General features: G+C 48.6%; 4 protein-coding genes across 9 annotated transcripts in view; 2 read left to right on the forward strand and 2 right to left on the reverse strand.

Moving 5' to 3' along the window:
- Positions 1–22685: 22685 nt before the first annotated feature.
- LOC143646407 (uncharacterized) lies at positions 22686–26261 on the reverse strand. Of its 2 annotated transcripts, XM_077115218.1 has the most exons (3): positions 25084–26261; positions 24426–24610; positions 22686–23748 (listed from the first exon to the last, which is right to left on the reverse strand). In XM_077115218.1, exons 1-3 carry the CDS (start codon positions 25772–25774, stop codon positions 23656–23658), a joined length of 969 nt encoding a protein of 322 aa, XP_076971333.1. In that variant the 5' UTR covers positions 25775–26261; the 3' UTR covers positions 22686–23655. The 2 variants fall into 2 exon arrangements, with proteins under 2 accessions (XP_076971333.1, XP_076971332.1); XM_077115217.1 differs by having other exon boundaries at positions 22686–24610.
- A 124-nt stretch (positions 26262–26385) lies between these two features.
- LOC143646406 (interferon-induced transmembrane protein 3-like) lies at positions 26386–47310 on the reverse strand. Of its 2 annotated transcripts, XM_077115215.1 has the most exons (4): positions 47040–47310; positions 46384–46598; positions 27093–27461; positions 26386–26728 (listed from the first exon to the last, which is right to left on the reverse strand). In XM_077115215.1, exons 1-4 carry the CDS (start codon positions 47293–47295, stop codon positions 26537–26539), a joined length of 1032 nt encoding a protein of 343 aa, XP_076971330.1. In that variant the 5' UTR covers positions 47296–47310; the 3' UTR covers positions 26386–26536. The 2 variants fall into 2 exon arrangements, with proteins under 2 accessions (XP_076971330.1, XP_076971331.1); XM_077115216.1 differs by lacking the exons at positions 46384–46598; positions 47040–47310 and adding an exon at positions 28030–28221.
- A 395-nt stretch (positions 47311–47705) lies between these two features.
- LOC143646408 (interferon-induced transmembrane protein 3-like) lies at positions 47706–49687 on the forward strand. 4 transcript variants are annotated; one of them, XM_077115219.1, is made up of 4 exons: positions 47706–47821; positions 48158–48266; positions 48743–49110; positions 49345–49687. In XM_077115219.1, the coding sequence occupies exons 1-4, from the start codon at positions 47771–47773 to the stop codon at positions 49534–49536; spliced, it is 720 nt and encodes a 239-aa protein (XP_076971334.1). In that variant the 5' UTR covers positions 47706–47770; the 3' UTR covers positions 49537–49687. The 4 variants fall into 4 exon arrangements, with proteins under 4 accessions (XP_076971334.1, XP_076971337.1, XP_076971336.1 ...); XM_077115222.1 differs by lacking the exon at positions 47706–47821 and having other exon boundaries at positions 48158–48364; XM_077115221.1 differs by lacking the exon at positions 47706–47821 and having other exon boundaries at positions 48158–48277.
- A 19591-nt stretch (positions 49688–69278) lies between these two features.
- The window catches only part of B4GALNT4 (beta-1,4-N-acetyl-galactosaminyltransferase 4), an 11036-nt gene continuing 10764 nt past the window's right edge, over positions 69279–69550 (forward strand). The window contains exon 1 of the mRNA XM_077115223.1: positions 69279–69429. Within this exon, the coding sequence (XP_076971338.1) occupies positions 69279–69429 (151 nt within the window). The remainder of the gene's footprint in view (positions 69430–69550) is intronic.

The following is a 69550-nucleotide window of genomic DNA, read 5'->3' on the forward strand; positions in this document are numbered from 1 at the left end:
AAGTAGCTATCACCTTGTTATTCAAGATGTAATGGAGAGGCTGGAGGGAACTGCCTGAAAATGTAGAGCTGTGTTCCAGTAGCCATGTTTCTTGAGGATGATTGTATAATGATACAGCTTTCACAATGTGACTGTGTGATTGTGAAAACCTTGTGTCTGATGCTCCTTTTATCTACCTTGTCAAGAAGCGAGTAGAACATATGGAATAAAAATAAATAACAAGGGGAACAGATGTTAAAATAAATTTAGTTTGAAATGCTAGTGATAAATGAAAGTGAGGGGTAAGGGGTATGGTAGGTATAATCTTTTTTCTGTTTTCATTTTATTTCTTTTTCTGAATCGGTGCAAATGTTCTAAGAAATGATCACAATGATGAATATGCAACTATGTGATGATATTTTGGATTACTGATTATATATGTAGAACGGAATGATTACATATTAAGAATGTTTGTGTTTCTTTGTTGTCATATTTTTTTTTATTTAAAATTAATTTAAAACAATTAAAGCTCCAAGGTCGATAAAGGAGCACAAAGCAGAAAGCTTGAGGCCTACCCGGACGATCTGACCAAGGGGAAACTGCCCTGCTCCAAGCAGATGCACCCTGGCCGGACGGGGCGCCCACTCTGAGTTTGAGGTGGAGCAGTCACACCTCTGAGTCCTGGGCCATGGATTGCGGGTGGGCTGGCGAGGGAGGTGAAAGAAGCACTCGAGTGGGTCCTCTGGGGGAGCGCTCTTGCTCCCACAAGATTGGATCAGGATTAAAACATGGCTTTTCTAGGGCACATGATCCTTTCAAACCAGCACAGATTTCACAAAGAAAAACCAAAGCCAGAATCAACTCACCCAGTTCCATTCGGAGTCTCACTGACCTTCCTCTTTCTCTGGCGCACTGTCTGGAAGCAGGGTGTCATGGTCAGGTTCACGTGTCACCTTGGCCAGCTGGAGGTGCCTGTTTGTCTGGTTGGGCAAGTGCTGGCCTGTCTGTTGCGATGAGGACATTTCATAGAATTAAATCATGATCATGTCAGCTGCATCCACAGCTGATTCCATTCGTAATCAGCCAAGGGGAGTGTCTTCTGCAATGAGTGATGCTTAATCTAATCACTGGAAGTCTTTTAAGGAGGATTCAGAAGAGACAGGCTCTTTTCCTGCTTCAGCCAGCGAGCCTTTCCCGTGGGGTTCGTCCAGACCCTCCATCAGAGTAGTCAGCTTTACAGCCTGCCATACGGATTGTGGACTCTCCATTCTCACAGTTACGTGAGACACTTTTATAACTTTTATATGTATGGATATTTTCTGTTGATTGTATTTCTCTAGAGAACCCTAACTAATACCTGTCGGGAGGCTCTTCTCTCCCTCCTGCATCAGTCCACGTCTCCAAGGAAAACCCCTGGTATCCATTCGAGTCAGGGACAGCTGGTATGAGCTTACCGTGGCCTCTGGGGTGCGTGCAGAGCAAGCTTCTCCCTGCGGGGACTGTCCCATCTGGGCCACCAAATTTTAGTGCAAACTATGTGAGCTTGGGGTTCATGCTGTCCAGAGTGGCAGAGACAAGGCAAGTCTCGAAGGGGAAAACTGTTTAGTGCATCTTCAGAGGCAAGATTCTGGGGGTGCAGTACTCAAATACAGCCTGCTCCCCTTCTAGTGGGGAGTCACTTATACTTAGGCAGCCCCCACCTGCAAGCCTGGTGAGATTTTTGCTGATGTTTGTACAAGGCCTGGCTAGATTCACTGCTGTTCGGGATGCTGCTGACCACAGATCCCACATTACCAGCCATGCTGCTTTGAAGCTGTGATGTACACCAGAAAGACCAAGTTCTTCTAATTCAGTCTTGTGGGCACAGACCTAACGTGGGCAGGACCTTTTGATTAGGTTGTTTCCATGGAGATATGATCCAGTCCCTCCAAACTCTTTTACCGGAGTCCTTTAAGGGGGCTCACACAGAGAGAAAGCTTAGACAGTAATGCCTCAGGAGGAACAAGCAAGGACACACAGAAGCCCAGAAACATTTTGGAGAGAAGAACCAGCTGATGTTGCTATATGCCTTCCCATATGACAGGGGAACCCTGGATGCCATCAGCCTTTTTTCAGAGTCAAAGTATCTTTCTCTCGATGCCTTAATTTGGACATTTTCACGGCCATAGAACTGTAAACTGGTAACCTAAGAAATCCCCTTGGTAAAAGCCAATCCATTTCTGGTTTTTGCATTCCAGCAGCTTTAGCAAACTGAAAGAGTTTTGGTCCCAGAAGTGGGGTGCTGTGATTTGCAAATACCAAAAATGCTGGAGTGCCTTTATAAATAGATAAGGGGAAGGGGGCAGATGCTGGAAGAATTAGGATATGCTTAAAAAAAAACACCTACACTGCTTTGAAAAGACTGTTGGTAGAAATATGGATGCCAATGAGGCTTTAGACATAAACAACGAATGTGTTGCTGCACACTGGAAGGAAGGTGACCCTTGTTTTAAAGTGGCAGAGAAGTTGGCAAAACTGAGTACTGGTATTGGATGGAGGGGCAAATTTGAAAGCAATGAGTTTGGATATCTAGCTGAGGAAATTTCCAAACTAAATGTGGAAAATGCAGCCTGGCTTCTCCTTGCAATTTATAGTAAAATGTGAGAGAAAAGGGATAAGCTAAGAATTGAACTCTTCAAGACGAAGAAACCAGAAATTGATAGTTTGGAAAATTCTGAGCTTTTGGAAAATGAGTCGCCAGAGGATAATGGCCCACCTGAGGATTTAACAAAACATGGCACCAGTCAGCCATGTCAGGACAAGTCAGGCTGGAGTATGGTGTTATCCAGAAAGGATTTGTGGAAAGCCCTGTTGTCTGATGGGTCGGGATCCCTGTTTGCTGCATGGAAAACCAACAAGTTTGTTGCAGGATCCATGTAAATGGAACCACTGACAGCCTGGACTAACAGAGACAGATTGAAGGAAAATGACTTCATAGGCAGAACCATGGAAGTTAAGGTTTAAACCCAAGAACCTCAAACCAGGACAGCAGAACCATCCATGCATGTGAAAAGTGTGATTTTGCTCTGGTGCTTACAGAGGGCGGGCCTCGTGCCCCAGGTCGAGAGGGTGGGGTACGTTCCCCAGGGATTGGGGAGAGCCTGGAGGCCACCCCATTGTTGTGAATGGGTTGAGCATGTGATGTGGAGATGGCAGAGATTGCAGGTGCCACCCTGGTGCTTGAGAGAGTGGAGCTGAGAATAAGGTGGTGTTCCCAGTGGTTGGCTATGTCAGAGCCCTCACCCAGTGTTAGGAGAGAGCAAGGCCACTGCGTCAGTGTGGGGGGCCAGGAACAATAAATCAGGCCTAAGCCGGAGCAATTAATCAGGCCCAAGCAGGGAACGTCCCCACAACATTGGGGCGGAATGTCCCCAAAAGTTAAACAATAACCATTGTTAGGAAACTGAGAGAACAGGATATGTTTTGGCAACAGCTCATGGCATTTTTCTGCCTCTATGATACACTTGCTTGCTAGCAACTGCGAAACCACAACATGATTTTAGCTTTTATAAGCACATCTTGAAAACCTCTGGGTGCTGCTCTCTGAATCTTCCTTCTTGGAAGTTTCTGAGGCAGTTGCCAGCTGGCTAATAAAGACTCCAAATTAGCATGCAGTTTTGAATTATGTGGTCTCTCTTTTGGTGTGCCCCACAACATTTGGAGGCCCCAGAGAGATCATCCCTAATGGGACATCTGGTGACCACAGGTCCTGGGGATCGCCCTCAGAACTGAGGTCCAGCCTAGGGGAAGGCCTCGGAGAGACGTTCCTCCGCCCCAGGCAAGGACCAGGAACCTGGCTGGTTCCACAGGACCCTCTGAAATTATACAAAATCTGGTGGAATTGTCTGTTTCTGGGAACCTCACTGGTGAGTACAGGTCTGTTACTGGATCCAGGTCGGGGACGTCTGGAAGGCTGGATACAGTGTTACTTCCAAGGTCCGGTACCGGAGCAAGACGTTGCCCAGGATTCTGGTTAGGAATCAATTAAGGATAAGGCTTTTGTGTGTCTTGGTTTAGTTTCTCCCTTCTCTCATCTGTTGGTCTCGTCGCATTCTGTGTCATTCTTTTCATAATTGCCATGGATCAGTCAAGCTTATGTCTGTACTTCCCTTCAATGTTTTTGAAAAATTTCCAGGAATTTCAGCAGAAGGCCAGAGACTACGGAGCTCCTGTCAACACCTTCAACTTAAAAAAAATTCTGCTCACAGGAGTGGCCAACTTTTGGTTCTGGGTGGCCTCCTGAGAGAACCACAGATCTATCTGTGGCTTAAAAAGTCCAAAGGACAATTTTTGGTAATCCAGGCCACCCTGACCAAATCCCCTATATAGTAATTTGGATTGAAATTTTAACAAAAAAACCCAAGTGGATACGGTCTTGCCTGGAGTCCCAAAAAAAAAAACAAAACAAAACAAAAAAAACCCCAGAGCCAAAACAGCCCTCTTAATAAAAACCTCTCACAAAAAAAGGACTAATGGGATCCAAGTATTGACAGGACCATCGGAGGATCTGCTCTTGATGGATCCTCCCGCATACCCAACAGCCCGTCTGCCCCTCTGAGACCAGAGGGGAGAAACGGCCAAGAGGCGGCAACCAGCCCCTCTGATAGCCGGGAGGTGACCTTCAGTCCCCCCCATACCAGAAGTGGCTCTGCTCACCACCCCTCTTCTGGTGCACAATCACTGGATCCTTCAGGAGCCCCAATTTTACCCTTGAGGCAGGTTGGCCCTGCCCTGGGGGACGACCACCCACCTTTCATGGTCTATGTCCCCTTTTCCTCTAGTGATCTGTATACTTGGAAAAACCAGAATCCCTCTTTCTCTGAAAAGCCCCAAGGGCTCCTCTCCCTCTTGGAGACTGTCTTTTTTACCCACCAGCCCACCTGGGAGGACTGCCAACAGCTCCTCCAGGCCTCTGCACCTCCGAGAAACGAGATCGAGTCAGGAGAGAGGCGAGAAACTTGGACCTGATGGACAGCCTACTACTGAATCAACCCGATTAGAGGCTGTGTTCCCCTCCACCTGTCCCGGATGGGACCCCAACACTGGTAGAGGTAAGGAGGCTCTCGATCTGTATCACCAGACTCTGCTCCGGGGAGTATGAGCGGTGGTCAAGAAACCGACCAACTTATCTTGGGTAAGCGAAACCGTACAAAAGCCGGATGAATCTCCAGCCGCTTTCCTTGAGCACATCCTGGAGGCATACCGCTTGTACACCCCTATAGATCCAGAGGCATCCGAAAATAGGCGAGAGGTAAATATAGCATTTGTCACCCAGTCGGCCCCAGATATAAGAAAAAAGTTACAGAAATTAGAAGAATTTGAAGGCAAACTGCTGTCTGAACTGATAGAGATTGCCCAAAGGACTTTTAATAACAGATGACCCCGCAACCATGCAATCCAAAAAAATAGCCAAAATTTTAATATCTGCAATGGCTGAACAGGAGAAACAAAATCGTAGATGGGAAACCATTGAAAAAGGAAAGGGAAACCAAGGAAAAATGTTGGGCCTAGGTGTAAACCAATGCACCTACTGCATAGAGAACAGGCATTGGAAAAATGAATGCCCTAAAAGGGGACTTAAAGGACTGAAACCAGCCCCTGTTCTAGTTGAAGAGGGGAATTGACAGGGCCGGGGCTCCATTCCGTTGAGCCCTCAGGAGCCCAAGGTCACATTAGAAATTGGGGGCAAGCCTATGAAATTTCTTGTGGCTACTGGGGCTGTAAGAATTCGAGAATTCGAGAGTTTTGCCACACAAAGGAAGACTCCAAGAGACGTTCTCTCATGCAACACGCAAGGGGTTTATTTACCACACATGCGTGGGGCTTACTGAACGCGCAGGAACAGAGAGCCCCGAGCCTGGGTTATGGGAAGCTTTTTGAGGGCCAGGATAAGGGGGTGGGGTTTGAGGGTTGAACATGAGTTACAGGTTCTGCTTTATGCAGGAAGTAGATAACAAACATTTTGCAAGAAGTAGATAACAAACATTTTGCAAGAAGCAGATAACAAACATTTTTCGCACATGAGTCATGGGAGCTGCTTCATGCAAGAAGCAGCTGTCTCATGCAAAACTCCCTTACTCAACCTTCTCAGTTGCATTCTTAGATAAACTTCCTCCGGCAGTTACAACCTTGCATAACCAAGGCAGCAGAAAACCTTGCATAACAAAGGCAGCAGATAACCACCCCTGGGAAGTTCCGGGTTGTTTTTCTTAGCCTGATGGGGCCCATAACTCTTTTCTTTACAATCCTTCTTTACATAAGAAAAGTTAGCTACTGTTAAGTTTTATAAAATCCTTCTTTACAGGGCGACCTTCTCCGTCCTCCAGCAGGCAGAAGGGCCCATATCTAAGGAGAAAATCCCCATACAGGGAGCAATGGGGAAGACAGAGTCTTACCCATGGACTAAGACTAGGATCACTAACGTTGGGGAAGGAACTGTCACCCCACTCGTTTCTTATAATGCCAGAGTATCCATACCCCCTTTTGGGGAGAGATCTTCTCCAGAAATTACAAGCCACCATCTCTTTCAAAAATGATTCCACTGAGCTCTCCTTCAACACAAACCCCTCGACAATCCTCCTCACTTGCCCCTTATCAGAAGAGTATTTACTTACTGCAGAGGTGGCGCTGCTGGCCCCAGGCCCATATTCGTGGGGATTTAAAGAAAAATATCAGGCGTATGGGCAGAAACTAACCTACCAGGATTAGCTGCCCATCGGCCCCCCATTGTTGTCCAGCTGAGTAGCACCACCACCCCAATCAAAGCCTGACAATACCCAATAAGCTTAAAGGCTAAAAAAGGTATTGCCTTTTTAAAAGACTCCTGGAGGCAGGTATTCTAGTCCCCTGCCATTTGGCCTGGAACACCTCCCTTCTCCCGATGCAAAAACCCAGGACCGACGATTTCCAGCCAGTGCAAGATCTCCAAGAAATAAACAAAATAATTGAAACCATTCACTCCACTGTGCCTAACCCATACATGCTCTTGAGCCTGTTACCTCCCAGCCAGCAGTATCTATACTGTTCTGGACTTAAAGGATGCCTTCTTTTCACTTCCCCTGGCTGAGGTAAGTCAACCCATCTTTGCTTTTAAATGGACTGACCCAGGGGGGGCAGTTCTCTGGACAACTAACTTGGACTCGGTTGCTGCAAGGTTTCAAAAATTCTCCCACCCTGTTTGATAAGGCCTTAAGCCAGGATCTGGCTCATTTTAGACAAGAGCATCCAGAGATAACCCTCCTACAATATGTGGATGACCTCTTACTGGAGCTAACAATCTGTCAAACTGCAAAAAGGCAACTGAAAACTTGTTACAGGAACTAGCCCAGTTGGGCTATCGGATCTCAGCCAGAAAGGTTCAACTCTGCACCAGCTCAGCAACATACTTAGTGTATGAATTAGAAGGGGGAAAAACAGCTCCGTCTTCTAATAGGATTGAAGCTATCCTAAAAATACCCCAACCAAAAAACAAAAAGGCAGGTATGGGAATTTTTAGGAGCAGTTGGATACTGCCAGCTCTGGATTCCCAGGTTTGCAGAAATAGCAAAACCTCTGTACACTAGCACAGGGGGAAAGGAGAAAGCTCTAACCTGGACCGAGGCTCAGCAAAAAGCTTTTAAAATGCTGAAACAGGCACTTGTGAGCACCCCTGCCTTGACTTTGCCTGATCTGTCCAAACCTTTTCAACTACACATCGCTGAAACCCAAGGAATAGCAAAAGGAGTCCTCACCCAAATGCTAGGACCATGGAAAAGGCCAGTTGCCTACCTGTCTAAAAGACTAGACTATGTGGTGGCCGGGTGGCCAATCTGCCTCCGAGCGATTGCCACCACTGCCGTTTTGGTAAAAAAAAAAAAAAAAAAAAAAAAGCATCTAAATTAACTCTGGGACAGGACTTACACTTTGTGGCCCCTCATTCAGTAGAAACATTACTAAGGAACCCGCCTGAGAGATGGCTCTCAAATGCCCAGATAACCCAGTATCAGGTATTGCTACTGGATCCCCCAAGAATCCGCTTCCTAAAAACGGTGGCTCTTAACCCTGCCACCTTGCTTCCGGATGATGGCCCGTCTGAGCCCATCCAGGACTGTCGTGAGATCTTGGAATCTTTCACAAACCTGAGGGCTGGCCTCATTGACAACGCCTGGTCAAATCCTGATGAAGAATTATATACAGAGAGGAGCAATTACGTCTCAGAGGGAATCAGGTATGCGGGGGCAGCAGTAGTAACTGTGGACTGGGTCATCTGGGCTCAGGCTCCAGGACATGGGACTTCGGCCCAGAAGGCCGAGCTAATAGCTCTGACCCAGGCTCTAAGGTGGGGAAAAGGAAAGGTTGTCAACATCTACACGGACAGCAGATACACCTTTGCAACTGCGCATGTCCATGAGGCACTATATCAGGAGCGGGGACTTTTGACATTGGGAGTAAAGGAAACAAAAAACATACCAGAAATACTTGCCTTGCTAGAGTCTATCTGGTTACCAAAAAGGGCAGCCGTTATACATTGCAAAGGACATTAGACTGCTGAAACTCAAATTGCCAGAGGAAATGCCCTGGCTTGTTGCTTTCTGTAGAAACAGAGCTCGAAGGATATTAAGGAATGATGAGAAAAAAAGAAAGGAAGAAAGAAAGAAAGACACAGACGGGCTCAGGGGGTCTGAAGCTTGAGTTTACTTCAGACAGACTTCAGACAATTTTATTCTCAACCAGATCCTAGTTATATACCACAGGATGTCAATAGATATGCAGGCATTTCCTGAGGGAGGAAGATTCTTATCTCAGTGTTCTTCATACTTAGCATAACTGTTTGGGGTAAACATTCTCTTCCTCCCAGACTGCTCTACATAACAATCGCCAGTTTACCGCTGCCATCCCGAGGCCAGCAGCTTGCAACAAATTCTGTAGGTCTTGCTTTAAACTCTTGGCTTCTACATTTCCCCCTTTTTATTTTATAAGCCGAGGAAAACAAGAATCACCTTTTTTAGGGTGACTATAAGCAGAGGTGACCGCACCTGTCTTAGGTTGCCCTTAGGCTCTGAAGGGTCTTACCCGTCATTGGCTGCCAGTCAAGCTCTCTGACTTTGATTCAGGAGGGAGCCAACGAGTTTCTGCAAGAATCACCTTTTTCTTTGTTGTTAAACACAGCTGAGGAGGAAGCGAAGTATAAACAGCCCCAAACCTAAGATTTTTTAGCTCTTGGGTAAGTGATTGTGTAACATTACTTCCATAGGCTTTATGTAGATTATTCTAATTTGCATTCTAATACCACTTTTTTGTAATGCTAAGATATCAGGACTTAAACTATCTGAAAGCCTTAAAAGATGCCTATTCCCTTTTCCCATTCTATTTCAAACAAGCCATATGTTAAAAGAGGGTAATACAAAAACTGCTCTTATTCCTTTTACACTTTAAACTTTGTAAAAAATTTAAATTATACATTTGATCTCCAATATGAACCAATGTCATTTCTATATTATTTAGTCCATTATTAGTTTGCTCATCAATGAGATTGTCTATGCCACAGTTCATTGGTGTTTTTCTAACAATGCTGCATCTGTATAGTTTGTTGCAATGCGGTTTCAGCGACTGCAGCCACTGTGATGCTTCCAGTGATTCCAATGACAGATGCAGTAATGAATCCAATTAGTCTATTAGTCCTTTTTAGATATTCTTTTGCCAAATGGATCAGTATATGTGTTTCTGGAGAGGATTGCAAAGATCTTGACATCTGCACCGGCAGCCAAATACCTCTTCTCCTTGCTGCTATAATCGTCTCATTTTCCTGCAACATAAATGCTTGGGGACAAGTGAATAGAGAATAATTTTCACAATTAGAAGTTTGATTTCTTATATGCATATGAACTTTAACAAGTATATATGGATCTCTAATACATATTTGTATATAGTGTTTATGGCTGCTAAAGAGAAGTTATAGTTACTAGAATTCACTATGAAAATTGGTCCCAGTCCTAGGAAAATTCCCCATAAATTTCTCTGAATAATGTATTTATCATCCCAAATCATGGCACAAATCATCCTCTATGTAATAACTCTGGTTTAGCTTGCTTATCCATATAGTCTCAGTTATCTTCAACCCCACAGGGGAATCTTACAATTCCATAGGAATCATTAATTATGATAACTGCTCGATCCATATGACATGACTGCCATCCATTCCAACTTTCTTTCCCACCTAACAGGCAAATATCCTTTGTATCCAGAGTGGGGACTTTTGACATTGGGAGTAAAGGAAACAAAAAACATACCAGAAATACTTGCCTTGCTAGAGTCTATCTGGTTACCAAAAAGGGCAGCCGTTATACATTGCAAAGGACATTAGACTGCTGAAACTCAAATTGCCAGAGGAAATGCCCTGGCTGATAAAACGGCAAAAGAGGTTGGCAAAAAACCAGCGGGGACACTGCAGATACTTCCTGTTTTACCAAGGCGAGTGCTGCCGAGCCCTCCAAAATATACCAGGAAAGAAATTAGACTGGGAGAAACTCTGGGCACTAGAACAAATCCGGATGGTTAAAAAATTCTCCCAGATGGGAGAACCCTAGTGCCAGAGCACCTGGGGCACAATTTGGCTGCCCAGGTTCACCAAGGTACACACCTGGGCAGTACGAAACTAACTGAACTCTTACAGAAAAACTACTACATTCCCCGATTGCAACAACAAGCCTGGCAGGTATCTTCCAGATGCCACATCTGCGCCCAGGTAAATTCCGGCCAAGGGAGAGAAATGCCCCAAGGAACCAGGCTGAGGGGACAAGCCCCAGAGGAACAGTGGGAAATAGACTTCACAGAAATATTACCTGGTCCATATGGATACAGATACCTGTTAGTCTTCATCGACACCTTCTCTGGATGGACTGAGGCATTTCCTACCAGAACTGAAATAGCACAAATAATAATAAAAAACTAATTTTTGAAATGTGTCCCCCGATTTGGCCTCCCAACTGCAATGGGGTCAAACAATGGGCCGGCATTCATCACCCAAGTTACACAATTATTAGCAAAAATATTAAATATCAAATGGAGGTTGCATTGTATTTATAGGCCACAGAGTTCAGGGCAAGTTGAAAGAATAGATAAAACAATAAAGGAAACTTTAAATAAACTAAAGCTCGAAACTGGCGAAAACTGGATGAGTCTCCTTCCATTTGCCCTCCTAAAAACTAGATATACTCCCTATGTTAAAGGAATTACCCCATATGAAATCATGTTCAGGCAACCACCCCCACTAATTCCTAAATTGGGAAAAGAAAAAAATAGCTGAAATAAATAACCATTCTCTTCTAAAATCATTACAGCCCCTGCAGTCTACCACCCAGCAAACTAGGAAACTGGTAAAGGCAGCCCTTCCGGGACCAACAGATCCTGCCCCTAAAAAAGATCTATTTCAGGTGCAGCCTGGAAACTTGGTCTGGATGAAAAAGACTTCAGCCAGCCACCTTGGAGGCCCGGTGGACGGGACCCCTGCCAGTGATATGAAAACTTGTTTTCCTGGTCCCCATGGCTGACCACACTCTTGTCCGCCGTAGAGGGTACCTGATTCTCATATTATTAAACTTAATGTTCGGACCCTGTATAGTCAACTGTCTAACCTCATACGTGCAAAGAAGAATACAAACTGTTAAAGTATTAGTCCTTGAAACCCAATATCAGCAAATTTATAATCAAAATAAAGAAACAATGATTTGATTTTCTCATGAAACCAGTGGGGAATGTGGAGGGCCAGGAGCAATCAATCAGGCCCAAGCAGGGAAAGTCCCCACAACATTGGGGCGGAATGTCCCCGAGGGTTAAACAATAACCACTGTTAGGAAACTGAGAGAAAGGGATGTGTTTCGGCAACAGCTAACAGCATTTTTCTGCTTCTACGACACACTTGCTTGCTAGCAACTGCAACCCCACAACATGATTTTAGCCTTTCTAAGCACACCTTGAGAACCTCTGGGGGCTGCTCTCTGAATCTTCCTTCTTGGAAGTTTCTGAGGCAGTCGCTGGCCGACTAATAAAGACCCCAAATTGGCTTGCAGTTTTGAATTATGTGGTCTCTCTTTCGGTGCGCCCCACAACGTTAGCCCCAGAGAGTGTGGGACAGCTGCTCTCTCAAGCCCCAAGGATAATACGTCATTCTATTAATGACTCTCAGACTTTGAAATCTAATGGATTTTGCCCTGAAGGTTTTCAGAACAGTTTGGGAACTTTAACCTGAGTTTTCCTTTCAATTTCTCCCTATAGAAATGAGAATGTTTAACCAATAACTGTTCCTCCTTTGTATATTGGCAGTCCATAAGAGAGCTTGTTCGGAATTTCACAGGGAAATAGCCAGAGGAGAATTTTGCCTTAAAACAGACCATGCCTGTAGCTGGTTTTGATGAGACTTTGTACTGTTTTTTACTTTGTATTGCTTCTGAAATTAAGACTTTTGTGATATTGTGATGGAATGAATGCATTTTGTGTATGGAAACAACATGTCTTTTGGGGGTCCAGAGGGTGAAAAGTGCTGGTCTGAAGCTGTGATGTACGCAGAAAGACGAAGTTCTTCTAACCCAATCTTGTGGGTGCCAACCTGCTGTGGGCAAGACCTTTTGATTAGGTTGTTTCCATGGAGATGTAATCCAACCCATTCAAAGTGGGTCTTAATCCTTTCCTGAAGCCCCTTAAGGGAGCGCACAGAGAGAGACAGCTTAGACAGAAATGCCCCTGACGAAACAGGCAAGGAAAAAAGAAGACCGGGGCCTGTGCATGGGCGGCTCAGTGGTAGAACGCGCGCCTTCCATACGGGAGACCCCAGTTCGATTCCCAGACCGTGTACCTATGAAGAAGTCCGGAGATGTTTTGGTGAGAAGGCGGATGTCAACATTTGCCTTTCCATGTGATAAAGAAACCCCAGATGCCATCGGCCTTCTTTCAGAGTCGAGGTATCCTCTGGATGCCTTAATTTGGACATTTACATGGCCAAAGAACTGTAAGTTTGTAATCTAATAAATCACCTTGTTAAAAGCCAATCCACTTCTGATATATTGTGTTCCAGCAACTTTAGGAAGATGAAAAACCGGTTCTTGCCCCCTTTTCTTGGAATGGGTGCAGTGGTTCCAACATCTACCCTTAGATCTGGCACATCTACCCACCTGGCACACTCGGCACTAAACAGAACAAGGCCAAAGGGCAGTTAATTGTTTTTAAATCTCAGAGGGGAGTCAGACCGGCATCTGCTAGGGGTCTTGCTACAGGAGGCCAGTGTTCATGGGCGCCACCCTCCTCATTTCGCAGTGGGGGGCCCTGGGACCTTCTTCTCCCCTCCCTGTTTCCCCCACGCTGGCCCCCAGCCCGCCTTCAGACCTCCCTGTCCTGCCAGGACCCCACACAGGCCCCACACTCACGGCCCCCAGCGGAGTTCCACCTCCCCTGCCGCGGGCGCCCCTTTGAGGGTCCCCCCCGTCTGGGCAGCCCGGATTGGGAGGTGCCCGCGGCAGAGAGCGAAGGCAGAATTGTGGGAACCCAGAGACAAAAAAGGATACAAAGTACTTCTTTGGTAGCAGTTTTTGTTGCTTATATGTTAAGATAATATCTCAACTAATCTGGATTTCATACAATAGACTGCTAACATTGACTTCACCCATTTGCGCTGCCTTTTAAAAATATGACTCCACTCGCTCTCTCTCAGCCAACACAACAAGCAAACTCACTGCCCTTCCCCTGTCTGTGTGGGACATGACTCCCAGGGGTGTGGACCTTCCCAGCAACGTGGGACAGAAATCCTGGAATGAGCTGAGACTCAGCATCAAGGGATTGAGAAAATCTTCTCGACTGAAAGGGGGAAGAGAGATATGAGACAAAATAAAGTGTCAATGGCTGAGAGATTCCAAACAGAGTCGAGAGGTTATCCTGGAGGTTATTTTTACACATTAAATAGAAATCACTTTATTAGTTAAGATGTAATGGAGAGGCTGGAGGAAACTGCCTGAAAATGTAGACCTGTGTTCCAGTAGCTATGTTTCCTGAAGATGATTGTATAATAATACAGCTTCCACAATGTGACTGTGTGATTGTGAAAACCTTCTGTCTGATGCTTCTTTTCTCTACTTTATGGACAGGTGAATAAAACATATGGATTAAATATAACAGGGGGAACAAATGTCAAAATAAATATAGTAGATTGAAATGCTAGTGATCAATGAATGGGAGGGGTAAGGGATAGCGTATGTATGAATCTTTTTTCTGTTTTCTTTTTATTTTTTTCCTGAATTGATGCAAATGTTCTAAGAAATGATCATGATGATGAATATACAACTATGTGGTAAAACAAAAAGAATGTTCATATTACATGTTCATTGGTTTTATTAATAAAAACTTTTTTTTTAAATGTGGCTCTGGAATATTAAAAATGACGCTGTGCAGCACAGCCCCCCACTCTATGCGCTCCACCCCCACTGATCTCCTGCGCTGCACACCCAGGCAAGCCAAGCGGATGCAGCGGGGCCTCCCAGGAGCCCCCTCAATGTCCCAACTTCACTGCTCAGAACTTCAGTCTCCTTGAGGGGGCCGTCCTCTGCCTTCCTCGAGCCACGTCCCTCCGTCCCTCGTCCCTCTGTGTGCCCTGCGAGCCCCTGGGGCTGAGCCGCTGGCGTGAGTCAGGTTTCCATTTCCATCAGGAAATGACTCCGGAGGCCATCTGCCCTCCTGCCTGCGGCCCCTGCTGTCCTCCCAGTCCTACCCAGCCTCTCTCCCGCCTGCTAAGGTTCTGGTCTTCGTTTCTCTCGCACAAGGGCGCAGGTGCACGTGTATTTTCTTAGAGCGCCTTCTTAGGCGAACGGCGGCTCGCTGTGGGCACCTGCGCGCGCAGGCCTGGTGCACCCAAAGGGGCCGGGGCCGCACCCGACTCCTTCTACAGCGGCCTCCCGCACCCGGGTGGACGCCTGCGGGCATCTGGGTTCTTCCCCATTGGGGCGATGACCGGCCGCAGGGGCTGGGGGGGTGGGGGGCGCTGGTGAAGATGGCAGCTTCCTAGAAAGAGAAGCTGGGGCCATAGAGAGCTGCGGGTGGTCTTGTTGGGTGCGGCCAGATGACCCGCAGGGCTGGGCCACGTGCCGTGGGAAATGGGACCCCAGGCTGTTTGATTTGCAGTCCTCTACTGATGGGTGAGGAGAACAGTTTTTTCATGTTTGGGAGCCATTTCCATTTGTTTTTTTTGAAAACTGCCTGTTTTTCTAAACCTTTTCCCATTTTTCCATTCAGTTTTTGGTCCTTTACCCCTCAATTTTTAAGATTTCTTCAACTTTTAGGGATATTAGCCATTTATAGTGTATGAGCTGAATATTTTCCTCACAATTTGTAGATGTCTCTTGATTTTGTGTACACTGAATTTTATCGTGAAAATGTTTTTTTTAATATTTTTTCATGTAATGTAATGTCATTTTTGCTGATTTGTTGCTTCTGGATTTTGAATCTTACCTAGAAATCCGTTCCTTATTCTGTGGTTGAGGAGGGTTTCACCAAGTGTCCCTCCAGTGTCCGTGCGGATATACTGTGTACATCTCCTGGGGCCTCTCCTGGTCCAGGGAGTGGGGTCCCCACTTGAACTCTGGGAGGTCTGGGGGTGTCTGTCCTGCCAGGCAGGCGCAAGGGGTCCGCCGGCTCGGCCCATGGCAGGGCCCTGCCGTCCGGCCCTAGGGCGATGGGGAAGCATGGGTGTGGGTGTGGGTGGTGGTGTGTCCACACCCCACAGTCTGGGGAAGCCTCTGGGCCCAGCGTGCTTCCCGCTCACCTTCCCCCCCCCGCAGAGCCCCAGCTGGAGCTGCATCCCTGTCCCATCCGCCCTACCAGGCCAGAGCTCCTGCCCCCCGAGAGCCAACTCTGTGCCACTTGGGTTTTGAGAAGAGAGCAGTAAGGAGCCCCAGGCAAGGCCCAAATCGGTCTCCCCAACTTGCAGCCTCGGGGGCTTTCTGGGGACCGGAGGGGGGCGCCAGGGCCTGGAGCAGACGGGCAGAGACCTGCGTGGGTGGCTCGGTGGGCTTCCCCCGGGCTCCCTGGGGAAGGGCCTCTGCCCTGGGTGCGCCTGTGGCCTGCACGTCCTCGACGGCCGCGAGCCCTCCGTCTGGCTCCTGTTGCTGCAAAGGGAGGTCAAGAGGCCGCACGCCAGCGGCTACGGGGCTTGGGGCAGCTCCCCCTCTGCTCCTTCAGGAGGTTCTGACCTCAGGAGAGCGCGGTGGCCCGGGCACCCCCACCCCCAGCCGGACCCCGCGACCCCATACCCCGCACTGCGCCCTCGCGGCCCGTGCTCCGGGCCTCTCGGACCCCCTCACGCAAGGCCCTGCGGAAGCGAGGGCACCCCTCCCCGCGGGGTCCGGGCAGACGCGTCACTTCGCGGAATCCAGGAAAGGCGGGCGAGGAGAGGCGTGGCAATGCAGACCCCTTCCCGCCTCGTCCCGCCCCCGCCGCGCTTCCTGCCCGGCTCCACCCCGCCCCGCGCAGATCTGCTTGCCAGAACCATGGCGCCCCGGGTTTCTCCCTCTCCCCCGCCGCCTTATGCGTGTCGTGGGTCCGCTGAGAACACCGGGGGTCCCGCAGAACACGCTCCCACGATGCCCCCCCCGCCGGCGACCCCAGGGTAACGGGGTAAGCGTGGTCGAGGCGCATCCCGCGGACAGGGTCGAGGGCGCCCCCTCTCACGCACTCTCCAGCACTCGGATGGCCCAGCCGCTCCTCGGCCGCCCGCAGGGTGGGACTCCGACCCCGGGCAGGACCGCCCACCCCTCAACCCGGTCCTGGCGAGAGGGGTCCAGGCGGCCGCGGGCGGCCTGCTCTGACCACGCGTGGGCATGCGGCGCCTCCTGGCGGCCCCTGACACAGGGCCACCCCGTCGGGGGCGGCGAGAGGAGGTAGCCCCCCAGGCGCTCTTACTGGGCCTCCACCTTAAGCACTCCTCAACCCGAGCAGGTCAGGGGCTGCACTCGCCGGACACGACTCCAGGGGCTGCGGCACTGCCCAGTCCGGCTAAGGACTCCAGCTCTGTCTGTGCCCAGCCCGCATCTCCTTCCTGAAGAGCCTTGAGCCGGCGTGAGGACGCACGAGGAGAGAGGGAGGCGTGGGCAGGTCGGGCCCTGAACCACGAGAGAGATTCTTGTTCCCCTTCTTTGCCCAGCAGCCTCTGCCCCGCCCGTGTGCATGGTGGAAGGAGCAAGGGGCTCGCAGCCAGGGTCCCGGGGGGCCGGGGATGGTCCTACTGGGCCCAGCCGGCCCTCCGGGTTCTCTGAACAGCCCCTCTCTAACCCAGGGCGCAGACGCGTCAGGACGCCAGCTTGCCCAGCTGTGCTAAGCTCAGCTCATACCAGGAAGCAGGGATTTGGTAAATGCCCCACCCCGCCCCGCCCCGACTCATTCGGTTAAGGATTAAGAGTTGGGACACTGACAGGGAACCGGGAGGACCCCAAGGGACAAGCCTAGTGGCACTTTCAGCCAGAGGAGACTGCAGCGCAAAGGGCCTGGGCAAGAAGGGACTTGAGTGCTGCCAGCGCAGGGAACCAGAGCAGAAGTGGGATGAGGCCAGACCTGGCTTGTTGTGGGCGGGGCTGGGGTGGGGGTTGGGTCTGATCTCCCACGCAGGGAGTGGGACTAACTGGGACAGCAAGAACCGAGAGCCACGGAGGTTGGTGAAGACATTACCTGCCACCACTGCAGGTTCCCAGGAGTGACCACAACCCCCCAGGAGGCCCTCAAATATTTGTGGTCTTGGTGCAACAGGCAGCATTGCTTCCCCAGGGAGAGGGAGAGGCACACAGTGGGCGGCACGGAGGAGGGGGTGAACGGTCTCAGTCCAAGCAGCCAACTGCCTGCCCCAGCCTCATGGTCACCAGTCTCCTTGGTCTGCTTCACTGCCAAAAGGATGCCCACAGGGGCACCTCAGCTGGAAGGAGCCTGGCAGGTCCTTAACCCCTGTGACCTACGCATGTGCCAGACGATCTGCTGCTCTAGGGCGGTGCATCTCCCTGACTCTGGCGGGAGAGTATCCTGAGATGGGGACTGGGCTGCCAGGGGACAGTCCTTGGGTTGCTGCCTGGAGCCGGGCAGCGGTTCCCATCCTGGGCAGCCTCCTTTGCCCAGGGCCCAACCAGGGGTTGTGGTCCAGGGATGGTGTCCATGCCAATGGCTACAGGTAATGATGGTCTAAAGGCAGCCCTGTCCCAATGGAGAGGTTTCTGCTCCCCCCTTCCCCCCCCCAACAAACACAGGGCCCAGGGGCCGGGGCTGCTCTGGGGCCATGGGGGTGGAATGACTTTGATCGCTGTTACTTTGGCTGAGTCAACATATGTGGCATAGCCTAAGGCTGCTCAGGCATCAAGAGAAGCATGTGACCTTGTCTCAGACTGAAGCCAGGTGTCAGCCTGTGCATTTGCGCATGTATAAGGCCACGCCTGGGGTGCTTGTTGATGGTAGATGGCATGGCAGAACACCTCAGGACCTGCCCTCACGTCTGTCCCCACAGCAGACAGCCACCTCATCAGGTCACAAACACGTGCTCACAGGCCATGTGTGATGGTCAGAAGCTGCCACTCTCAGAGGAATCAGACTCCACAGCCAGAGTGTTGGTGACCATTAAGCACCAGTAGTACCCTAAGGGGGCGGCCTAGGATGCATGGAGCCTACTTGCTGGGTAGATAGATTCAGGTGTCAACTTGGGCAGGTGAAGGTACCTAGTTCTATTGCTGTGGACATGAGCCAATGGCATGTGAACCTCATCTGTTGCTGAGTACATCTGCAGTCAGCTAGGAGGCGTGCCTGCTGCAATGAAGATGTTTGATTTAATTTATTGGTGCTTAAATGAAAAAGCTCAATGTAGCATAGCCAAAGTAGCTCAGCATACCTCATTTCTGCATTTGCAGCTCAGCCCAGGCCTTTGGAGATGCAGAAAGGAATCATCCCAGGGAAAGTTGTTGGAACCACAGGCCTGGGGAGAAGGCTAGCAGAGATGGCCTTGTGCCTTCCCCCATAAGAAAGAACCTCAGGGGGCGGGCCGCGGTGGCTCAGCGGGCAAGAGTGCTTGCCTGCTGTGCCGGAGGACCCCGGTTCGATTCCCGGCCCCAGCCCATGTAAAAAACAAACAAACAAACAAAATATAATAAAACAAGAAAATGTTTCCCTTTCTTCCTCCCTTCCTTCCTTCTCTGTCTTTCCTTCCTTTAAAAAAAAAAAAAAAAAAAGAAAGAACCTCAGTTAAAAGTCAGCTGCCTTTCCTCTGAAGAACTACACATTCACTAAATAAATCCCCTTTTATTGAAAGCCAATCCATCTCTGATGTGTTGCATTCCGGCAGCTAGCAAACCAGACCAATGCCTTTCTAGGAAATTGTCCATTTCATCTACCTTGTCTAGTTTATTAGCATAAAGTTGCTCATAATGTCCTCTCATTACCTCCTTTATTTCTGTGGGTTCAGTGGTTATGTCCCCTCTTCCAAATCTGATTTTATTTGCATCCTCTCTCTTTTTCTTTTTGTAAACCTTGCTAATTATCCATCAATTTTATTGATTTTCTCAAAGAATGAACTTCTGGTTTTGTTGATTTCCTCAATTGTATTCCATTTCATTTATTTGTGCTCTAACCTTCATTATTTCCTTCCTTTTGCTTGCTTGGGGGTTAGTTTCCTGTTCTTTCTCTAGTTCTCCCAAGTGAACAGTTAATTCCTCAGTTTTTGCTGTTTCTTCTTTTTTGATATAGGCACTTAACGCAATAAATTTCCCTCTTATCAATGCCTTTGCTGCACCCCATTAATTTTGGTATGTTGTCTTTTCCTTTTCTTCTGTGATTTCTCTTGTAATTTTTTCTTTGACCCACTGGATTTTTAAAGATTTTGTTTTTTAGCCTCCATATTTTTGTGAATGTTATGGCCTCTCCCTGCTATTGATTTACAACGGCATTCCATTATAATCCAAGAAAGTGCTTTGTATGATTTCAGTCCTTTTAAATTTATTGAGACTGGCTTTGTGAAACAGCATATGGTCTATCCTTGAGAGTGATCCATGAGCACTTGAGACAAAGGTGTATCCTGCTCTTGTGGGGTGTATTGTTTGGTAAATGTCTCTATCATATTATTCAAAATCTCTGTTTTCCTATTGATCCTCTGCATAGAGGTTCTATCCATCGATAAGAGCAGGGATTGAAACTCCAACTATTATAGTAGATGTATCTGTTTCTCTTCTCAGTGTTTGTTTCATGTATTTTGGAGCACTCTGGCTCAGTGCATATTTATGAATGTAACGTTTTCTTGTTGAATTGTTCCTTTTATTAATGCATAGTGTCTTTTTGACTCCTTTAATTATTTTACATTTGAAGTCTAATTTTTCAGACATTCGTACTGAGGCAGGAATATTTGATATTGTGATATCAAAATAGGCAGCTCCTATTTTTCCTTTTTTTCCCTTATATTTTCTTTTTTGCATCAGATTTCAGGTGACCATTCCTCTAGTTTACTGATCCTTTCTCCTGCTCTTTTGTGTGATTGTTGTTTGCAGGAAATATCTTTTCCCGAGCTTTCACTTTCGCTTTCACCCTATTTTTGTACTTGGGTCTAAAATGAGTCTCCTGTAGACAGTATGTAGACAGTAGTATGTTTTTAAACCCATTCTGCCAGTCTGTGTTTTTTTACTCAGGAGTTTAATCCATTAACACTTAGTGTTATTACTGTAAAGACAGTACTTTCTTCTACCTTTTTGTCTTTGGGATTTTATGCCATATCTAATTTTTTCCTCTTTTTACCTTACTGAATGTCTTCATTTCTACACTATTCTCCAGAACTCTCACTCCTGAGTTTTCCTCTCTGCCTGTAGTGCTCCCTTTATTATTTCTTGCAGAGTGGGTCTCTTGGTCACAAATTCTTTGTCTGAAAATATTTCAATCTCCTCCTTTTTGAAGGACAATTTGGTGAGTATAGAATTCTTGGTTTGGCACTGTTTCTCTTTTAGAATCCTAATTAAATCATACCACCACCTTCTCACCTCCATTTCTGATGAGAAATCCACACATAGTCTTATTGGGCTTCTCTTGTATGTGATGGATTGCTTTTCTCTTGCTGCTTTCAAAATTCTCTCTTTCTCTTTGACATCTGGAAATCTGATAAGTAAGTATCTGGGAGTATGTCGATTTGGATTTATTCTGTTTGGAGTACACTGTACTTCTCGGATCTGTAATTTTATGTCTTTCATAAGAAATGGGAAATTTTCAGTGATAATTTCCTCCATTAGTCTTTCTCCTCCTTTTCCCTTCTTCTCTGCTCCTGGGACACCCACAACACGTATATTCATGTGCTTCCTGTTGTCATTCAATTCCCTGAGTCCCTGCTCCTATTTTTCCTTTTTTTCCCTTATATTTTCTTTTGTGCATCAGATTTCCGTTGCCTATTCCTCTAGTTCACTGATCCTTTCTCCTGCCTCTTCAAATCTGTTATAGGTTCCCATTGCCTTTTTTTCATCTCTTCTATTCTAATTTTCATACCCAAAAGTTCTGAGATTTGCTTTTTCAAAGTTTGTATTTCTTTTTTTATGTTCACTCAATATCTGCTTTATATCCTCCCTCGACTCATTGATTTGATTTTTTAATTAATTAATTTATTTTAAAAACATATCAACATGCAAACATGGATGTTCTTACCATATGATCATTCCATGCTTGATATATAATCAATAACTCACAATGTCATCACATAGTTGTATATTCATCATCATGATCATTTATTAGAACATTTGCATCAATTCAGAAAAAGAAATAAAAAGAAAAAAGAAAAAAATTTGCACATACTATACCCCTTATCCCCCCTTTCATTGATCACTAGCGTTTCAATCTACTAAATTTATTTTAACATCTGTTCTCCCTATTATTTATTTATTTCTAATCCACATGTTTTACGCATCTGTCCATACCATAGATAAAAAGAGCATCAGACACAGGGGTTTCACAACCACAGAGTCCCATTAAAAAGCTATATCATTATACAATCATCTCGAAGAAATGTGACTACTGAAACACAGCTCTACATTTACAGGCACTTCCCTCCAGCCTCTCCATTACACCTTAACAAAAAGGTGATATCTATTTAATGCATAAGGATAACCTCAAGGATAACCTCTCGACTCTGTTTGGAATATCTCAGCCATTGACACTTTATTTTGCCTCATTTTGTTCTTCTGCCTTCTGGTCAAGAAGGCTTTCTCAATCCCTTGATGGTGAGTCCCAGCTCATTCTAGGATTTCTGTCCCATGTTACCAGGAAGGTCCACACCCCTGGGAGTTATGTCCCATGTAGAGAGGGTGAGGACAATGAGTTTCCTTGTCGTGTTGGCTGAGAGAGGCCACATCTGAGCAACAAAAAAGGTTCTCTTGGGGGTGACTCTTAGGTCTAACTTTAAGTAGGCTTAGCCTATCTTTTGCAGGGATAAGTTTCATATGAACAAACCCCAAGATTGGGGGCTCAGCCTATTGCTTTAGTTGTCCTCACTGCTTGTGAGAATATCAGGAATTCTCCACATGGGAAAATTGAGTTTTCCCCCTTTCTCACCATTCCCCCAAGGGGACTTTGCAAGTACATTTTTATTCATTGTTCAGATCACTCTGGAATTTGCAGGACATCACTCTGGACAAACCTACAAGATCTCATGTCTTACTTAAGGTTCCTTACACTTGTGGAGTTCAATTAAACTGCCCACATAAATTATATTAGAAAATGCACCAGTCAAAATATAAATTTTGTACCAAATAAGCATTTTTTGCTTTAGTCTCACACATAAGTTAAAGTTTTAAAATATGAATTGCACTCTATTTTCAACAACCTACATATTGACATTCCATTGTTCTTCCTCATGCAAAAACATTTTAAAAATTGTACATTTAGTCACTATCATTATACACTCTAGGCATTCCTAGATTAACCATCTCAGTCTTTATCGTCCATCTTTCCTTCCGATTGCATTTGTACCCCAGCCCTCCTCCCTTTGTCATTCTCACATTCAGCTTCATTCAGTGTTCTAACGTTATTGTATTACAGTTAGGTAGTACTCTGCTATCCATTTCTGAGTTTTTACATTCAGTCCTGTTGCACAGTCTGTACCCCTTCAGTTCCGATTCCTAATAGTTGATTTGATTTTTTATGAGGTTTTCCACATCCGTTAAAGCATCTTGAGTTAGTTGTTTCAATTCCTGTATCTCATATGAATTTTTGGTTTGTTCCATTGACTGGGCCATATCTCCTATTTTCCTAGGATGACTCATTATATTTTGCTGGTATCTAGGCATTTCATTTCCTTATTTATTCTGCCGGGTTTTTATTTTCTCTTTTACCTAGAGTTTTCCTGTTGCATGGCTTTATTCTCTATTGTTCTTTGGAATTCAGCTCAACTTATTCTAGACCTCTAGCATGGGTTTTGTTTAATTGATCAGAATTTTTCAGTTTTGTTTTTCTGTTTCATGCCTTGCCTATATGGAACTTTTTTTTGGAGGAGGGTCTCCTCAGATATTTTTGACCCCAGTCAGATTTTTCCAGACCAGAGAGGCCCACATCTCAGGAGGAGAGAGTTGCCAGCATCCCTTTTCCCTGATGGAGAGACCCAGCAGGTTGTCAGATTTTCCTGTGAAGCCACTACACCCTGCTTTTCCTGTCCTGCCCAGCATGTGGCACTCCTCTGCCTGCAGCTTCCCACTTCAACTTCAGCAGACACTCCCTGCCAGGGGCCTGGTTGAGACAGAGGTGAGTTAGTAGGCGGGCTTTGATTGCTTCTGTTTTCCATTTCCGGGGGTCTGAATTCCCTGAACAAGGATTCCACTTGAGATGGCCCCACTCCCTTTTCTTGGGGAAGATACATCCTTTAGGAAATTGTCCACCTGACAAGCTACTGTGTCTTTCAGACATTCCTTAGTTCTGCCCTTGCCTGGGGCAGTGCTGGAGCCTGAGAGTGCTTCCAGTTCTATCTAATGAGCTGTTTTGAGAGTAAAAAAAAAAAAAAAAGTGAAAAAGTGTTTTCAGAGCTGCACCCATGCTAGCCAGGATCGCCAATCAGGAGCTGGAGTTGGTAGGTGGCTCTCTCTGTCTCCAGGCTCCTTGTGCTCCCTTTTCTTAGGATCCAGCCCTTTCCAGTATTTTGTGCTGGCCAACTCAAACAGCCTCTGTTTGTCTCTTTCCATCAGCCCAGCCCCCTCTCTGTCAGGGCAAAACCCCATAGTCCCTTTAGTGCTTACTGCAGGTTTATCTGAGCTAGTGGCCTGTTTTCAGTAGTCAGAATTTGTTGATTAATTCTGCAATTGTAGCTTGGTTGAGCTAAACCCTTGCTGTTGGGAAAGACTGTTTCCTTCCCCCTGGGGAACCAACCTGCTATACCTGTGGGGGAGGGGTGCCGCGCTCTGGGGACTCACGGTTGTGGGTGGGGTCTCAGCCGGTCCACCTGGTCCAGACTGGGGTATGCTGTGCCTTGATAAGCTTATTCTGGAATTCAGTTTCCCTCTGTTCTCTAGGATTCTGTGGTTGACTGGGTGCCTGTTAAGGCTCTTCTTTGGCATTGGTCCATTGGTATTTCCCAGCCACGACAGGCCCAGGGACCCTGCAAGGGGCGCAGAGGGAGCCACAGGTCTTGGGCAGAGGGTCAGGAGAGAGAGCAAAAAGCCCTTTATTCTTACAGATCACCGGGCTGCACTTCCCGTGTTATCCAGCAAATGCGACCTGGGGCTCCGCACCCGTCGCGCTGCGCGGCCCCAACGGGCGGAGGGCGGGGCCCGCTGTGCCTTCCCTGCTGCTCTGGGTTCCGCGGCCGGCTGGGGCCCCCCTGAGCCCGGGCCAAGCCCTCCCGCAGCCGCCCTGCTGCCCCGACGGCGCGGTCGCGGGACGCTGCGGGCGGCGTTTCTCACGGCCTCGGCCGCCCTCCTTCTGCTTCCCGGGCGGCCGCCCTCAGCTGCCCTGGACTCCGACGCCCCACGCGGCTGTTTTGGACAGTTTCTGCCCGGTTCCCGCTGCGTCGGGCAGAACAGCAGTTCTGCCTCCTTCTCCCCAAGTCACCGCTGCGCTCTCAGGACTCACTTCTGTGCGGTCGGGATGAACTGGCTGGTGCTGTGGACACAACCAGCCCGGATCGCAGTGGTCTGCAGGGAGGGCTTGTTTCGTGCTCGGGCTGCGACTCCAGAGGGCGCAGTGGTGGTGGGGCCTGGGTGCTGCACCCCCGGGGGCCCGGCCGGACAAGGGAGCGGACACCTGCTTCCAGGATGGCGGCGGCCGGAGCAGGGGGCGGGGAGGGCGACGCCCGTTCTCTGCGGCTCTGCCCAGAAGCGGCTCCATCGCTTCCCTGCTGCTTGGCGGCCAAGGCAAGGCCCGTGAGCATAACCGAGTCAGGGAGGATGGCGGGAGCGGAGGCTGCAGCCCTTGGCGAGCAGCACAGTGCAGTCGCCATTCCAGTGGGCGCGCATCCAAGGCGCCCGGAGGCTCGCGGGAGGGGGGTCGGCGGGAGGCCAGGAGGCGCCAGAGCCTTCGGACAGCGCAGAAGGCTGAAGAGCAGGGCCTCCACACGGGGGACCCCAGGGAGGGGGGGGATTCGCCATCCAGGGCCCCGACCCCCGCAGCTCCTCGGCCTTTGTCCTCCGCTCTGGCCTCCAGGGCTTTCCCGTTGTGTCCTGACCTCTGGTCGCCTGATGTGGCTGCCCCAGGCCTGGGACAACCGGTTGCCCTTCCCGCGCGTACTGCCTTTGTGCAAAGGGGCCTGGTGGCGCAGCTGCATCAGCACTCTCAGATGTCGGTGTGCGGGGGTGGGGGGTGGGACCCAGGGAGATGTTGGTGCCTCGGTCGCCCGGCCTTCCCCACCACCGACCCAGGTCCACTCCTCTTTCTGCGGCCTCTGGGGTTGAAAAGGAAGCCCTGAGTCTGCCCACGGTGGTGCCCACCTGTCCTAGGGACAGCCCTGGCCCTGCCGCATCCACATTCACTCACACCCCACGACCTCAGTGTGCTGGGGACACTTCCTGGGGTGCTGGACAGCTGACCACCCTGGTTTCAGTCCCAGGCACTCCCCCTCAGTCCAGTGGGGTCTGGGGCCCTTGCCAGCCGCATGCAGGAGCTGGGGACAGAGGTCACATTCAGAGGAGTTCACAGTCCAGGGCCCATGGCTGCGAGACTCCTCAAGGCAAGAGGGCACAGGACACACAGGCATCCCCCTGGCTTGGGGCCAGGGAGGGACGTCCAGAGCCAAGGGGGCTCTGATCCCTGCCTCGCCAGCCCACGCCAGCCCCTGGGCCCAGGAGAGCAGGGGCCACAGTGTTTAGGGGTGACCCTTCGGCTCAGCCTCAGAGCAGGCAGGAGACGCACAGCACTGCCCCCCCAGCAGACATCCCACACAGGAGACACGCAGTGCTTTATTGTGTTCATACGGCACAGACAAGTGTGCCAGAAGCTGGTATAGAAGGGGTTTGTAGGGGCCGGTCAGCACCCCAGACACAGGGTCAGCAGGGGATGGTGCGGGCTTGAGATGGGGGGAGGGCAGCTTCTAGTAGCCTCCGTGATCCTGTCCATACTGTTGAAAAGCACCGTGGGCTACGAGCGCGCCAGTGACCATGAGAACAATGAGCACGATGGCCGTGAGCAGGCTGAAGACCAGGGCGCAGATGTTCAGGCACTTGGCGGTGGACGCGTAGCTCTGGGCCCCCGTGATGTCACCCACCATCTTCCGGTCCCTGGACTGGGGGAGCCAGAACGTGAGGGGACCCCGACAGGGGCCGCTGAGAGCCAGGTGCTGGCTGTCCGCAGGGTCCCTGGCCTCCATGTCCCCACCCACCTGTCACCTCCTGGGCCAGGTCTTCCTTGCAGAGACCAGCAGCCCCAGGACCCGCTGACCTCTGCTGTGGCCCCAGGCTGGACAGTCACCCTCCCGGCCACCAGGTCCCTGTGAGACCCTCTTGCTTTCTGGGAGACCCTAAACTGAAGGTGAGCTCCACATTTCTCTAGGAGGCCGTGAGCCGCTCCCCCATTCCCCCGCGGGCGCGTCCCCGCAGCTCTCTCGGGACCCTCCACCCCGCACCGCACCCCCGCGCGCCCCCGCACACCTTCACGGAGTAGGCGAAGGCCGCGAAGCCCAGGCAGCAGAAGTTCATGAAGAGCGTGTTGAACAGGGACCAGACCACGTGGTCCGGCACGCTGGTCTCGCCCTGGATGCTGATGATGGTGGGCCCAGCAGGGGCAGAGCTGGCGGGGGTCCCCAGCACGGCCACCTCGTGCTCCTCCTTGAGCACCTCGTAGGACGGGGGGAGGCCAGTGTTGGCGCGAGTGAAGAGGGTCTGGGAAGCGCGGCTCATGATGGAAACTGCAGCAGATGTGGAGAGCAGCAGCGCGCAGGGACAGGGCTCAGTGGCTCCTCCCTTTTCCCCGGCAGTTTCGGTTTCCTGATTCCTGCTGAATGCTGGTTTGGAAATCGTCTAGAAATGGAGTAAGGCGGAGCAAAATACTGAGCATCCAATCACTGAGGGCAAGGCCGGGGGAGGGCGCTGGGCTAGGGGAGCCTCCCCACCGGGGTCTGTTCATGGGCGCCGCCCTCCTCATTTCGCAGTGTGGGGCCGTGGGACCTTCTTCTCCCCTCCCTGTTTCCCCCACGCTGGCCCCCAGCCCGCCTCAGAACTCCCTGTCCTGCCAGGACCCCACACTGGCCCCACATTCACGGCCCCCAACGGAGCTCCGCCTCCCTTGCCGCGGGCGCCCCTTTGAGGGTCCCCCCCGTCTGGGCAGCCCGGATTGGGAGGTGCCCGCGGCAGAGAGCGAAGGCAGAATTGCGGGAACCCAGAGACAAAAAAGGATACAAAGTACTTCTTTGGTAGCAGTTTTTGTTGCTTATACGTTGAGATAATATCTCGACTATACTCGGTTTCATAAAATAAACTGCTAACATTGACTTCACCCGTTTGCGCTGCCTTTTTAAAACGTAGCTCCTGGTATTTAAAAAATGACGCTGTGCGCTCGCGCCCCCACTGATCTCCCGCGCTGCACAACCTGGAAAGCCGAGCGGCTGTAACCGGGCGTTCCGCGAGTCCCCCTCGATTCCCCAACTTCACTGCTCAGAACTTCAGTCTCCGCGAGGGGCCTGCCTCTGCGTTCCTCGAGCCACGTCCCTCCGTGTGGCTCGCGAGCCCCTGGGGCTGAGCCGCCGGCGAGAGTCAGGTTTCCATTTCCCTCCGGAAATGACGCTGGAGACCCCCCCCCCCCGCCCTCTTGCCCGCGGCCTCTGCTCTCCACCCAGTCCTACCCAGCCTTATCTCCCCTCTTCAGGCTCTGGTCTTAGTTTCTCTCGCACAAGGGAGTAGGTGCACGTGTATTTTCTTAGAGCGCCTTTTAGGCGAAGGGCGGCACGCTGTGGGCACCTGCGCGCGCGGGCCTGGTGCACCCAGGGGGGTCGGGACCGCACCCGGCTCCTTCTACAGCGGCCTCCCGCACCCGGGTGGACGCCTGCGGGCATCTGGGTTCTTCCCGATGGGGGCGATGACCGGCCGCCGGGGTGGTGGGGTTGGCGGTAGGAGTGGGGGTGCGGTGCGGGCGCTGGTAGGGGTGGGGGCGCTGGTGGAGGTGGCAGCTTCCTAGAAGGAGATGCTGGGGCCAGAGAGAGCTGCGGGTGCCGCCTTGTTAGAAGCGGCCAGATGCGTCCACGTGCCGTGGGAAATGGGACGCCAGGCTGTTCGATTTGCAGTCCTCTACTGATGGGTGAGGAGAACGGTTTTTTCATGTTTGGGAGCCATTTCCATTTGTTTTTTTGTAAACTGCCTGTTTTTCTAAACCTTTTCCCATTTTTCCATTCAGTTTTTGGTCCTTTGCCCCTCAATTTTTAAGATTTCTTCAACTTTTAGGGATATTAGCCATTTATAGTGTATGATCTGAATATTTTTCTCACAATTTGTAGTTGTCTCTTGATTTTGTGTACACTGGATTTTATCGTGAAAATGTTTTTTTAATATTTTTTCATGTAATGTAATGTCATTTTTGCTGATTTGTTGCTTCTGGATTTCGAATCTTACCTAGAAATCCGTTCCTTATTCTGTGGTTGAGGAGGGTTTCACCAAGTGTCCCTCCAGTGTCCGTGCGGATATACTGTGTACATCTCCTGGGGCCTCTCCTGGTCCAGGGAGTGGGGTCCCCATTTGAACTCTGGGGAGGTCTGTGGGTCTCTGTCCTCCCAGGCAGGCACAATGGGTCCGCTGGCTCAGCCCATGGCAGGGCCCTGCCGTCCGGCCCTAGGGCAATGGGGAAGCATGGGTGTGGGTGAGGGTGTGGGTGGTGGTGTGTCCACAGAGCACAGTCTGGGGAAGCCTCTGGGCCCAGCGTGCGTCCGGCTCACCTCCCCCCCCCCCGCAGAGCCCCAGCTGGAGCTGCATCCCTGTCTCATCCGCCCTACCAGGCCAGAGCTCCTGCCCCCCGAGAGCCAACTCTGTGCCACCTGGGTTTTGAGAAAAGAACTAGAGGTCGAGCAGCAAGGAGCCCCAGGCAAGGCCCAAATCGGTCTCCCCGACTTGCAGCCTTGGGGGCTTTCTGTGGACAGGAGGGGGGCGCCAGGGCCTGGAGCAGAGGGGCAGAGACGTGCGTGGGTGGCTCGGTGGGCTTCCCCCGGGCTCCCTGGGGAAGGGCTTCTGCCCTGGGTGCGCCTGCGGCCTGCAGGTCCTCGAAGGCTGCCAGCCCCAGGTCGGGCTCCCTGCTGCAAAGGAAGGTCAAGAGGCCACGCGCGAGCGGCTACCGGGCTTGGGGCAGCTCCCCCTCTGCTCCCTCAGGAGGTTCTGACTCAGGAGGGCGCGGTGGCCCGGGCACTCCCACCCCCAGCCAGACCCGCGACCCCAAGCCCCGCGGTGAGCCCTCGCACACGGTGCTCCGGGCCTCTCGGACCCCCTCACGCAAGGCCCTGCGAAAGCCAGGGCGCCCCTCCCCGCGGGGCCCCGGCAAGTGCGTCACTTCGCGGAATCCAGGAAAGGCGGGCGGGGAGAGGCGTGGCAATGCAGACCCCTTCCCGCCTCGTCCCGCCCCCGCCGCGAGTCCCTCCCCGCTCCACCCCGCCCCGCGCAGATCTGCTTGCCAGAACCAGGGCGCCCCGGGTTTCTCCCTCTCCCCCGCCGCCTGATGCGTGTCGTGGGTCCCCTGGGCACACCGGGGGTCCCGCAGGACACGCGTCCACGATGAGGCCCGAGGGTAACGGGGTAAGCGTGGTTGAGGCGCATCCCGCCGACAGGGTCGAGGGCGCCCCCTCCCACGCACTCTCCAGCACTCGGATGGCCCAGCCGCCCCTCGGCCGCCCTCAGGGTGGGACCCCGACCCCAGGCAGGACGGCCAACCCCTCAACCCGGTCCTGGCAAGACGGGTCCAGGCTGCCGCGGGCGGCTGCCTCCGACCACGTGTGGGCCTGGGGCACCTCATGGCGGCCGCCTGACACAGTGCGACCCCGGGGGGTGGTGGCGAGGGGAGGTAGCCCCCCAGGCGCTCTTACTGGACCTCCACCTTAAGCACTCCTCAGCCCGAGCACGGTCAGGGGCTGAACTGGGCCGGACACGACTCCAGGGGCTGCGGCGCTGCCCAGTCCTGCTAAGGACTTCAGCTCTGTCTGTGCCCAGCCCGCATCTCCTTCCTGAAGAGCCTTGAGCCGGCATGAGGACGCAGGAGGAGAGGGGGAGGTGTGGGCAGGTCGGGCCCCGCACCACCGGAGAGGTTCTTGTTCCCCTTCTTCACCCAGCAGCCTCTGCCCGGCCCGTGTGCGTGGTGGAAGGAGCAAGGGGCTCGCAGCCAGGGTCCCCGGGGGCCGGGGATGGTCCTACTGGGCCCAGCCGGCCCTCAGGGTTGTCTGAACAGCCCCTCTCTAACCCAGGGCGCAGACGCGTCAGGACGCCAGCTTGCCCAGCTGTGCTAAGCTCAGCTCATACCAGGAAGCAGGGATTTGGTAAATGACCCCCCACCCCGCCCCCGACTCATTCGGTTGAGGATTAAGAGTTGGGACACTGACGGGGAACCGGGAGGACCCCAAGGGACAAGCCTAGTGGCACTTTCAGCCAGAGGAGGCTGCAGCGCAAAGGGCCTGGGCAAGAAGGGACTTGAGTGCTGCCAGCGCAGGGAACCAGAGCAGAAGTGGGATGAGGCCAGACCTGGCTTGTTGTGGGCGGGGCTGGGGTGGGGGTTGGGTCTGATCTCCCACGCAGGGAGTGGGACTAACCGGGACAGCAAGAACCGAGAGCCACGGAGGTTGGTGAAGACATTACCTGCCACCACTGCAGGTTCCCAGGAGTGACCACAACCCCCCAGGAGGCCCTCAAATATTTGTGGTCTTGGTGCAACAGGCAGCATTGCTTCCCCAGGGAGAGGGAGAGGCACACAGTGGGCGGCACGGAGGAGGGGGTGAACGGTCTCAGTCCAAGCAGCCAACTGCCTGCCCCAGCCTCATGGTCACCAGTCTCCTTGGTCTGCTTCACTGCCAAAAGGATGCCCACAGGGGCAGCTCAGCTGGAAGGAGCCTGGCAGGTCCTTAACCCCTGTGACCTACGCATGTGCCAGACGATCTGCTGCTCTAGGGCGGTGCATCTCCCTGACTCTGGCGGGAGAGTATCCTGAGATGGGGACTGGGCTGCCAGAGGACAGTCCTTGGGTTGCTGCCTGGAGCCGGGCAGCGGTTCCCATCCTGGGCAGCCTCCTTTGCCCAGGGCCCAACCAGGGGTTGTGGTCCAGGGATGGTGTCCATGCCAATGGCTACAGGTAATGATGGTCTAAAGGCAGCCCTGTCCCAATGGAGAGGTTTCTGCTCCCCCCTTCCCCCCCCCAACAAACACAGGGCCCAGGGGCCGGGGCTGCTCTGGGGCCATGGGGGTGGAATGACTTTGATCGCTGTTACTTTGGCTGAGTCAACATATGTGGCATAGCCTAAGGCTGCTCAGGCATCAAGAGAAGCATGTGACCTTGTCTCAGACTGAAGCCAGGTGTCAGCCTGTGCATTTGCGCATGTATAAGGCCACGCCTGGGGTGCTTGTTGATGGTAGATGGCATGGCAGAACACCTCAGGACCTGCCCTCACGTCTGTCCCCACAGCAGACAGCCACCTCATCAGGTCACAAACACGTGCTCACAGGCCATGTGTGATGGTCAGAAGCTGCCACTCTCAGAGGAATGTGACTCCATGGCCAGAGTGTGAGTGACCATTAATCGCCAGTAGTACCCCAAAATGTTGGTCTAGGCTACATGGAGCCCACTTGCTGGGTTTGGGCAGGGAGGGCTCAAACCTCAAGCTATGTATCTTGTTTCCCTTAAGTCAGAAGGGCCGTCCACTGAAAGGTACCACAGTCCTGGCAGACCACCTGGCCGCCTCGGCATGTACAGATTTAGCACATTAGGCATGGCGGCAGGATGGCCATGCCCAGATGGCAATGGCCCCTCATAGCCATTGGCCACCTGGCACCATTTGACCTCATCTGGGTTGGACCCCTCTTGAGGGCATCAACGACAGTTACATTTCCTGTTGGCCCATGATGGTGGCTTTCCAGAGGGTGGGACCCCACAGAGGGAAGTCTTTAATAAACCACTCAGTCATCACCCAGCTACTCAACCCAGACGTTCACCCATCAGCCACAGCCCAAGAGGCAGGGAAGACATACCGTGGTCCCAGGGTATCTTCTAGGGTGAGGTGATGTTGGCCATCACCACAGTTGATCTTCCAGGGCTACTGCTAAGGCTGGATGGGCAGCTCAGCTTTTGATTAGATTGAGCCATCAGTAAATCAAGCCCAAGCACTCATGCGGATGACCTAAAAGAACCATCCACTGGTAGCCAAAGTTGCCCCTGTCAGGGATCTGTGGAAAGTGTAGTAGCCTTAAAGGTGTGACCACAACCTTTTCTTGTAAGGAGGCCACACCTGTGGACCAGACCTGCTTCTCTTTTGGGTATGCCATTTCCATCCAATAAGAAACCATTGTGCCTTTCCAATTTAGTTGTTGTCATGTGAGTGGACCGCACCCAGGATGGGATTGGCTGGGCTCTGTTTGCCAGGGGTCCCAAGTAAGGTGCTCTCTCTACAAGTGCTGGATAACTGCTCTGTGGAAACTTCCTAATGGACTGTAGAGAATAGCTGGATTAGGGAGTGGTGGGTCCACAACCCCAAGGACCACCTCGGGCAGAGGCTGCCTTCCTTTACTGTAGGTGACAGTAACTGGTGAGTGGTTCGACATGGTCCATATTTTGTATGTAGCACTTGTTTCTATAGTGCCTCATGTACCACTTGTCTCATCCTATTTCTCTTGCTTTGGGACTCCAATTGCATGTATGTTAGATCTTTTGATGTTGTTCCATTGGTCTCTGTGCCAGTTTGAAGCTATTATGTATCCGGAAAAGCCATGTCCTTTAATCCTCATTCACGATTGCTGGGTGGGATCGTTTTTGTGTTTCCATGGAGATGTGACCCACCCAGTTGTGGGTGGTAACCTTTGATTAGGTTTCCGTGGAGATGTGTCTCCACCTCTTCAAGGTGGCATTGCTTACTGGAGCCCTTTAAGAGGGAACAATTTTAGAAAAAGCTTTAGAGCCAATAGAACAGACAAAGCCCCAGGAAAATCATTGAAGAAGCCTGGAGAGAAAGCTAGTAGCCCTTGCCATGTGCCTTTCCAGCTGAGAGAGAAACTCCAACCATTATCAGCCTTCTTGAACCAAGGTATCTTTCCCTGGATGTCTTAATTTGGACATTTTTATAAGCTTGCCTTAATTTGGACATTTTCATTGCCTTAATAAACTTGCAACTAAATAAATTCCCCTTTCAAAGCCATTCTGTTTCTGGTATACCACATTCCAGCAGCTTCATAAACAAAGGCTCTGAGTTTTTTATTTCTGAACTTTTTTCTCTTTGTAGTTCAGATTGCTTAATTTCTATTGCTTAGTTCTCAAGTTCACTGACTGTCTTATGTGATTGCCGCTCTGCTCTTGAGTTTTTCCTGTTTTTTATTTTAGATATTGTATTTTCAGCTTCAGATTTTCCAATTGATTCCTTTTAATAGTTTATGTATCTCTGCTAGTAGTTCTTTTTTTAAAAAGAAATGTTTTTATTGAGAAATCTTCACAAGAACAGTCCATCCACAGTATATAATCAAGGCCTTACAATATCATCACATAGTTGTGTTCTCATCACCATGATTGTTTTTAGAACATTTGCATCATCCAGAAAAAGAAGTAAAAAGAAAAAACTCAAACATTCCATATCCCTTACCCCTCCCTGTCACAGACCACTACCATTTCAATCTACCCAATTTTTTACCCCTTATCCTCCACTGTTATTTATTTTACATCCATATTTTTGAACTCATCTATCCATACCCCAGATAAAGGGAGCATCAAACATGAGGTTTTTCGCAATCATGCAGTCACATTGTAAAAGCTATGTCATTATACAATTGTCTTCAAGAAATCAAGGCTACTGGGGCACAGCTCAACAATTTCAGATACTTCCCTTCAGCCACTCCAATACGTCATAAACTAAAAAGGAATCTCTATGTAATGCATAAAAATAGCCTCCAGGATAACCTCTCGACTGCATTTGAAATCTCTCCACCACTGAGACTTTATTTTGTTTCATTTCTCTCTTTCCCCTTTTGATCAAGAAGGAGTTCGCAATCTTATGATGCCAGATCCTGGCTCATCCCAGGATTTCTGTCCCATGGGATGTCAGGTCCCATGTAGGGAGGAGGGCAGGGAGTTCACCTGCCATGTCGGCTTAGAGAGAGTGCCCACATCTGAGCAACAAAAGAGGTTCTCTGGGGGTGACTCTTAGGCCTAATTTTAACTAGACTTAGTCTATTGTGCTAGTTTGAAAAGATGTATGTCCCCTAGAAAACCATCTAAATCCCATTTCATAAATGCAGAATAATCCCTATTCAATACTGTATGTTTGAATCTGTAATTAGATCATCTCCCTTGAGATTTAACCCTGGCTGAGGGGAAATATGTCCCCACGCATTTGGGTGGGTCTTGATTAGTTTCTGGAGTCCTATAAAAGATGAAACATTTTGGAGAATGAAAGAGATTCAGAGAGAGCAGAGCAGAACAACACAGCCACCAGAAGCAGAGTCCACTAGCCAGGAACCTTTGGAGATGAAGAAGGAAAATGCCTCCTGGGGAGCTTCATGAAACAGGAAGCCAGGAGAGAAAGCTAGCAGATGACGCCGTGTTCACCATGTGCCCTCCCAGCTGAGAGAGAAGCTCTGACTGTGTTCACCATGTGTCCTTCCACTTGAGAGAGAAACCCTGAACTTCATCGGCCTTCTTGAACCAAGGTATCTTTCCCTGGATGCCTTAGATTGGACATTTCTATAGACTTGCTTTAATTGGAACATTTTCTCTGCCTTAGAACTGTAATCTAGCAACTTATTAAATACCCGTTTTGAAAAGCCATTCTGTTTCTGGTATATTCCATTCTGGCAGCTAGCAAACTAGAACACCTACCCTTTGCAGGAAAAAGTTTCACAGGGGTGAACCCCAAGATTCAAGGCTCAGTCTGTTGAATTACTTGTCCCCACTGCTTGTGAGAATATCAGGAATTCCCCATGTGGGAAAGTTGGATATTTCCTCCTTTTTCCTCAGGCCCCCAAGGAGACTTTGCGAAGACTTCTTTATTCACTTCCCAAATTATTCTGGGATAGATTGGGGCATCACATTAACCTGGACAAACCAACAAGATCTCCTGCCCTATTCAAGATTCCATATAATTATGGTGTTCAAATAAACAAACCATGCAAGTTGAATTAGATAACATGCTACCCAAAACATAAATTTTGCACCAAATTAACATCTCTTCCTTTGGTCTCACATAGAAGTTGATGTTTTAAAATATGTACGATATCATCCTTTACCCAGTGTCCTGAGATACCTTAGTCCTATCCAGATCAGCTTCATTCATATCTGTAGTCAAAGTCTGAACACTTTTTCAACTTTTTAAACAGTTTCTATATGGGTACTGCTGACTTTCATCGGCTTCAGAGCTCTGAGTCTCAGGTGTCACATAAATACCCAAATTTTCTGGGAACAGCCAGGATATGCACAAACAGCTCAGTATCTCAGAATTTAGAAATAACAGTTATTATCCTGAATAGGTGTGTTTGCTGTAAGAGAGTACAACCTAGGACCCTTTACAATAGGCTCCAGCCTGATCACCCATGCGCTCAACTTCAGTTCACCCGGTTCTTATGTTATAGCTACTCCGTGTGAGTGAGCCATGTTCATATTTGTCTTTTTGTTCCTAACACTTCATTCAAGATACTGTCTTCAAGTTTCATTCACTTCTCAACTTCATTCCTTCTTACAGCTGCTCAGTTGTTCACTGTTTGTCTATACCATAGCCCCTCCTTCCGTCCCTCAGTCCTTGTACCCTTAGGCCACCTCTAACCATTGCAAATACTGTACCAGGAAACAAACGTTCATTTGTGTCTCTACACTCAGTTCCTCCAGGCATACACTGAGCAGAGGGGTGGCAGGATCCTATGGCAGCCCCACCCCTAGCCTCCTGTGGAACCACCACACTGCCCTCCAGGGGGCTGCACCTCTCATTTCCCTACCAACCGTGCATAGGTACGTCTCTTTCTCTGCATTTTCTGTAACACTTGTTTCTCTCTGTTTATGTTTAAATGGTATCATTCGTACATCACACAATCCAACCTAAGTGTATAGATATGCCTTGCCAGCATAATCTATCTCAAGACATTTCTTCCACAAAGAACCCATACCCCTCCTCCCTGCACCCCCACCTGTTGACATTTACTTTTAGCATAATGCCTTGTTACATTCAGTGGAAGTATGTTACTGTTGACTATAGACCCAAGCTTGCATTGATTGTACTTTTTCCCATATACTATCTGTGCTGGTTTGAGAGGATTGTGTACCCTAGAAAAGCCATGTATTAATCGTGAACCCATCATGTGCAGGCAGCATTTCTTTTAGCCCTTATTCAGTACTTTAAGTTGGAGATTTGATAAGATTATCTCCATGGAGATGTATCCCCACCCACTCCAGGTGGGTCTGATTAGTTTACTGGAATCCTTTAAAAGACCAAGCATTTTGGAGAGAGTCTTTGACAGCCATGACAACTACAAGAGCCCACCCAGCCAGAGACCTTTGGAGACAGAGAAGGAAAACACCCCCCAGGGAGTTTCATGAAACAAGAAGCCTGGAAAGAAAGTTAGCAGATGTCGCCATGCTCGCCATGTGCCTTTCCAGTTGAAAGAAAAACCCTGAACTTCATTGGCCTTTCTGGAGTGAAAGTAGCCTCTTGTGGGTGCCTTAATTTGGACATTTTTATAGACTTTATGGCCTAGAACTGTAAACTTGCAACTTAATAAATTCTCCTTTTTAAAAGCCGTTCTGTTTCTAATATATCGCATTCCAGCAGCTAGCAAACTAGAACACCATCTATTTCCGACACCCTGCAGTGTTGACATTCATTTCCTCTCCCTCTTGCAAAAATATTTCTTGCTTGTATATTTGATCACCATCATTGTCCACTCTAGGCATTCCTAAATGCTTAAAGACCATCTCAGTCTTTATCCTCTATCTTTCTTCTGGTTTCATATGTGTCCCCAGCCCTTGTTCGTCTATCATACTCACACTTTGCTTCATTCAGTGTACTTATACTATTGTGCTACAATCAGGTAGTAGTGTGCTATGCATTTCTGAATTTTTACATTCAGTCCTGTTGTACACTCTGTATTCTTTCAGCACCAATTGCCCAATCTCTACCCTATTTCTATCTCCTGATAACCTGTGTCCTTAACTCTAACTCTCAAAGTTCACTTATTAATGTTAATCCATGTAAGTGAGACCATCCAGTATTCGTCCATTTGTTTCTGCCTAATTTCACTCAGCATAATGTCCTCAAGGTCCATCCGTGTTGTTACATGTTTCATGACTTTACTCTGTCTTATAGCTGTGCAATATTCCATCATATATATATATATATATACACACACACCACAGCTTATTTAGCCACTCGTCTGTTGATGGACATTTGGGCTGTTTTTATCTATTGACAATCTTAAACAATGCTGCTATAAATTTAAGTGTGCAGTTGTCTGTTTTTGTCCTTGCCCTCATGTCCTCTGAGTAGGTACCTAGCAATGGCATTGCTGGATCATATCACAATTCTATACTTAGCTTCCTTAGGAACAGCCAAACTGCCTTCCACAGCAGTTGTACCATTTTATATTCCCACCAACAGTGGATAAGTGTGACTCTTTCTCCACATCCTCTCTAGCACTTGTCATTTTCTGTTTTTTTGATAATGGCCATTCTAGTAGGGGTCAGATGATATCTCATTGTGGTTTTGATTTCCATTTCCCTAATAGCCAGTGAAGTTGAGCATCTTTTCATGTGCCTTTTAGCCATTTGTATTTCCTCTTCTGAAAAATGTCTGCTCATGTCTTTTGCTCATTTTTTAATTGAGTTGTTTGTCTGTTTGTTGTTGAGTTGAAGAATCTCTTTATATATATTCTGGTCACTAAACCCTTCTCTGATATGTGGCTTCTGAGAATTGTCTCCCATTGCATAGGCTGCTTATTTACTTTCTTGACAAAGTTCTTTGAGGCACAAAAGTGTTTAATTTTGAGGAGTCCCCATTTATCTATTTCTTTCTTCAATGCTTGTGCTTTCAGTGTAAGATCTAGGAAACTGCCTCCTATTACAAGTCTTATAAGATATTGTGCTGGTCTGAATTTGTGGTGGATCTCAGAAAAGCCATGCCCTTTGATCCTCATTCAATGTTGCTGGGTGGGAGCATTTTGATTGTTTCTGTGAAGATGTGACCCACCCAATTGTGGGTGGTAACTTTTGATTAGATGATTTTCACGGAGGTGTGTCTTCACTCACTGAAGGTGGAGTTGCTTGCTGGAATCCTTTAAAAGAGGAAACATTTTGGAGAGAGTCCCTTTTTTGGTAGAGCCACGTGAAAGCCAGCAGATGCCACCATGTTCGCCATGTGCCCTTCCAGCTGAGAGAGAAATGTTGAATGTCATTGGTCTTCTTGAACCAAGGTATCTTTCCCCAGATGCCTTAAATTGGACATGTCTATAGATTTGTTTTAATCGGGACATTTTATTGGCCTTAGAACTGTAAACTAGCAACTTATTAAATTCCCATTTTTAAAAGCCATTCCGTTTCTGGTATATTGTATTCCGGCAGCTGGCAAACTAGAACAGATACCTCCCTACGTTTTCTTCTAAATGTTTTGTGGTCTTAGCTCAATGTTTAGGTCTTTGATCCATTTTGAGTTAATTTTTGGATAGGATGTGAGATATGGATCCGCTTTCATTCTTTTGCATGTGGATAACCAGTTCTCCAAGCACCTTTTATTGAAGAGAGTGCTCTGTCCCAGATGAGTTGGCTTGTCCATAGATGAGATATCTGAACACTCTACTAGATTCCATTTGTCAATATATCTATTTTTATGCCAGTACCATGCTATTTTGACCACTGTAGCTTCATACTATGCTTTTAAAGTCAGGTATGTAAGACCTTCCTCTTCATTTTCCTTTCTCGAGATATTGTTAGCTATTCAGGGCAACTTCCCTTCCAAATAAATTTGGTTGTTGGCTTTTCTATTTCTGAAAAATAAGTTGTTGTGATTTTAAAGGGCATTGCATTGAATTTATATATCAATTTGAGTAGAATTGACATCTTAAATATCTTTAGTCTTCCAATCCATGAACACGATATGCCCTTCCATCTATTTAGGTCTTTGTGATTTCTTTTAGCAATTTCTTGTAGTTTTATTTGTATAGATCTCTTGTATCCTTCGTTATATTTGTTCCTAAATATTTTATTCTTTTGGTTACAATTGTAAATGGAATTTTTTTCGTGCTTTCCTCCCCAGATTGCTCATTACTAATGCATAGAAACACTACCAATTTTTGAGTGTTGATCTTGTAACTTGCCACTTTGCTGTACTCATTTATTATCTCTAGTAGTTTTGCTGTGTATTTTTCTGGGTTTTTGACATACAGTATCATATCATCTGCAAAGAGTGAGTGTTTTACTTCTTCCTTTCCAATTTTGATGCTCTGTGTTTCTTTTTCTTGTCTAATTGCTCTGGCTGGAACTTCCAACACAATGTTGAATAACAGTGGTGACAGTGGACATCCTTGTCTTGTTCCTGATCTTAGGGGGAAGCTGCCAGCCTTTCCCCATTGAGGATGATGTTAGCCGTGGGTTTTTCATATATTTCCTTTATCATGTTGAAGAAGTTCTCACCTATTCCTATCCTTTGAAGTGTTTTCACCAAGAAAGGATGTTGAATTTAGTCGAATACCTCTTCTGCACCAATTGAGATGATCAAGTGGTTTTTCTGCTTTGATTTGTTGATATGGTGTACTATATTAATTGATTTTCTTATGTTGAACCATCCTTGCATACCTGGAATAAATCCTACTTGTTCATGGTGTATAATTCTTTTAATGTGCTGTTAGATTCACTTTGCAAGAATTTTGTTGAGGATTTTTGCATCTATATTCATTAGAGATATTGGTCTGTAATTTTCTTTTCTTGTATTATCTTTAGCTTTCGTATAAGGGTGATGTTGGCTTCATAGAATGAGTTAGGTAGCCTTCCCTCCTCTTCAATTTTTTTGAAGAGTTTGAGTGGGATTAGTACTAATTCTTTCTTGAATGCTTGGTAGAATTCACATGTGAAACCATCTGATCCTGGAATTTTCTTTTGGGGAGCATCTTGACTGATTCAATTTCATACTTGTGATTGATTTGTTGAGGTCTGTTTCTTCTCAAGACAATACTGGTTGTTCATGCCTGTGGTAGTGAGATTCATGTGTCAACTTAGCCAGGTGAAGGTGTCTAGTTATATTGCTGTGGACATGAACCAAAGGCATGTGAACATCATGTGTTGCTGATCACATCTGCAGTTGGCTGGGAGGCATGCCTGCTGCAATGAATGATGTTTGATTTAATTGGCTGGTGCTTAAATGAGAAAGCTAAACATAGCATAGCCAAAGCAGCTCATCAACCTCACCTTGGCACTTGCAGCTCAGCCCAAGCCTTTAGAGATGCAGAAAGACATCATCCCAGGGAAAGCTGTTGGAACCACAGGCCTGGGGAGAAGGCCAGCAGAGATCACCTTGTGCCTTCCCACATAAGAAAGAACCTCAGTTGAAAGTCAGCTGCCTTTCCTCTGAAGAACTATACATTCACTAAATAAATCCCCTTTTATTGAAAGCCAATTCATCTCTGATGTGTTGCATTCCGGCAGCTAGCAAACCAGACCAATGCTTTTCTAGGAAATTGTTCATTTCATCTACCTTGTCTAGTTTATTAGCATAAAGTTGCTCATAATGTCCTCTCATTACCTCCTTTATTTCTGTGGGTTCAGTGGTTATGTCTCCTCTTCCAAATCTGATTTTATTTGCATCCTCTCTCTTTTTCTTTTTGTAAATCTTGCTAATTATCCATCAATTTTTTTTTATTAAAGGTTTTTTTTTTTAATTTTTTTAATTTTTTACATGGGCAGGCACTGGGAACCAAACCCGGGTCCTCTGGCATGGCAGGCAAGCACTCTTGCCTGCTGAGCCACTGTGGCCTGCCCTATCCATCAATTTTATTGATTTTCTCAAAGAATGAACTTCTGGTTTTGTTGATTTCCTCAATTGTATTCCATTTCATTTATTTGTGCTCTAACCTTCATTATTTCCTTCCTTTTGCTTGCTTGGGGGTTAGTTTCCTGTTCTTTCTCTAGTTCTCCCAAGTGAACAGTTAATTCCTCAATTTTTGCTGTTTCTTCTTTTCTGATATAGGCACTTAAGGCAATAAATTTCCCTCTTATCAATGCCTTTGCTGCACCCCATTAATTTTGATATGTTGTCTTTTCCTTTTCTTCTGTGTTTTCTCTTGTAATTTTTTTTTGACCCACTGGCTTTTTAAAGATTTTGTTGTTTAGCCTCCATATTATTTGTGAATGTTGTAGCCTCTGGCTGCTATTGATTTACAACAGCATTCCATTTTAATCCCAGGAAGTGCTTTGTATGATTTCAGTTCTTTTAAATTTGTTGAGACTGGCTTTGTGAAACAGCGTATGGTCTATCTTTGAGAGTGATCCATGAGCACTTGAGACATGTATGGTCTCAAGGTGTATCCTGCTGTTGTGGGGTGTAATGTTTGGTAAATGTCTCTATCATATTATTCAAAATCTCTGTTTCCTTATTGATCCTCTGCGTAGAGGTTCTATCCATCAATAAAAGCAGGGAATCGAATTCTCTAACTATTATGGTAGATGTATCTATTTCTCTTCTCAGTGTTTGTTTCATGTATTTTGGAGCACTCTGGCTCAGTGCATATTTATGAATGTTACGTTTTCTTGTTGAATTGTTCCTTTTATTAATACATAGTGTCCTTTTGACTCCTTTAATTATTTTACATTTGAAGTCTAATTTGTCAGATATTCGTATAGCTACTCCTGCTCTTTTCTGATTGTTGTTTGCAGGAAATATCTTTTCCCAACATTTCACTTTTGCTTTCAACCTATTTTTTTGTGCTTGGGTCTAAAATGAGTCTCCTGTAGACAGTATGTAGACAGTAGTATGTTTTTTAATCCATTCTGCCAGTCTATGTTTTTTTACTTGGGACTTTAATCCATTAACACTTAGTGTTATTACTGTAAGGACAGTACTTTCTTCTACCTTTTTTTCTTTTGGATCGTATGTCATATCTAATGTTTTTCCTCTTTTTACCTTTACTGAATGTCTTCATTTCTACACTATTCTCCAGAACTCTCACTCCTGACTTTTCCTCTCTGCCTGTAATGCTCCCTTTATTATTTCTTGCAGAGTGGGTCTCTTGGTCACAAATTCTTTGTCTGAAAATATTTCAATCTCCTCGTTTTTGAAGGACAATTTGGTGGGTATAGAATTCTTGGTTGGCACTGTTTCTCTTTTAGAATCTTAATTAAATCATACCACTACCTTCTCACCTCCATTTCTGATGAGAAAACCACACAAAGTCTTATTGGGCTTCCCTTGTATGTGATGGATTGCTTTTCTCTTGCTGCTTTCAAATTCTCTCTTTCTCTTTGACATCTGGCAATATGATTAGTAAGTATCTTGGAGTACATCTATTTGGATCTATTCTGTTTGGAGTACACTGTACTTCTTGGAGCTGTAATTTTATGTCTTTCATAAGAAATGGGAAATTTTCAGTGATAATTTCCTCCATTAGTCTTTCTCCTCCTTTTCCCTTCTCCTCTGCTCCTGGGACACCCACAACATGTATATTCATGTGCTTCCTGTTGTCATTCAATTCCCTGAGTCCCTGCTCCTATTTTTCCATTTTTTCCCCTATATTTTCTTTTGTGCATCAGATTTCAGTTGACTATTCCTCTAGTTCATTGATCCTTTCTCCTGCCTCTTCAAATCTGTTGTAGGTTTCCATTGCCTTTTTTCATCTTTTCTATTGTAATTTTCATACCCAAAAGTTCTGAGATTTGCTTTTTCAAAGTTTATATTTCTTTTTTTATGTTCACCCAATATCTGCTTTATATTCTTCTTCAATTCATTGATTTGATTTTTTAATTAATTTATTTATTTTTAAAACATATCAACATACAAACATGAACGTTCTTACCATATGATCATTCCATTCTTGATATACAATCAATAACTCACAATATCATCACATAGTTGTATATTCATCATCATGATCATTAATTAGAACATTTGCATCAATTCAGAAAAAGAAATAAAAAAGAAAAAAATTCATACACAATATACCCCTTATCCCTCCCTTTCATTGATCACTAGCGTTTCAATCTACTAAATTTATTTTAACATCTGTTCTCCCTATTATTTATTTATTTTTAATCTGTATGCTTTACTCATCTCTCCATACCATAGATAAAAGGGAGCATCAGACACAAGGTTTTCACAATCACAGAGTCCCATTGCAAAAACTAAACCATTATAAAATCATCTTCAAGAAACATGGCTACTGGAACACAGCTCCACATCTACAGGCACTTCCCTCCAGCCTCTCCATTACACTTTAACTAAAAAGGTGATACCTATTTAATGTGTAAGAATAACCTCCAGGATAACCTCTCAACTCTGTTTGGAATCTCTCAGCCATTGACATTTTATTTTGTCTCATTTTGCTCTTCCCCCTTTCGGTGGAGAAGATTTTCTCAATCCCTTGATGCTGAGTCAGCTCATTCTAGGATTTCTGTCCCATGTTGCCAGGAAGGTCCACACCCCTGGGAGTCATGTCCATTGTAGAGAGGGGGAGGGCAGTGAGTTTGCTTGTTGTATTGACTGAGAGAGAGGACACATCTAAGCAACAAAAGGTGACCCTTAAGCCTAATTTTAAGTAGGCTTGACCTATCCTTTGTGGGGTTAACTTTCATATGAACAAACCCCAAGATTGAGGGCTCAGCATATTGCTTTGGTTGTCCCTCCTGCTTGTGAGTAATTCAGGAATTCTCCACATGGGAAAATTGAATTTTCCCCCTTTCTCACCATTCCCCCAAGGTACTTTGCAAGTACTTTTTTATTCACTGTTCAAATCACTCTGGAATTTATCAGGGCATCACTCTGAACAAACCTACAAGATCTTACACCCTACTCAAGTTCCATGTACTTAAAGTGTTCAATTAAACTGCCCACATAAGTTATATTAAGAAATGCACCAGTCAAAATATAAATTTTGTACCAAATAAACATTTTTTGCTTTAGTCTCACACATAAGTTAAAGTTTTAAAATATGAATTGCACTCTATTTTCAACAACCTGCAGTACTGACATTCCATTGTTCTTCCTCATGCAAAAACATTTTAAAAATTTTACATTTAGTCACTATCATTATACACTCTAGGCATTCCTAGATTAACCATCTCAGTCTTTATCGTCCATCTTTCCTTCCGATTGCATTTGTACCCCAGCCCTCCTCCCTCTGTCATTCTCACATTCAGCTTCATTCAGTGTTCTAACTTTATTGTATTACAGTTAGGTAGTACTCTGCTATCCATTTCTGAGTTTTTACATTCAGTCCTGTTGCACAGTCTGTACCCCTTCAGTTCCGATTCCTAATAGTTGATTTGATTTTTTATGAGGTTTTCCACATCCGTTAAAGCCTCTTGAATTAGTTGTTTCAATTCCTGTATCTCATATGAATTTTGGGTTTGTTCCATTGACTGGGCCATATCTTCGGTTTTCCTAGGATGACTCATTATATTTTGCTGGTGTCTAGGCATTTGATTTCCTTATTTATTCTGCAGAGTTTTTATTTTCTCTTTTCCCTAGGGTTTTCTTGTTGCATGGCTTTATTTTCTGTTGTTCTTTGGCATTCAGTTCAACTTATTCTAGACCTCTAGCATGGGTTTTGTTTAATTGATCAGAATTTTTCAGTTTTGTTTTTCTGTTTCATGCCTTGCCTATATGGAACTTTTTTTTGGAGGAGGGTCTCCTCAGATATTTTTGACCCCAGTCAGATTTTTCCAGACCAGAGAGCCCCACAACTCAGGAGGAGAGAGTTGCCGGCATCCCTTTTCCCTGATGGAGAGACCCAGCAGGTTGTCAGATTTTCCTGTGAAGCCACTACACCCTGCTTTTCCTGTCCTGCCCAACATGTGGCACTCCTCTGCCCGCAGCTTCCCACTTCAACTTCAGCAGACACTCCCTGCCAGGGGCCTGGTTGAGACAGAGGTGAGTTAGTAAGTGGGCTTTGATTGCTTCTGTTTTCCATTTCCGGGGGTCTGAATTCCCTGAACAAGGATTCCACGTGAGATGGCCCCACTCCCTTTTCTTGGGGAAGATACATCCTTTAGGAAATTGTCCACCTGACAAGCTACTGTGTCTTTCAGACATTCCTTAGTTCTGCCCTTGCCTGGGGTAGTGCTGGAGCCTGAGAGTGGTTCCAGTTCTATCTAATGAGCTGTTTTGAGAGCTAAAAAAAAAAAAAAAGTGGAAAAGTGTTTTCAGAGCTGCACCCATGCTAGCCAGGATCGCCAATCAGGAGCTGGAGTTGGTAGGTGGCTCTCTCTGTCTCCAGGTTCCCTGTGCTCCCTTTTCTTAGGATCCAGCCCTTTCCAGTATTTTGTGCTGGCCAACTCAAACAGCCTCTGTTTGTTTGTCTCTTTCCATCAGCCCAGCCCCCTCTCTATCAGGGCAAAACCCCATAGTCCCTTTAGTGCTTACTGCAGGTTTATCTGAGCTAGTGGCCTGTTTTCAGTAGTCAGAATTTGTTGATTAATTCTGCAATTGTAGCTTGGTTGAGCTAAACCCTTGCTGTTGGGAAAGACTGTTTCCTTCCCCCTGGGGAACCAACCTGCTGTACCTGTGGGGGAGGGGTGCCGCGCTCTGCGGCTCTGGGGACTCACGGTTGTGGGTGGGGTCTCAGCCGGTCCACCTGGTCCAGACTGGGGTATGCTGTGCCTTGATAAGCTTATTCTGGAATTCAGTTTCCCTCTGTTCTCTAGGATTCTGTGGTTGACTGGGGGCCTGTTAAGGCTCTTCTTTGGCATTGGTCCATCGGTATTTCCCAGCCACGACAGGCCCAGGGACCCTGCAAGGGGCGCAGAGGGATCCGCAGGTCCTGGGCAGAGGGTCAGGAGAGCAAAAAGCCCTTTATTCTTACAGATCACCGGGCTGCGCTTCCCGTGTTGTCCGGCAGATGCGACCTGGGGCTCCGTGCCCGCCGCGCTGCGTGGCCCCTACGGGCGGAGGGCGGGGCCCGCTGAGCCTTCCCTGCCGCTCTGGGTTCCGCGGCCGGCTGGGGCCCCCCTGAGCCCGGGCAGAGCCCTCCCGCAGCCGCCCTGCTGCCCCGACGGCGGGGTCGCGGGACGCTGCGGGCGGCATTTCTCACCGCCTCGGCCGCCCTCCCTCCGCTTCCCGGGCGGCCGCCCTCAGCTGCCCTGGACTCCGACGCCCCACGCGGCTGTTTTGGACAGTTTCTGCCCGGTTCCCGCTGCGTCGGGCAGAGCAGCGGTTCTACCTCTTTCTCCCCAAGTCCCACCGCTGCGCTCTCAGTACCCACTTCTGTGGCAGTCGGGATGAGCTTGCTCGTGCTGTGGACACAACCAGCCCGGATCGCAGTGGTCTGCAGGAAGGGCTTGTTTCGTGCTCGGGCTGCGACTCCAGAGGGCGCAGTGGTGGTGGGGCCTGGGTGCTGCACCCCCGGGGGCCCGGCCGGACAAGGGCGCGGGCACCTGCTTCCAGGATGGCGGCAGCCGGAGCAGGGGGCGGGGAGGACGACGCCCGCTCTCCGCGGCTCTGCCCAGAAGCGGCTCCATCGCTTCCCTGCTGCTCGGCGGCCAAGGCAAGGCCCGTGAGCATAGCCGAGTCAGGGACGACGGCGGGACCGGAGGCTGCAGCCCTTGGCGAGCAGCACAGTGCAGTCGCCATTCCGGTGGGCGCGCATCCAAGGCGCCCGGAGGCTCGCGGGAGGGGGGTCGGCGGGAGGCGAGAAGGCGTCAGAGCCTGCGGGCAGCCCAGAAGACTGAGGAGCAGCGTCTCCACGCAGGGACCCCCGGTGGGGGGGGGACTCGCCATCCATGCCCCGCCCACCCCCCACCCCCGCATCCCCTCGGCCACTGGCCTCCGAGGCTTTCCCGTTGTGTTCGACATCGTGGTCGCCTGATGGGGCTGCCCCAGGCCTCGGGAGCCCGGCTGTCCTTCCTGCGCGTCTTGGCTGCACTGTGCAAGAGGGCCTGGTGGCGCAGCTGCATCAGCACTCTCAGATGTCGTATATGAGCGGGGCACAGGGAGATGTCAGTGCCTAGGCCGGCCGGCCTTCCCCACCACCCACCACCGACCCAGGTCCACTCCCCTTTCTGCAGCCTCGGGGGTGGGAAAGGAAGCCCTGAGTCTGCCTGCGGTGGTGCCCACTTGTCCGAGGGACAACTGGGCCCTGTTACACCCACACTCACTCACACCCCACGACCTCAGTGTGCTGGGGACACTTCCTGGGGTGCTGGACAGCTGCCCGCCCTGACCACCCTGGTTTCAGTCCGAGGCACTCCCCCTCAGTCCAGTGGGGTTTGGGACCCATGAACAGACCCCGGTGGGGAGGCTCCCCTAGCCCAGCGCCCTCCCCCGGCCTTGCCTTCAGTGATTGGAGGCTCAGTATTTTGCTCCGCCTTACTCCATTTCTAGACGATTTCCAAACCAGCATTCAGCAGGAATCAAGAAACAGAAACTCCTGGGAAAAGGGAGGAGCCACTGAGCCCTGTCAAGTCCAGAGGAGTTGAGGCAGCGCAAACGGGTGAAGTCAATGTTAGCAGTCTATTGTATGAAATCCAGATTAGTTGAGATATTATCTTAACATATAAGCAACAAAAACTGCTACCAAAGAAGTACTTTGTATCCTTTTTTGTCTCTGGGTTCCCACAATTCTGCCTTCGCTCTCTGCCGCGGGCACCTCCCAATCCGGGCTGCCCAGACGGGGGGGACCCTCAAAGGGGCGCCCGCGGCAGGGGAGGTGGAGCTCCGCTGGGGGCCGTGAATGTGGGGCCAGTGTGGGGTCCTGGCAGGACAGGGAGTTCTGAGGCGGGCTGGGGGCCAGCGTGGGGGAAACAGGGAGGGGAGAAGAAGGTCCCAGGGCCCCACACTGCGAAATGAGGAGGGCGGCGCCCATGAACAGACCCCGGTGGGGAGGCTCCCCTAGCCCAGCGCCCTCCCCCGGCCTTGCCTTCAGTGATTGGAGGCTCAGTATTTTGCTCCGCCTTACTCCATTTCTAGACGATTTCCAAACCAGCATTCAGCAGGAATCAAGAAACAGAAACTCCTGGGAAAAGGGAGGAGCCACTGAGCCCTGTCCCTGCGCGCTGCTGCTCTCCACATCTGCTGCAGTTTCCATCATGAGCCGCGCTTCCCAGACCCTCTTCACTCGCGCCAACACTGGCCTCCCCCCGTCCTACGAGGTGCTCAAGGAGGAGCACGAGGTGGCCGTGCTGGGGACCCCCGCCAGCTCTGCCCCTGCTGGGCCCACCATCATCAGCATCCAGGGCGAGACCAGCGTGCCGGACCACGTGGTCTGGTCCCTGTTCAACACGCTCTTCATGAACTTCTGCTGCCTGGGCTTCGCGGCCTTCGCCTACTCCGTGAAGGTGTGCGGGGGCGCGCGGGGGTGCGGTGCGGGGTGGAGGGTCCCGAGAGAGCTGCGGGGACGCGCCCGCGGGGGAATGGGGGAGCGGCTCACGGCCTCCTAGAGAAATGTGGAGCTCACCTTCAGTTTAGGGTCTCCCAGAAAGCAAAAGGGTCTCACAGGGACCTGGTGGCCTGGAGGGTGACTGGCTCTCAGCGGCCCCTGTCGGGGTTCCCTCACGTTCTGGCTCCCCCAGTCCAGGGACCGGAAGATGGTGGGTGACATCACGGGGGCTCAGAGCTACGCGTCCACTTCCAAGTGCCTGAACATCTGCGCCCTGGTCTTCAGCCTGCTCACGGCCATCGTGCTCATTATTCTCACGGTCACTGGCGCGCTCGTAGCCCACGGTGCTTTTCAACAGTATGGACAGGATCACGGAGGCTACTAGAAGCTGCCCTCCCCCCGTCTCAAGCCCGCACCATCCCCTGCTGACCCTGTGTCTGGGGTGCTGACCGGCCCCTACAAACCCCTTCTATACCAGCTTCTGGCACACTTGTCTGTGCCGCATGAACACAATAAAGCACTGCATGTCTCCTGTGTGGGATGTCTGCTGGGGGGGCAGTGCTGTGCGTCTCCTGCCTGGTCTGAGGCTGAGCCGAAGGGTCACCCCTCATCCACCGTGTCCCCTGCTCTCCTGGGCCCAAGGGGTCGCGTGGGCTGGTGAGGCAGGGATCAGAGCCCGGTTGGCCCTGGGCGCCCCTCCTGGCCCCAAGTCTGAGTGACACCTGTGTGTCCCGTGCCCTCTGGGCTTGGAGAGTCTCGTAGCCATCGACCCTGGACTGTGAACTCCTCTGGACTTGACCGTGTGGCTCGCGAGCCCCTGGGGCTGAGCCGCCGGCGTGAGTCAGGTTTCCATTTCCATCAGGAAATGACAAGGGAGGCCCCCCGCCCTCCTGCCTCCGGCCCCTGCTGTCCACCGAGTCCTACCCAGCCTTCTCTCCCGCCTCCTCAGGCTCTGGTCTTAGTTTCTCTCGCACAAGGGAGTAGGTGCACGTGTATTTTCTTAGAGCGCCTTCTAAGCGAAGGGCGGCACATTGTGGGCACCTGCGCGCGCGGGCCTGGTGCACCCAGGGGGGCCGGGACCGCACCCGGCTCCTTCTACAGCGGCCTCCCGCACCCGGGTGGACGCCTGCGGGCATCTGGGTTCTTCCCGATGGGGGCGATGTCCGGCCCCCCGGGGTGGGGGTGGGGAGTGGCAGCTTCCTAGAAGGAGATGCTGGGGTCAGAGAGAGCTGCGGGTACCGCCTTGTTAGATGCGGCCAGATACGTCCACGTGCCGTGGGAAATGGGACGCCAGGCTGTTTGATTTGCAGTCCTCTACTGATGGGTGAGGAGAACAGTTTCTTCATGTTTGGGAGCCATTTCCACTTGTTTTTTGTAAACTGCCTGTTTTTCTAAAACTTTTTGCCATTTTTCCATTCAGTTTTTGGTCCTTTGCCCCTCAATTTTTAAGATTTCTTCAACTTTTAGGGATATTAGCCATTTATAGTGTATGAGCTGAATATTTTTCTCACAATTTGTAGTTGTCTCTTGATTTTGTGTACACTGAATTTTATCGTGAAAATGTTTTTTTAATATTTTTTCATGTAATGTAATGTCATTTTTGCTGATTTGTTGCTTCTGGATTTCGAATCTTACCTAGAAATCCGTTCCTTATTCTGTGGTTGAGGAGGGTTTCACCAAGTGTCCCTCCAGTGTCCGTAGGGATATACTGTGTACATCTCCTGGGGCCTCTCCTGGTCCAGGGAGTGGGGTCCCCACTTGAACTCTGGGAGGTCTGGGGGTCTCTGTCCTCCCAGGCAGGCGCAAGGGGTCCGCTGGCTCAGCCCATGGCAGGGCCCTGCCGTCCGGCCCTAGGGCGATGGGGAAGCATGGGTGTGGGTGTGGGTGTGGGTGTGGGTGTGGGTGGTGGTGTGTCCACAGGGCACAGTCTGGGGAAGCCTCTGGGCCCAGCGTGCTTCCCGCTCACCTTCCCCCCCGCAGAGCCCCAGCTGGAGCTGCATCCCTGTCCCATCCGCCCTACCAGGCCAGAGCTCCTGCCCCCCGAGAGCCAACTCTGTGCCACTTGGGTTTTGAGAAGAGAGCAGTAAGGAGCCCCAGGCAAGGCCCAAATCGGTCTCCCCAACTTGCAGCCTCGGGGGCTTTCTGGGGACGGGAGGGGGGCGCCAGGGCCTGGAGCAGACGGGCAGAGACGTGCGTGGGTGGCTCGGTGGGCTTCCCCCGGGCTCCCTGGGGAAGGGCCTCTGCCCTGGGTGCGCCTGTGGCCTGCACGTCCTCGACGGCCGCGAGCCCTGCGTCTGGCTCGCTGTTGCTGCAAAGGGAGGTCAAGAGGCCGCACGTCAGCGGCTACGGGGCTTGGGGCAGCTCCCCCTCTGCTCCTTCAGGAGGTTCTGACCTCAGGAGGGCGCGGTGCCCCGGGCACCCCCACCCCCAGCCGGACCCCGCGACCCCATACCCCGCACTGCGCCCTCGCGGCCCGTGCTCCGGGCCTCTCGGACCCCCTCACGCAAGGCCCTGCGGAAGCCAGGGCGCCCCTCCCCGCGGGGCCGGAGCAGACGCGTCACTTCGCGGAATCCAGGAAAAGCGGGCGGGGAGAGGCGTGGCAATGCAGACCCCGCCCCCGCCGCGAGTCCGGTCCCGCCCCGCCCCGCCCCCGCCGCGCTTCCCGCCCGGCTCCACCCCGCCCCGCCCAGCGCGGATCTGCTTGCCAGAACCAGGGCGCCCCGGGTTTCTCCCTCTCCCCACGATGCCCCCCCGCCGGCGACCCCAGGGTAACGGGGTAAGCGTGGTCGAGGCGCATCCCGCGGACAGGGTCGAGGGCGCCCCCTCCCACGCACTCTCCAGCACTCGGATGGCCCAGCCGCTCCTCGGCCGCCCGCAGGGTGGGACTCCGACCCCGGGCAGGACCGCCCACCCCTCAACCCGGTTCTGGCGAGAGGGGTCCAGGCGGCCGCGGGCGGCCTGCTCTGACCACGCGTGGGCATGCGGCGCCTCCTGGCGGCCCCTGACACAGGGCCACCCCGTCGGGGGCGGCGAGGGGAGGTAGCCCCCCAGGCGCTCTTACTGGGCCTCCACCTTAAGCACTCCTCAGCCCGAGCACGGTCAGGGGCTGCACTCGCCGGACACGACTCCAGGGGCTGCGGCGCTGCCCGGTCCTGGTAAGGACGCGAGCTCTGCCCGTGCCCAGCCCGCATCTCCTTCCTGAAGAGCCCGGAGCCCGCGTGAGGACGCAGGAGGAGAGAGGGAGGCGTGGAAAGGTCGGGCCCCGCACCACGGGAGAGATTCTTGTTCCCCTTCTTTGCCCAGCAGCCTCTGCCCCGCCCGTGTGCGTGGTGGAAGGAGCAAGGGGCTCGCAGTCAGGGTTCCGGGGGGCCGGGGATGGTCCTACTGGGCCCAGCCGGCCCTCCGGGTTCTCTGAACAGCCCCCTCGAACCGTGGATGCAGGCGCGTCTCATTGGAAGGTCTTGCTGCGTCCACAGGGCCCTGCCTCTGTCCAGGCATCGCCAAATGTCCACCTCTCTATCTTCTCTAAGCAACTGTTCTTTAAGCATCCGCATGGGCGCTGAGCTCTCTCCAAACTGTTTCCTTATTAAAGGACCCCAGTAAACTAATCAAGACCTACCTTGATTGGGTGAGGTCACATCTCCAGCTAATCAAAAGGCCCCAGCCACAATTCTGTGTGTCACATGCGTGGAAACAGTGCAAAGTTTCTCACTCCAAAGAATAGGTCTGACCCCGCCAGAGTGGATCCAGAATAATACATGGCTTTTCTGGGGTACTTAATAGTTTCAAACATGCACATTCCACCACTGTGTTCCATGTGAATGCACACCAGAGGGTGATTTCAGCAGAGGAAGGTTTTAATTATCAGATGGATAAGATGACCCATTCGGTGGATATCAGTCAAACTCCCTCCTGAGCAACTCCTGTCACTGCCCAATGGGCTCATGAACAAAGTGGTCATGGTGGTAGGGATGGAGGTTATGCATGGCTCAGCAACATGGACTTCCACTCACCAAGGCTGACCTGGCTACAGCCACTGCTGAGTGCCCAATCTGCCAGCAGCAGAGACCCACACTCAGCCTCCGATATGGCACCATTCCCCGAGGTGACCAGCCAGCTACATGGTGGCAGGTTGATTACATTGGACCACTCCCTTCATGGAAGGGGCAGCGATTTGTTCTAACTGGAATAGACACATACTCTGGATATGGGTTTGCTTTCCCTGCACGCAATGCTTCTGCCCAAACTACCATCCATGAGCTTACAGAATGCCTTATCCATCGTCATGGTATTCCACACAGCATTGCTTCTGATCAGGAAACACACTTCACAGCAAATGAAGTGCGGGAATGGGCACATGCTCATGGAATTCTGTGGTCTTACCATGTTCCCCATCATCCAGAAGCAGCTGGATTGATAGAACAGTGGAATGGCCTTTTGAAAACTCAATTAGGGTGACAACTAGGTATCAGTACCTTGAAGGGCTGGGGGTAATGTTCTCCAGGAAGCTGTATATGCTCTGATTCAGCATCCGCTGAATGGTTCTGTTTCTCCCATACCCAGGATCCATGGGTCCAGGAACCAAGGGGTGGAAATGGGAGTGGCACCACTCACTATTACCCCTAGTGATGCACTAGGAAAGTTTTTGCTTCCTGTGCCTGTGACCCTGAACTCTGCTGGTCTACAGGTTTTAGTTCCAAAAGGCGGGGAGTGCTTCCACCAGGAGAAACAATAGTGATTCCATTGAACTGGAAGTTAAGCCTGCCACCGGGCCACTTTGGGCTTCTCATGCCACTGAATTAACAGGCATGAAAGGGATTACTGTTCTGTCTGGGGTGACTGACCCTGACTGTCGGGGAAATTGGACTGCAACTACACAATGGAGGTAAAGAAGAGTTTTCCTGGAATATAGACGATCCCTAGGGCGTCTTTTAGTACTACCATGCCCTGTGATTAAAGTCAGTGGAAAGCTGTAACAATCCGATCCAGGCAGGATTACCAATGGCTCTGAAACTTCAGGAATGAAGGTTTGGGTCACCCCACCATGACCAGCTTAGGTGCTTGCTGAGGGGAAAGGGAACATGGAATGGGTAGTGGAAGAAGGTAGTGATAAATATGAACTACGACCACATGATCAGTTACAGAAAAAAGAGGATTGTAATGCTGTTTTGTTCATGTTACACTATTTAAGTTGTAAGATAGCAAGTTTAAGAATGAATATTACCCAAGGACTTGCACCTTATTCTGGGGAGGTGTAAGGTGTTTCCTGTTATATGCAGAACAGTTGAGTATTGTTAGGTGAAAGAAAAAACGTGTGTTTTTTTGTTTTTTATTTTGAAATTAGGTGTGGTTTAAGGTGATGGGTATAGTTGCCAAGTTGACAAGGGGTGGGCTGTCATGGTCAGGTTCATGCATCAACTTGGCCAAGTGGTGGTACCTGTTTGTCTGGTTGGGCAAGGGCTGACCTGTCTGTTGCAATGAGGACATTTAACAGAATTAAATCTTGATCAGGTCAGCTGCATCCACAGCTGATTCCATTTGTAATCAGCTAAGGGGAGTGTCTTCTGCAATGAGTGATGCTTAATCGAATCACTGGAAGGCTTTTCAGGAGGATTCAAAAGAGACAGGCTCCTTTCCTGCTTCAGCTGGTGAGCCTCTTGGAGAGGCTCTCTACATGGGACATGACTCCCCAGGAGTGTAAATCTCCCTGGCAATATGGCACAGAAATCCCAGGATGAGCCAGAATTTGGCATCAAGGGATTGAGAAAGCCTTCTTGACCAAAAGGGTAAAGAGAGAAATTAGACAAAACAAAGTTTCAGTGGCTGAGAGTTTTCAAACAGAGTCGAGAGGTTATCCTGGAGGTTATTCTTATGCATTATATAGCTATCCCTTTTTCGTTTACAGTGTATTGGAGTGGCTGGAAGGATCTGCAACTTTTGAGCTGTGTTCCAGGAGCCTTCTTTTTTTTTTTTTAAATATTTTTATCGTACACAACAAACAAACTACAAACATTCTTGACATACAGGCATTCTGTACATACTATACAATCAATGGCTCACAACATCATCACGTAGTTGTGTATTCATCACCATGATCATTTTTTTGAACATTTACATCTCTCCAACAAAAGAAATTAAAAAGAAAAAATTCATACATGTCACACCCCTTACTCCTCCTTCTCATTGACCACTAGTATCTCAATCTACTCAATTTATTTTAACTTTTGTTCACCCAATTATTTCTTCAGTTATATCCATATCTTTTACTCATCTTTCATACTGTAGATAAAAGGAGCATCAGACACGAAATTTTCACAATCACACAGTCACATTGTGAAAGCTGTATCATTACACAATCATCTTCAAGAATCATGGCTACTGGAACACAGCTCTACAGTGTCAGGTACTTTGCTCCAGCCAGTCTAATATACCATAAACTAAAATAGGGATATCCATATAATGCGCGAGAATAACCTCCAGGATAGCTTCTTGACTCTGTTTGAAATTTCTCAGCCACTGACACTTTATTTTGTCTCATTTCTCTCTTTCCTCTTTCGGTCAAGAGGGTTTTCCCAATCCCTTGATGCTGAGTTCCAATTCATTCTAGGATTTCTGTCCCATGGTGCCAGGGAGGTCCACACTCCTGGGAGTCATGTCCCATGTAAGGGGGAGGGCAGTGAGTTCACCTGCGGTGTTGGCTTAGAAACAGAGAGGCCACATCTGAGCCACAAAAGAGGTACTCTAGGGGTGACTCTTAGGCCTAATTTTTTTAGGCCTAATTTTAAGTAGGCTTAGCTTATCCTTTGCAGGAATATGTTTCATAAGGGCTAACCCCAAGTCATAGGGGCAAACCCCAAGAACCTTGATTCTTGAAGACAAATGTATAATGATACAGCTTTTACAATGTGATGGTGTGATTGTGAAAACCTTGTGTCTGATACTCCTTTTTTCCAGGGTATGGACAGATGAAAAAAAGGACAATAAATAAATAAATAAGAGGGGCGATAGGGGTAAAAAAAAATAGGTAAATTGAAATACTAGTGGTCAATGAAAGGGAGGGATAAGGGGCAATGGATGTATGAGTTTTTTCTTTTTTCATTTTATTTCTTTTTCTGGAGTGATGAAAATGTTCTAAAAATGACATGATGGATACACAAGTATGTAATGATATTGTGAGCCATTTATTGCACACCATGTGTGGACTGTATGCGTGTAAAGATTTATCAATAAATTTTTAAAATTTATAAGTAAATCTTTATAAAAATAATTTTAAAATTTAATAAAAAATATTGAAAGATATAAATAAATGGATGTATACTCTATGTTCATGGATTGGAAGACTAAGTATTTTAAGACGTCAATTCTACCCAAAGCAATTTGGAGATTCAGTGTAATCCCACATAAAATTCCACCAGCCGTCTTTGCAGAAATGGAGACGCTGATCATCAGTTCCATCTGGAAGGGTCAGACCCTGGATAGACAAGCCCACCCTGAGGGAGTAGGACCGCGCATGGGGACTCGTACTTCCTGGTCTTAAAACTGAATAGAAATCACAGTACTCAAAATAGCCTGGTATTGGTACAAGGACAGGCCAATGGAAGTGAATTTAGTTTGGAAATCGACTCTCACATTTACCGCCAACTGATTTTTTTTTTTTAAGAAAACGAACAACACACTTAGAACCACCTAAAAATAGACACCTTACTTAGCTTAACCATAGGCATATTTAAATAAAGTATCCAAATAATTATTGTAAATCTTGTGCCTCCACAGTAAGTTTCAAAAACCAATTCAAAATTAAGGCAACAAGGAAAAAAATCAACAAATTCAGCATTCAGAGTTTCTTAAATTCTAACTATTAAACACGAACATATACCATTTGATCAGCGGTCAAAACTGAATGCTCCCAAAATATCAAGTAAAGAGTTATTACAAATATCAACTTTGCTATAGTGGTGACGTATGTTACTGAACATGTTCTTGATTTCAGGAAAATATAAAGACACAAATGTTTTTACAATTAATGTATGAAAATCTGAAGCACCAAAAATGGGTTTCTTAACTTATCCATAGGCATATTTAAAAAACATCTGAATAATCATTGTAAAGCCTGTTTGCAATACGTTTCATAAACCATTTTAAAATTAAAACAAGGAAAAATCTACAGATACAGATATCAGAGTTTCTTAAATTCTAAATGTCAAACACTATCTTAAATACCATTTAACTAACTCTCAAAACTGTGTGCGTTCTCAAAATATCAGAAAGTTACTAAAAATATCAACTTTGCTATAGTAATCAACTATGTTATTGAACATTTTTCGATTTCAGGAATCTTATTTAATATTACTATAGCTGCCTATAGTTTTTTAGAACTTTCTATTGGGTACTATAACATGTATACAAGGCAAAGAAAGAGAAAAGCAATAATTTTCAAAGCATACTTCGACAAGCAGCTACAGAACAGATCTCAGAGTTTGTCGTGAGCTCCATCCTCTAGCTCACATATCCCCTTCTTACTGCTCCAAAACACCGGAGGCTACAAGAAATATTAGCATAGTGATTCAGCAGCATGTGTTAAATCCCATTTCTCTGTTACAGCTCCTCCCTGTCCGTTAGTTCCTCTCCCACTCTATGGAGACCCTTGGGGAATGCCCGTCCAACACTCTCGGTTGAGAAGGGTGTCCACACGAGAACAGGGGGTGCAATAAGCTATTAATCCTGGAGAGGCTGCTCCCTCTGAGTTTCAGGATTTATCTGGCCTAAGAACCCTCTGGGGATTATAGGTTCCAGGAAGGCAAAGCCTTTATAGAGTGCTTTTAAGAGAGGTTTTTAGGAGACAATGGAGTGATGGTGGTTGGGGTTTAGCAAACTATGGTCATTACCATGCTCTGCCTGTTAACTATTGGCCACAGCATGCCAATATCCCACTGCCCCATTTCCCTCTACCACTTGTTCACTAGTGAACCACTGAAATAATTCATGTGAGAACTCATACGTAATCATAAATTTAATAATTGGGATACGTGGCACTGTGCACTCCCTTTTGGTCATATTCACCTTCATTACGGCAGCGTTACTTACAAACCCCCTAATTAGCCATCATCAATTCTATCCATTTCCTTGCATTTAGAGCAACCTCTTTGGGTAGCCTTTCCCCGTCTCTAGCCTCTGTGTGCCTCTAGGTCTGCTGTATTCTACAGTGAAACCTCCGAGGTTACATGTACCAGAGTCATTATAGTGAGATCATACAGTATCTGTCCTTCTGTGTCTGGCTTATTTCACTCAGCATTTTGTCCTCAAGGCTCACCCACGTTGTCTTGTGATTTCACCCTCCTGCTGCATAACACTCCATCATATATATGCACCGCTTTTTAAAAATTCTGCTGCCATATACACAGCCTAACATTGTTCTCCTTTTAAGTACCTTTCAGTGCTGAATTTGTTGATTAGGCCAACTATTTTTGCCGTAGATTTCTCAGGGTTATCTTTTTTTTATCGAATTTTTTTTTACTAATTAAAGAAGATTAACAACAAACAAACAAAAATATTAACAAATCATTTCATTCTACATATACAATCAGCAATTCTCAATATCATCACATAGTTGCATATTCATCATTTCTTAGAACATTTGCATTGATTTAGAAAAAGAAATAAAAAGACAACAGAAAAAGAAATAAAACAATAACAGAAAAAAAAGACTATACATACCATACCCCTTACCCCTCGCTTTCATTTATCACTAGCATTTCAAACTAAATTTATTTTAACATTTGTTCTCCCTATTATTTATTTTTATTCCATATGTTCTACTCTTCTGTTGATATGGTAGATAAAAGGAGCATCAGACACAAGGTTCTCACAATCACAGAGTCTCATTGTGAAAGCTATATCATTGTTCAATCATCATCAAGAAACATGGCTACTGGAACACAGCTCTACATTTTCAGGCAATTCCCTCCAGCCTCTCCACTACATCTTGAACAACAAGGTGATATCTACTTAATGCATAAGAATAACCTCCAGGATAACCTCTCGACTCTGTTTGGAATCTCTCAGCCATTGACACTTTGTCTCATAAGTAAACTTCCCCCTTTTGGTCGAGAAGTTTCTCTCAATCCCTTGATGTTAATTCTCAGCTCATTCTAGGGTTTTTCTCAATCCCTTGATGCTGAGTCTCAGCTCATTCCAGGATCTCTGTCCCACTTTACCAGGAAGGTCCACACCCCTGGGAGTCATCTCAGGGTTATCTTAAGTATAGGATCATGTCATCTGCAAATAACAAAAGTTTTACTTCTTCCTTTCCTATTTGGATGCCTTTTATTACTTTCTCCTGTCTAATTGCTACAGCCAGGACTTCTAGTGCAATGTTGAATAAGAGTGATGACAGAGGGCATCTTTGTCTTGTTTCAGATCATGGGGGAAAAGCTTTCAGTTTATCACTGTTAAGTTTGATGCTGGCTATGGGTTTTTCACATATGCCCTTTATGATGTTGAGAATATTTCCTTCAATTCCTAACTTTTGAAGTGTTTTTATCAGGAAAGGATGATGGAAATAGCCAAATGCATTTTCAGCAGCAATCGATATGATTGTGTGATTTTTCCTTTTCAATTTGTTAATGTGCTGGATTACGTTGATTGCTTTTCTTGTGTTGAACCACCCCTGCATTCCTGGTAAAAACCCCAACTGGTCTCAGATTTGTCAAGAATTTTTGCATCTATATATCATTTGTCTCCAGGTATTTATCAATTTCTCTAGCAATTTTTTTCCTTTACCCGGTGATTATTTGTGTTGTTTAATCTCCATGTATTTGTGAAATCTCTGGTCCTTTGGTGATTATTAATTTCCAGCTTTATTCCATTGTGATCGGAGACCGTGCTTTGAGAAAAAAGAGAGAGAAGGAAAAGAATAGATAGACCTGACAAATAAAAACTAAAGGAGAAGATGGCAGAGTCAAGAACCACTTTTACAGTAGTTACTTTGAACATGCTTTGGATAATTTCAACCGTATTAAATTTACGGAGACTCAGTTTGTGTCCCAGCATATAGTCTATTCTGGAGAACGTTCCATATGCACTACAAAAGAATGCATACGCTGGTGTTTTGGGGTGTAATGATCTCTATATATCTATCAGGTCTAATTCATTTACCCCATCATATAGGTTCTCTGATTCCTTGTGGATCCTCTGTGTGGTTGTTCTATCTATGGTGGGAGACTTAAAACATATAAAATCTATGTTTTAAGTCTCCCATCATTACTGTTGATATGTCTATAGCTCCCTTCAGTTTTTCCAATGTCGGCTTCATATACTTTGGAGCCCCTTGATTGGGAGCCTACACATTTACGATTGTTATTTCTTCTCGGTGAATTGTCCCTTTTGTTAATATGTAGTGTCCTTCTTTGCCTCATTTGATGTCTTTTTATTTAAAAACTCTATTTTGTCCGATATTAGTATAGCTACTCCTGATTTCTTTTCATTACAGGTTGCATAGAAGAACTTTTTCCATCCTTTTACTTTCAATTGAACAGTGTGCTTGAGTCTAACATGAGTCTCTTATAAACAGCATATAGATGGGTTATGTTTTTTAATCCATTCTTCCAGTCTGTGTCTCTAAATTGGTGAGTTTAGGCCATTAATGTTCAAAGTAACTACTGTAAAAGTGGTTCTTGACTCTACCATCTTGTCCTTTAGTTTTTATTTGTCAGATCTATCTATTCTTTTTCTTCTCTCTCTTTTTATCTTTTATATTACTATCACTCATATTCTTCAATTCTGTCCCTTCCTCCAGACCTCCCTCTCCTGTCTTTTTTTATTTTTTTTTCTCTTTCAGCTGACAGGGCTCCCTTTAGTATTTCTTGTAGGACTAGAAATACTAAATACTACTAGTCTTGTTGACTAGTCTTCTCAGTCTTCGTCTTTGAAGACTTCAATCTCTCCTTCAATTTTGAAGGATAACTTGACTAGTTAAAGAATTCTCGGCTGTTAGTCTTTCTTGTTCAGGATCTTAAATAGATTACACCACTATTATATATTAATAGATTAATATATTAATAGATTATTCCATGCTGCCTATTGAGTAGTCCATAGTCAGCTTTGTGTGTTTTCCCTTATGTAGTAGATCACTTTTCTCATGCTGCTTTCAGGACTGTTCTTGTTTGCTAGCTGCTGGGACTGAACACACCAGACATGGATTAGCTTTCAATAAAAGGGGATTTATTTAGTTAACGTATAGGTCTTCAGAGGAAAGGAAGCTAACTTTCAATTGAGGTTCTTTCTTACGTGGGAAGGCACAGGGTGATCTCTGCTGGCCTTCTCTCCAGGCCTCTGGGTTCCAACAACTTTCCCCAGGGCGATTCCTTTCTGCATCTCCAAAGGCCTGGGCTGAGCTGTGAGTGCTGAGATGAGGTATGCAGAGCTGCTTGGGCTGTGCTACGTTGAACTCTCTCATTTAAGCACCAGCCAATTAAATCAAACATCATTCATTGCAGCGGGCACGCCTCCTAGCCGACTGCAGATGTCATGAGCAACAGATGAGGTTAACGTACCATTGGCTCATGTCCACAGCATTAGAAGAAGGCACCTTCACTAGCCAAGTTGACACCCGAATCTCACTACCACAAGGACTTTCAGTATCTCTTCAACGCCTGACAGTTTGATTAGTATGTGTCTTGGAGTTGGCCTCTTTGAATCTATTCTTTTCGGGGTTCATTGGGACTCTTTGATTTGTGTATTTATGTCTTTTATAAAGGTTGGGAAATTTCCCCCCATTCTATCTTCAGCTAACTTTCCCAGACCTTTACTCTTCTCTTCTCCTTCTGGGACATCAATGATTCGTATGTTTGTGAGCCTCTTGTTGTCTATCATTTCTCTAAGATTCAGTTGCATTTTCCCTTCTTTCTTGCCATTTGTTCTTTTGTGCTCTCTAGTTCAATTGTTCTGTGTTCTAGCTCCCTTATTCTTCCTTCTGCTTCTTCTAATCTGCTATCCTGTGTCTCTAGTATATTTCTAATTTGGTCTAGTCTATCTATCATTTCTGTGAGACCTGCCATTTTTCTATTTAACTTTCTGAAATCGTCTTTATGCTCTTGGAGCGTTGTCCTCATATCCTTTATTTCTTTTTAAATATCCTTGAGTAGTTGTTCCATATGCGGTGTCCCCTCTGGGATTTTGATTTGGTTGTTTGCCTGGGTCATTTCTGCTTGGGTCTTCATGTGCTTTGTGACTTTCTCTTGTCTTGTGACTTTCAATTGAACGGTGTGCTTGAGTCTAACATGAGTCTCTTATAAACAGCATATAGATGGGTTATGTTTTCTTGTGTTTGGGGCATTTGATTAGGTTGATATATTTATTTTACAGGTTGTTTTTCTTCACTCTTCTAAAGTTTTGTACTTACTTAGTTTTCACTGAAGTTTCCTTTTGCACTTGGTTTATCAGTGATTCCCTGCCGGGTCAAGGTGTGGCTCTCACGTAGGGTGTAGAGTTCAACTTGAGTGTCTGTTAGAAGTGAGGCTGGGATGCACAGTACTTCAGTGGCAGAATGCCCACCCACCATGCAGGAGACTGAGGGCTCCCTCCCAGCCTGTGTACCCCAAAACAAACAAGCAAACAAAATAATAATAATGAAGTAAAATAAGAATATAATAAAAATATGAAAATGCACCTTAACTGTAGTAGGCCCTGGAGTCAAAAGGAGACACTCCAAGATGTATTGGGAGTGAACCCAGACTGGTGCCCACCAATGGGAGATAAATATAGGAAAAAATAATAATAATAAAAATAAAAGAAATAAAGTAATAAAAACAACATATGAAATGAGAAATAGAAAATAATAAATAAAAATATAAACTATAAAAATAAAATAGAAAATAATTACAAATCAATTACACTAATAATAAATATATATAGAAAGAATATATTTTATAAGGGGGAAGAGAAAAGATTAAGAAAAAAAATAAAATTTAGTTTAAAAATAACCTAGGCAGATAGGGAGTTAGCCAGCCTGCACTTACCAGGTCCTGCCAGCAGGTGGCGACCCTGAGTCCCCTCCGCCCTCAGGCCCCCCAATCCGGAGCAGCCACCTGCACCTCCCCCTTCTCGCCAGCAAGTGGCGGCCGGGAGGTCCTTAGCCCTCAGCCCCGCCCCTCCGGGACTGCGGAGCCCCAGAGCGCAGGGAGCAGTCCGCACAGCACTGGTGGGTCTGCAAGCACTGCTAGGTCCGCACAGCACTGGTGGGTCTGCAAGCACTGCTAGGTCCGCACAGCACTGGTGGGTCTGCAAGCACTGGTGGGTCCGCACAGCACTGGTGGGTCCGCACAGCACTGGTGGGTCTGCAAGCACTGGTGGGTCCGCACAGCACTGGTGGGTCCGCAAGCACTGGTGGGTCCACACAGCACTGGTGGGTCTGCAAGCACTGGTGGGTGTGTAAGCACTGGTGGGTCTGCAAGCACTGGTGGGTCTGCAAGCACTGGTGGGTCCGCACAGCACTGGTGGGTCTGCAAGCACTGGTGGGTCCGCACAGCACTGGTGGGTCTGCAAGCACTGGTGGGTCTTCCGGCCGGCCATTCCCACAGCCGCCAGGGCATGCTCCCTGCCCCCCGAGCAGCCCCGCAGTGGACAGCCAGGCCTCCCGGCTCGCCCCAGACACTGACAACCTCGGTCTCCCCAGCCCTTGGGCAGGCTGCAACGAGGGACGGCCAGTTCCCTCCACCGCACCCACCTCGGCGGGGATCTCGGCCACCCGACCCACTGGCCCTGCCCATCCCTCCCGCTCTCCTCCCCAACCTGCCTGGACGGTGGGAGCAACCAAATCAATAGGCCAAGCCCTCGACCTTGCAGTTCGCCCCCATGAGACTTATTCCTGCAAAGATAGGCTGAGCCTACTTAAAATTAGGCCTAAGAGTCACCCCCAGAGAACCTCTTCTGTTGCTCAGATGTGGTCTCTCTCTCTCAGCCAACACAACAACCAAACTCACCACCCTCCCCCTGTCTACGTGGGACATGACTCCCAGGGGTGTGGACCTTCCTGGCGATGTGGGACAGAAATCCTAGGATGAGCTGGGACTCAGCCCCAGGAGATTGAGAAAATCTTCTCGACTGAAAAGGGGAAGAGAGAAATGAGACAAAATAAAGTGTCAATGGCTGAGAGATTTCAAACAGAGCTGAGAGGTTATCCTGGAGGTTATTCTTATGCATTAAGTAGATATCACCTTGTTATTCAAGATGTAATGGAGAGACTGGAGGGAACTGCCTGAAAATGTAGAGCTGTGTTCCAGTAGCCATGTTTCTTGAAGATGATTGTATAATGATATAGCTTTCACAATGCGACTGTGTGATTGTGAAAACCTTGTGTCTAATGCCCCTTTTATTTACAGCATGGACAGATGGGTAAAAAATATGGATAAAAGATAAACAAATAATAGGGGGAACAATGTGATGAGATTATGAGCCATTGATTGTATACCATGTATAGATGTTTGTATGTCAAGAATGTTTGCATGCTTGTACGTTAAGTTTTTACAATAAAATATATATATATATATATATATATATAGGGCACCACAACAGTGGCTCAGTAGCAAGAATTCTCTCCTGCCAAGCCGGAGACCCAGGTTCAATTCTCAAACCCTGTCCATGCCAAAATAAAAATATATATATATATCTGCCTAGAGACCCAGTTTGATAACTTAGCCCTGGTCTCAGCCATTCTCTGCCCCTACCCCATCTTGTTTCACAGAACAAGGGTGTACTTACTCCACTCCGAATTCACTTCACTCGGCTCCACATCTTCCCAGAAGTACTGGCCAAATCCCTTTTGACAAGGGAGCAAAAACCACTCAGTTGGGAAAGAACAGTCTCGCCCACTAATGGTGCTGGGAAAACTGGATCTTCATTTGTAAAAGAAAGAAGGTGGGCCCTTCCTCACACTGCACACAAGTCAGTTCAAAATGGATCAAAGACCCAAATATAGGAGCCAGGACTATCAAACACCTAGAAGAAAAGGTATGGGGAGCATCTTCAGGACCTCGTGTTAGGCAATGGTTTCTTCAACTTCACACCCAAAGCATAAGCACAGACAACAAATAGGACCTATCAAAATTTAAAACTTTTGCACATCATAGGACGTTCTCATGAAAGTAAAATGACAACGTACACAACGGGAGAAAATATTTGGAAACCATATATCCAACAAGGGTTTACTATCCAGAATATATAAAGAAATCCTTCAACACAACAACGAAATGACAACACCACTTTAAAATGGGCAAAAACAACACAACAAGCAAACTCACTGCCCTCCCCCTCTCTCATGGGGCATGACTCCCAGGGGTGTGGACCTTCCTGGCAACGTGGGACAGAAATCCTAGAATGAGCTGAGACTCAGTATCAAGGGACTGAGAAAACCTTCTCAACCAAAAAGGGGAAGACTGAAATGAGACAAAGTGTCAAGGGCTGAGAGATTCCAAACAGAGTCGAGAGGTTATCCTGGAGGTTATTCTTACGCATTATATAGATACCACCCTGTTAGTCAAGATGTAATGGAGAGGCTGGAGGGAAGTGCCTGAAATGTAGAGCTGTGTTCCAGTAGCCATGTTTCTTGAAAATGATTGTAAAATGATACAGCTTTCACAATGTGACTGTGTGATTTGAAAACCTTGTGTCTGATTTTATCTACCTTATGGACAGATGAGCAAAACATATGGATTAAAAATAAAAAATAATAGGGGGAACAAATGTTAAATAAATTTAATAGATTGAAATGCTAGTGATTAATGAAAGGTGAGGTAAGGGGTATGGTATGTATGATATTTTTTTCTGTTTTCTTTTTATGTCTTTTTCTGAATTGATGCAAATGTTCCAAGAAATGATCATGATGATGAAAATGCAACTATGTGATGATATTGTAGAGTTATTGATTATATATGTAAAATGGAATGAACATATGTTAAGAATGTTGGTATGTTTAATAAATAAAATAAATTTTTTTAAATGGGTAAAAAACTTGAATAGACATTTCTCCATGGAAGAAAACAAATGGCCAAAAAGCATATAAAAAGATGCTCAACATCATAAGTTATTGGGGAAATGCATATGAAAACCACAATAAGATACTATTTTACAAACATGGGATAGCTACTATGTTTTGAATGGAAAATTACAAGTGTTGGAGAAGATGAAACAAAACAGGACACTCATTCACTGATGGTAGGAATATAAAATGGTTCAGCTTCTGTAGAAGACAATTTGGCAGTTTCTCTGAATGTTGAGGATAGAATTACCATATGACCCAGCAATCCCCTTCTAGGCATAGAGCCAAAAGAAATGGAACTTGAACAGATACATCGACGCAGATGCTCACAGGGCATTATTCACAACTGCCCAGAGATGGAAGCAACTGAAGTGCCATAGACCAAGATGTGTGGCATAAACACACAATGGAGGACCACTCAGGTGTGGAGAGGAATTGAGGTCCTGACACCTGCGACAGCATGGGTGAACCCTGAAGACGTGGTGTGGAGTGGAATGAGCCAGACACAAAAGGACAAATGTTGTATGATTTCTCTTATACGAAATACTTAGAATAAGTAATCCTTAGAAACAGAAAGTAGAATAACGGTTATGAGAGGTGAGGGGAATGGGGAATTATTGCTAAATGAATATGTTTTGTTTCAGGAGGATGAAAATGGTCTAGAAATAGTGGCAAAAGTCACACAGTATTGTCGATGTACTTAATATCAAATAATTGTCCACTTAAATGGTTTAAATGACTTTTATGCTATGCACATATTTTACTACAACTAAAAATACATACACGTTTTAAAAAGCAAAAATAATAATAATAATAATAATAATAATAATAATAATAATAATAATAAGGCCCTGCCACCTGTGCTGATGGGAGGAAGAGGCAGATGCCGGCGGCAGGGCCAGGGGGGCGGACTGGGTGTGACTGGCCCTCTGAGCTGGGTGGGGGACTGCTGGGCAGCAGCTTGTGAGAGGAGGAGCCAGGTTTAGGGGGCTGGACGTCTGGGATGGGGACCTGGAGTTGGGTCCCTCCCAGAGTTGGGCAGGAGACTCAGGTGGGCCATCTCAGTTCACTTCTGTTTGGACATTCCAGTATGGTTTTGGGACTCTTTGCTGCCCCATGAGGGCACAGGAGGACAGGAAAGCACTGGAGGGGTCACTAGGTGCTGCCTGCACCCTGCGGAGGTCAGCCAGCTCCCTCTGGCTGCCAGCTCCATGCAGTCGTGAGTTCCCTCTGGCTTGAGCCATTGTGAGCTGGCATCTGACACCTGAGGTGAGGTGGGGCCTCAGGCTGCCTGTGACCTGGGCCCTGCATCCCGCCTGCCGCGGCAGAGCCTTCACCTGCACACATACCCGCGCCCGCCGCTCCATGGGCCCCGCTGCCCAAGCCGGAGGTGGGGGAGCACCTCACACACCCCATCTGCCCGTCCTGACTTCTCCCCCTCCCCCTCTGCGACCACCTCCCCATGGCAGCCAGGTACAGCCCTGCCCTCCCAGGCTGAGACATGCAGTGTCCCGGCCTCACTCAGCAAAACCACAGGCTTTCAAGACCCTCCTCAGCCGGCCTCCACCAGCCTTTCCAGCACCCGAACACCACCGCACTCTTCATCCCCTTGTCCTCATCCCCCCATCCTGCCCCTCCAGTTTCCCCCACATCGTGGCCGAGCCCCACAGCGTCTCGTTTCCAGCCTGGACTCCAAGACCAGGGTGGCCCCAGGGAAGCCCTGTGCTCCACGAGCCCCCACCCCCACCCCCACCCCGCGCCCTCGGGGCCATTCCTCAAGGCAGGGGACGAGGAGAGTCTCCTCTGAGGGTGCCCCGTCCCGCGGGCCGGGCACGTGGCAGCCGCGCAGGCGCTAGCCTGAATGCAGAAATGGGAGCGAAAACTAAAGAAATAGCAAGTCAAGGAGAGGAAGGGGGAGCGGGCGCACCTGGTCTGCACGCGGCAGGAGCAGTCGCTCGGGCGCCAGCATGTTGGATTTGGTGTCCCGGGCCCTGGGGACACAGGCTGGAACTGCACCTCGATCTTGCTGTGAGCCCCTCCTTCGGGCCCAGAACAGAGGTCCTACCTGAGGCGGACGAGGGGGCACCTGCTCCGGTCCTGGGGACCTCAGGCCTCTTCTTTTAAAAAGGAGACAGACGCAGTCAACTCCCGTGCGTCCCCCGCCTCCCCGCCGGCGCCGACGGCTTCTGCCCCAGGAGACCCTCGACCCCAGACCTCAGCCCACGGCGTGCTTCCCACTCCACCTGCAGTGCCCAGCCCCATGCCAGCCACAGGAGAGGACGAGTGCGGGGACGCCACCACCGACTCCGCCTCCCCCACAGCCGCCGGGGCATCAGAAGAACAAAGGGGAGGTGTGAGGACGAGTGACCTTCCCGCGGAGGGCGGCTACGGGGCCCGTGGAAGGAGGGCCACGGGGCCAGAGGATTCCTCCGGGGTCCCCACGGCGCCAGTGCGTGCGTGCCCCCACTCTCGGGTGGGGAAGCAAGGACCAGGCGCGCTCGGGGACGCCTCCGAGGGGTCGGGAGCGGAGCGGACCCGCTGGTTCTAGGCCAGCCTTCCCCGACTCCCGGCCTCGGCTTCCGCCGCGCGGTCCCTGCTCCAGAGCGGCCGGGGCCGGGAGGAGCCCCGCGCGCGCCCCGCCGACCCCCGGCCCCGCGCGTCCAGGTGGAAGCGCGCGCGCCGCGTGGAGACGAGGGCGAGCACACCCGCGCGCCTCCGCCCCGCCCCACCCGCCGCGGATTGGCTGTCAGCGGACTGGCCGGGCCCCGATTGGCCCCGCACGCCGGCCCGGCCCGGTTCACGGTGGGCAGCGCCGCAGCGCCCAGGCTGCTCGGTCCCGCCGCGGGCCCCCAAGGAACGTGGGGCGGGGACGGCCGCGCGGGCCGGGGGCGCCAGGCCGGGGGCGCCGCGACCAGCCTGCTCCCGCCGCCCATCCCGGGCCGCAGCCTAGAGCATCCTGGGGGTCGCGGCCGCAGTCCGTGGCCGCGGGCGGTGGACAAAGGGCCATGCGGGGCCCCGGGCGCTGAGCGCGGCGGGGCGGGATCGGGGCCGCAGCGGCGCGGCTGAGCGCAGCCCGGGCCGGGCCGGGGGCCGCGATGCCGTGGTGCCCGGTGAAGAAGCTCCGCAAACAGATCAAGCTGCTGCTGCTGCTGCTGCTGCTCACCTGCGCCGCGTGGCTCACGTACGTGCACCTGAGCCTGGTGCGCCAGGGCCGCGCGCTGCGCCAGCGCCTGGGATACGGGCGAGGTACGGGGCGGGGGCGCGCCGCGGCGGGCGGGGGGCCCCCCACGGCGCCGGGTCTCCACAGCGCCCACCCGCCGGGAGACCCCGCAGGCCCTTCCCAGAGCGGCGACATGGGGGCTGGGGG

This window comes from Tamandua tetradactyla, chromosome 9, assembly GCF_023851605.1.
Source record: "Tamandua tetradactyla isolate mTamTet1 chromosome 9, mTamTet1.pri, whole genome shotgun sequence".
Taxonomy (NCBI): domain Eukaryota; kingdom Metazoa; phylum Chordata; class Mammalia; order Pilosa; family Myrmecophagidae; genus Tamandua; species Tamandua tetradactyla.

Bases quoted from the DNA above. Each gene is read 5' to 3' on its own strand.
- LOC143646406 (XM_077115215.1), bottom strand. From the start codon at position 47,295: ATGGAGCCGCTTCTGGGCAGAGCCGCGGAGAGCGGGCGTCGTCCTCCC. The intron at 27,462-46,383 runs GTGAGTCCCCAG...CTCCATTTCTAG, and splicing joins CTGAGACCCCACCCACAACC to ACGATTTCCAAACCAGCATT. The intron at 26,729-27,092 runs GTGTGCGGGGGC...TGGCTCCCCCAG, and splicing joins CCTTCGCCTACTCCGTGAAG to TCCAGGGACCGGAAGATGGT.
- LOC143646407 (XM_077115217.1), bottom strand. From the start codon at position 25,774: ATGCAGCTGCGCCACCAGGCCCCTTTGCACAAAGGCAGTACGCGCGGG. The intron at 24,611-25,083 runs GTGAGTCCTGAG...CGCCCCTTGCAG, and splicing joins TTCATCCCGACCGCACAGAA to GGTCCCTGGGCCTGTCGTGG.
- LOC143646408 (XM_077115219.1), top strand. From the start codon at position 47,771: ATGTCAGTGCCTAGGCCGGCCGGCCTTCCCCACCACCCACCACCGACC. The intron at 48,267-48,742 runs GTGAAGTCAATG...CTCCATTTCTAG, and splicing joins AGTTGAGGCAGCGCAAACGG to ACGATTTCCAAACCAGCATT. The intron at 49,111-49,344 runs GTGTGCGGGGGC...TGGCTCCCCCAG, and splicing joins CCTTCGCCTACTCCGTGAAG to TCCAGGGACCGGAAGATGGT.